Source organism: Triplophysa rosa, linkage group LG20 (assembly GCF_024868665.1).
Source record: "Triplophysa rosa linkage group LG20, Trosa_1v2, whole genome shotgun sequence".
Taxonomy (NCBI): Eukaryota; Metazoa; Chordata; class Actinopteri; order Cypriniformes; family Nemacheilidae; genus Triplophysa; species Triplophysa rosa.
The window spans coordinates 897,845-968,113 of record NC_079909.1 but is presented as its reverse complement, the minus strand read 5'-3'; the positions used below and the strand labels follow the sequence as shown (position 1 = coordinate 968,113).

Here is a 70,269-nt window from a genome sequence, read left to right as displayed (position 1 = left end):
ATTTTGTTTTATCAAACCATTCATTCCTTTATTTATTTTCATATTATTACATTTATTCGTTTATATATTTATACATTTATTTATTTATAATTTTTGCAGGTTTAGTCCTCCATACCCTTGAGTGGTAAAACTAAGGCAAAATGGCTGCATTCAATAGGAGGAACAAAAAACCGGGACTAAAACACGCAATTATTTGCTGAAACTACAAGCAGCTGGACTCGACGGTGATCTTTACGACTACCTCATGAATTACAAAGGAATCAGGTGTTCTTAGACACTGAAATGTTGCGCGGGATTGCGTTTCCTGATATTGTAACCATTCATTTTGCCCAGTGTTTTACCACTCAAGCAGGCGCGTTCGCGTGCTCACGTGGGAAAGTGACGACACGTGCATACCCTCTATAGCACCACCCGATTTTCGTCTTTCCCATCGCCTGCCGCGAGTTAGCGTCTATTCGCGTCTTTGCATTGACTTTGTATGTAATTTTCGCGTGTGGTGAACCCAGGCGCGCGTGACCAGCAGCAGGTAACAGAAGAAATGCATTTACCATACTGTTGTAGCTGATGCGGCACCGTGGGGGGTATGGTTAAACAATTCAAGGTCATTCAACGTCCCAGTGGGCTTTTTTAAGTATAAGTTAATAGCAGGATCGAAAATTAATTGAGGCAAAGAACAATATGCCCCCGAATATATGATAAATGGAGAAGAAACGCCTATGCACAATTAAACGAAATATTTTATAATTGTCGCGACTGAAATGAAGTGTGAAAATGACCGAAAAAGGCGATTACATGTAGATCTGCACGAGCTGGCGCGTTTTTGCATGCGCATTACAACAAGTGACAGGCGGATCTTTTGAGATTAGGACCGTATACTGGCCAATGATCAGAGGCGTCTAAATGAGTCACCAGTGCAGTGCGCGATTATCACCAAATTCATTATCAACTGCCTAGCGAATGTCATTGATTATAACAGGAGTTTTGCGAGATTAATCTAAAGTCATTCACCGTTTTAACGACAGGGAACGTTCTTTGTAGGCTACTAATTCTGTAAACAGTTTAATGCAAGTGTAAATAAACAAATGCTATGAAGCGTCTGCAGTGTAACAGTCTAATATCCCTGCTGAAAAACAATAGAAACCTTCACAGAAATTTTAATGGTTGCTGTTAAAATATCACTATGAACCATTATCTTTTTTTCCACTGAGACCATTACAAAATTCCTTTCCGTAGTGTGTTTTTGGCATTATTCCGCAATATCAATCTGTCAGATAACACCCCACCAATAGAATCCAGTTTCCATTAAAACCAGTACATTTTCTATTGTGTTTTGGTCAGGATTCTATATTTTTTCAGGTCATTATTTTGGCAAGTGACTTTAATGGAAGGTTAATTTCTGACAGTTTTTAATGCTGTTTAGTTGTATGTTTTGTGAAAATGCATCTAAGTTAAACGTCCAAGTCAATTAAGTCTTTGATTTCATAGTTAGCACTTCCATAAAGCCATAAAATATTAACAAAATTGAACACAAATTCAACATGATTCTTGGTGTTTTGTTCAGTATAATAATAGTTAACAATATTTATTTTTTCCCTATTTTGGTTTTATTTTATATATAATAAATCATTACTGCACCTGTTTACACACTGTAAAAATACACTTGTTAATGTATACGTTGCAGTAATAGTACTTTATTTTTAAGTGCCCTTTTTGGGTCCTTCAGCCCCTGCCCTAGCAGAGGGCTGTGGACGCAACTGGGCGGCAGGCCAATAGGCTTTTTCTACAAAAATGTTTTTACAGGGTCACCAGTGTTCCCCCAAGAACTCTTCTCACTTGGCAAAATCAGTTCGAGCGTTTTTCATACAACTTTGCATATTAAAACATACATTTTCTGGACACCGCAGCTGCTATTGCGTTTGCCCCTTTTGCTGTAAAATCGCGGATTTTTTTTGTGGGTGTTGTGCCGTGGTTAGGCTTTGTGTTACGTGTACGAATTGTACGAAATCGGTAACTCGTAAAATATTAACATATTATCAAGATTCTCTTGTTTTTTTAAGTGTTCAGTGAAGCATCGTGAGGCTAAGTATATCGTAAAGTAAATCGTATCATCTAGACTTACGTTCCTTTTCCCAAAAGCTTTGTAACTTCTTCGAAAATCGTCGTAGATCTACGGGTGCTCTGGAGTAATCATAAATCCGTAAATGCAGGGGTCTTCGACGTTTTTCGGGGCAAGGACCCCTTAGATGAGAGATGCATAGAGCAGGGACCCCCTTATACACTGAAAAAAATTTGGAGTGAAGTTTACTTGAAAAAAGCAAGGAAACGTTTTTCACTCAGGAAATATTAGTAAATTGATCAGAACTGTCCAAGTAAAGGCTAAACCCATGTATAAGTAGTTTTTACTAGAAATTCCCAAGTACGGGGTCAAGTAAATTTTACTCATCCTTTGTTTGTAAATTTTATTTAAGTAATGCTTCTAAATATACTTAATATTTCTTAACAAGAGTCCTAGTTATCTTTTCGTCAGTAGTCTTTACTTGTTTGTTTTTTGTAAATATTACTTGAAATCATATATGTGACCCTGGACGACAAAACTTAAGGGTCAATTTTTTAAAATTGAGATTTTTACATCATCTGAAAGCTGAAGAAATAAGCTTTCTATTGATATATGGTTTGTTGGGATAGGACACTATCTGGCGGAACAACAACTATTTACAAAGCTGGAATCTGAGTGTGCAAAAAAATCAAAATATTGAGAAAATCGCCTTTGAAGTTGTTAATCTGAGGCACTGTAGCAGGCCATCCACTCACAAAAATAAAGTTTTTATACATATACAATAGGAAATTTATGAAATATCTTCATGGAACATGATCTTTACTTAATATCCTAATGATTTTTGGCAAAAAGAAAAATCGTAAATTTTTACCCATACCATGTATTTTTGCCGATTACTAAAAATGTTCCCGTGCTACTTAGACTGGTTTTGTTGTCCAGGGTCACATATGAGGTATTAATATGTGTTAAGTAAAATGTATCTGAAGACCAAAAACGCTGACAGGTATTTCACAAAAATACTTTTATTCAATGTTTGAATTCAAATATTTAACAGCTTTAAAAAACAGAGAAACAAATAAAAAAAGGTAATCAAATAAATCAATTCAGATCCATTAAACCACCTTCACATTTCCTCTGGCATCAGTTAAAATGTTTTATTGGTGAGAATGGTGAGTCCAATACCTGTGGAACAGATGAACATGGATGTTAATGCCACAATTCGATTATTTGTCATTAATAATTAAAATTAACTTATTGACCTTAATGCATTGAACATAGGCTAACGTTATACCAATTTTTAAATGTTAGAACAAATTAGTTCAAGATCCACCATTCAATCCGTAAACAACAACGCCAGTTCAGAGCTAGCTAAGGCAGAGTTAGCTAAGGGTAAGTTAACACTCACATACAGCAGGCTATACTGCAAGTTGATCAATATCATATTGGTTATATACGGAGCATAAACTTGATTTAACTTGATGAATATGCATTACATGGTTAAGTTATTTGTCTAAGTTACGTAATGTTAGACATACGAGACTTGGCACTACTTTGTTTAGCAAACTGAACACTGTCAACATATTAATATCTTAATTTAGCATCACGTTAATTCTATTATCCCTGTGCATAATAAAAAACAACCGCGTTTGCAAACGTTGTCCAGAAATGTTAGCAATACCGAGACTCAATAACAAGAACAAGAACTCGAACTCAAACAAACCAGCGAAAATAAAGTTTATTAACGCTGCACATGCTGCAAACGTTACTACATGAATTAAAAAGAAAACATTTAGGGGCGGTTTCCCAGACAAGGATTATCTTAAACCAGGACTAGGCCTTAGTTAAATTAGGATAATTAAGTTGTTTTAAAAAACATACTTTACAAAAAAATATTACTGTGTGCATCTTGAGACAAAACAATCACAGTGATATATTTTAAATTATGTCAGTGCAAGTTGTTTTCGATCAAGGCATCTCTCACATTTAAATTAGTCTGAGACTAGGCTTAAACCCTGTCTGGGAAACCGCCCCTTAATGATTTACCACAGTTTAATCCTCTCAGGCGCTAAAAAAATGTTTCGATGCGCAAGCTTTCCTGAGGCTCTTCGCGCCAGTTGTAATGTTCGAAGTGCGCATGCGCATCTATTATATGGCTGTGTGGAGTATATTTTACTTGCGTTCATCAGTTTTATACATCGCTTAATTTAATTACAAAACACCAAGTAAATATTACTTGGCATTTTCATTTAAATTTACTGATGTATTAGAGCACAAATAATTACAAAGGAACCTCAATTGAATTAAACTCGACATTTTAAAGTAGAAAGACAAAATACAACTTGCTTGTAAAACATACTCGAGTAATGCTAGCTTTATTTACAAACTCAAAAAATCATTTTTTACAGTGTACTAAATGTGTAAACAGAGCTGTTTAAATAGAAACAACCCTTATTGTCACAGCAATAGTATGTTAAGACATTATATTAGCACTATTATGCATGTTATTGTTGCACACACATACTTTTCTGTGTATTATTTTTATTATTAATATAGATTGATTTTGCAGCATGGACAATTTACTTGTCCTGAACCTTAAGGCTTCAATGAGATGACTGACCCTGGTTAATGGCACACAAAGACTATTAGTGGAGTTAGAGGTTGTCTCTGGATGCGAAAGAAATCAGTGCAGATTTTATGCATTCTGTAAGCAGGCCGTTTTATTAAGTGTCATTCTTTTTTCTTCTGTTTCACGAGTTTACCTGCGCAGATAACAGTGATGTTGATAGGGAAATTATGATAGAGCGTGGTTATAAGGTTATGCGTATTTGGCGTGCTGTCCGGGAAGTGGGCTCCGAGCTCGCCAGATCTATCCGAGCCCGAAACACTCTACACCTTGGTCAGGGTGAGTGTGCCGAGCTCGGAACCGGTTGAGCCCAGAGCACACCCCCCGGGGATAATGAGTTAGGGAGAGGAGCCGGGGTGGAGGAGTGATGCTTAATCTTAAGAGATAGAGCAGGTAAGATGGTTTCCCTATTTATAAGCGAGCTCGCTAGGGCTGATTGTGTAGATGCGGTGATTGCTGATAGTAGACCAGCCGTTCTGATTATATGCTCCGGCTCCTCCCGAACTTTGTTAATTAAACATCATTTCACAAGTTTACCTGCGCAGATAACAGTGATGTTGATAGGGAAATAATGATAGAGCGTGGTTATAAGGTTATGCACATTTGGCGTGCTGTCCGGGAAGCGGGCTCCGAGCTCGCCAGATCTATCCGAGCCTGAAACACTCTACACCTTGGTCAGGGTGAGTGCGCCGAGCTCGGAACCGGTTGAGCCCAGAGCACACCCCCATAAAGCGAGAGTGGGACAGCCGCCGGAGTACGCATACCCCCCAACGCGATGCTAAACACTGCAGAGGCGTGGACTGCGTTCGGGTAAGACGAAAGGATGAGGGCTCCTTAGGAGATGAGGTTTGTGATGGGACAAGAATGGGGTAGGGGTTCCTCGGAGGATGGTTAAGACTGATATGCAGTGAGGGTGCCTGCTGGAGTGATGAGAAGTTGGAATCCATGAGCGGCTGGGAGTAGTGCACGTAGAGGTTGTAAATATGGGGATTTCAGAAACCATAAATGAACATGGCTTCGTGGGTGTCCCTGGGCTTAAGCCTGATACTGGAAGGAGGCGACTGAAGGAGGGAGCCAGCTGTAATAGTGAAGGCTCCTGCTGGGGTGAACGCTGCTGTGATGCTTCCTTCCGTAGAAGTCGTAGGCGGCAGAATGCGAGACGGAAGCACTGGCCTCTGCGGAGGCGATCGCTGCTGCGACGCTGGCTTCGACGCCTTAGATGGAAGCACTGGCCTCTGCGGAGGCGATCGCTGCTGCGACGCTGGCTTCGACGCCTTAGATGGAAGCACTGGCCTCTGCGGAGGCGATCGCTGCGGCGACGCTGGCTTCGGCGCTTGAGATGGAAGCACGGGCCTCTGCGGAGGCGATCGCTGCGGCGACGCTGGCTTCAGCGCTTGAGATGGAAGCACGGGCCTCTGCGGAGGCGATCGCTGCGGCGACACTGGCTTCAGCGCTTGAGATGGAAGCACGGGCCTCTGCGGAGGCGGTCACTACGGTGATGCTGGCTTCTGCGCTTTCGATGGAAGCACGGGCCTCTGCGGAGGCTATTGCTGCGGTGACACTGGCTTCAGCGCTTGAGATGGAAGCACGGGCCTCTGCGGAGGCGATCGCTGCGGCGACGCTGGCTTCTGCGCTTAGATGGAAGCTTGGGCTTCTTGGATGCTTCTTGTCGCGGCGCTTGCTTTCATGCTTGAAATGGAAACGCTGGCCTCGGCTGAGGCTGTGGCAATGTTGGCTTCTATGCTTGAAATGGAAGTGCTGGTCTCTGCCCAGGTAGTCGCTGCGGCGATGCTGGCTTCCCACGCTTGGGATGGAAGTGCTGNTTTGTATTACAGTCCTTCACGTGCATTACGCTCTCAGGCGTCCTGTCAGTTGGTAATACCTAGAATTTCAAAATCAAGTGCAGGTGGTAGATCCTTTTCCTATCTAGCGCCTAAACTTTGGAATAGTCTTCCCTGCACTGTCCGGGAGGCAGACACACTCTGTCAGTTTAAATCTAGACTAAAGACGCATCTTTTTAATCTTGCATACACTACTCTTCCATAATATAAATCTTCAGAGGGTTTAGGCTGCATTAGTTAGATCAACCGGAACCAAAAACACAACTGATGTACTTGTTGCATCAAAGAGTACAGAACAGTACTCTACTCTCAGCCAGTCTTGTCTCATTGTTCCAAGGTTACCACAGCGAGCAGGATGCAGTTCATGGCCTGACCTGATGGTAGAGCGGAGAATGGGAAGTGGGGACCTGACAAGAGCTGAGATGATAGAGCTGGATAAAGAAGGACGCGGTCTCTTGACATGTCTTCACCACAAAATTTCAAATGCTATTAGATTATTAATGATAATCTTAAACTATTATTTATTTTATTAGTAATTTTATTTATTTTATTTAGCCTTGTTGTGCAAGCTCTCTGGAGCTTGTGCAGAGGCAGCAGCTTTTGCCAGAGGGGAACTGGAATCCCCTGGTTGGGCCTGGGTTCTCCTGAGGTTTTTTTTCTCGATTAGAGTTTTGGGTTCCTCGCCACCATTTGCATACTGTTTTTGCACTATTTGCCTGACCGGGGGGGCTGCTTTAGAGTTTTAAAGTTTTACTTAATTAATATTGCATATAGGAATTTATTATCTGTTATATTTGACCTGTGCTTCTCTCTCCTTTATCTTAAATGTGTGCTCTCACTGAGCGTGTCTGTGTGTGCGTACTTGTCTGTGTACGTACGTGTGTGTGTGTGTGTGTGTTGTGTGAGTTGTGTGTGTGTGTTTGTGTGCGTACTTGTCTGTGTACGTACGTGTGTGTGTGTTGTGTGTGTGTGCGTGCGCATCCGTGTGTGTGTGTGTGTGTGTGTGTGTGTGTGTGTCTCTATGTCTATGTGTGTTAGTACGTGTGCATATTGTGTGTGTGGAGTGTTTTGTATGTGGGTATGTCTGTCTTCTGTGTTTTCAACCTTTTCTTGTTTCTGCATGTACAACTTTAATTATTTTGCTTATAGTCAATATGTCTCATGTACAGCTGCTTTGTAACAATGAAAATTGTAAAAGCGCTATATAAATAAAGTTGAGTTGAGTTGAGTTGTAGCAACGGGTCTTGAATGAAATCCCTGGTGATTGCTGAGGTGGTTGCTGTGGTGGTGAGGTCTCCCGCTAGTGAGATGAAGGCCGAAGTGGTGGAGGCTCGAGCCCATGCAGGTGAAGGATGGATTCTTTTGATGATTCAGGAAATGAGGTTTCGATGGGCTTCCCTGATGATGGAGCGATCTGACTTGATGTAGCTCTTGAAAGCTTCCGATGTCCAGCGCCCTAGTGCTTGAATTTGAGACTGCGAGGGGCCTTTTTGGGCGGCTGTGGTTGCTGCGCCTATGTGGAAGGAGTGGCCGGAAAAGTGGTCTGCGGGGATGCCGGACAGGAGCAGGACGGCTTTGAGGTGCTTTTGGAACCAGAAACGTGTAGCTGGGCGGTTGGATTCGTCGACGAAGAGAGGATCCAATGTGGTTTTGGTTTGGGATTTCCTGAAGTGAAGGTAGGCTAGGAGGGTCTGATAAGGTTGAATCGGTGACTGAAGGTTGAAAATATAGACGAAATGGCCTCTCCTGGTTTGGTCAGTCTTGCTTTGCTTGATGGAGTATGACATTGTCTCTGGATCGAGTGGAGATTTCCGAGGATCTTAGAAAACCGAAGAATGCCTGGATTAACATGGCGAGTGTGCGGGCGACGTACCTGGAGTGGTATCCTTTGCGGAGGGTAGAGGTGCATTTGGTTAGTATTTCCGAGGTTATGGGTTGCCTGGCATCTGGACGGGTGGGCTGGGTTCTCTGGATGCTCTTGATGATCATAGATGTTTGTGAGCTTGCTATGGCTGGTGATTGAGAGTTGAATATGAGTTTATGGAAGAATGGACTCCGCTCAGGTATCCTTAATTGAGCTGGCCTGAAGGTTTATTGAAATGTTGAGGAATGAGATGAATGAGGTGATGGTGATGAGAGAAATCGGGAAAGGGGATGTTGTACCCCTAGTGAAAAGACCAGAAACTTTTACATGCGGTGAGATATGCTTGGAGGGTCCTAGAGGGGATGGCCTGAATGATGGAGCTGAGAGAGGCATCGAGGAGGGTTTTCAGGGGAAGGTTTATTGGAAGATCAGCTCTGATAGGGAGGTACCAGTTCGGGCACCAGCAGCTTGAACTTCTGCCAGAATCTGTGATCTTATAGTTCTTGAGACGGGAGGCGGTTCCATGCCAGTGCGTTGGCTGGCATGGGCATCGCTGATGCTGTGGCCAAAGAGAATTGCGGACGGGCCTGTGGAAAAGAGAGAAGGGAGGGAATGGCAGCCGCTTGGGCGGCTAGCGGAGGCACGCTCGCGCTAGCAGCGGCTTCTTAAGTGGCTGCGTAAGGTCTGGGGACCGGCGCCTGAGTCGCTAGCGGAGGCAGCCTCACGCTAGTGGTCAAGAGCCTGGGGCGGGGAAGGGGTATGAGTGAGCCGTGGCTCCGGGTGGTAGCAAGCTAGTGTAGCTTGGGTGGTTAGCAGTGACAGCTACTGATGGGGCGTTGGCGGGAGCCGTGCGCTGCAATGCGGCTGGAGGGATGAGCTGCTGGAATCTCTCGACTGGGTGGTCCATGGCGTCCTAGGAATCCGTGGTGCTACCCATGCTGGCTGGTGGCTTGCTTGCGCTGCTGAGGTGGCTTGAGGTGGCCTGCTGCTGCTACCTGACGATCGTAGGCTCTTTCTCGTGAGCAGGGGTTTGAACTGGACATGTTGTGGTCGAATGTCATCTTGTGTAGCCGGAATATGATACTGAAAAGTCTGGGGATTGTTCGCTTCTGTCTGGGGACTGCCCGAGAGCCCATATGACCTGCAGGTATGCGACGATGTTTAGTTTCGTATGGCGAGTTTGTGAGCGTATATATGTCTCTGACACCTCAGTGAACGCACAAGGTCTGTTTGCAAAGGTTAAAACAATAGTTGCAAGTTTACATCGATAGTGATAAAGTCTTGTGTAGGTGATACCTGTGCTTGAAGAAGGAGTTATTCCAGTGTGTGCATGATGCTTAGCTTTATGTGCGAGCAGGGAGACGCTGAGAGTGAGCAAGTTACCGTATGATACGGAAAAAAGTTTTAGTTAACCAACAATCCCTTTCGGAAGTGCCGATTATGTTACTAATCTCTGGAATTTTACGTTGTTTGACTGTCGTTCGTTGAACAGCACGGGCGCCGAGGAGGTGCACCCGTGCTGGCCATCGATACACCATTCTTGAGTGCAGCAGTGGCAACGGCATGACAGTGGATAGCGCAAAATGTAATTTCAAGTAAAAAGATTGTACTCACCCAGCTTCTTGCGCAACAGCGAGTTCGGCGGTTCAAACACTAGTAAAGTCCGTTTTTTACATCGTACATTGTGAGGTAACTGAAATGAGTCATAGAATTTGGGGTTGATTAGAGTGACTGCATGGAACGACAGAATGAATTGTTTCACCCAAGATGATTGTTTTTCTTTGCAGAAGATGGGTGTACAGCCATTGTAACGTTAACATGTTGGCATTAGCGTATCGTTATTGGATTGGGTCGAAATACGGTGATCTTGCGAGCCTGACTAGCATATGTTTACTTGTGCCGGCGTCTGAACACTCGTGTCCCATTAGCAGTGAGCTAGCAGCGAGCCAGCGTTAGCAGCGAGCCGGCGTTTAGCAACGAGCTAGCATACTGGCAGCAATTGCATCTGGGAACGAACGAGGTGACGTGCGCGACGTAAACCAGCGGGGATACGGAATCACTTCCCGAAACTGCGAGGAAGAGGTAAGTGGAAATGTTGCTTACGGATTGAGCCTGCTGCTCGGCTGCAGCGCTTTTAAAATCCGTAGGATCCCTTGAATACCTTACGTCCTTCCTGAGTTAATGAAATCCTTTTAGAGTTTGGTTTTCGTTTGGGAATATTTATTGAAAAGCAAAAAGAACCGTGTATTGCAAACAAGCTGCTGTTTTGCGCGTGCGTCTATGAGCAATGCTGTTGTGAAACGTCCAAGACATGATTACTACTTGAAAAGATCCTCGGACATAGCATCGAACGAAACTTATCGATGCTGATCTGAAGAGATGAAGCAGGTAAGATGGTTTCCCTATTTATAAGAGTGCTTGCTTGAGCTGATAGGGTAGACGCGGTGATTACTGATGGTAGACCAGCCTGGCTGATTATATGCTCCGTCTCCTCCCGAACTTTGTTAATTAAACATCATTTGTTATCGCAGAAAGATTCAGGTTTCACAACCGCAGTCAGCACGAGTCAGAGACAGTAGTACAGTATGTTGCAATTCTGAAAAAGCTGAGTGAACATTGTGAATTCGGTACGCATTTGCAAGATGCGTTACGCGATCGTTTTGTGTGTGGGCTTAAAACGGAGTCTACGCAAAAAAGGCTACTGACTGAAGCAGCACTCACGTTTAAAAAGGCAGTAGAGATAGCAGTGTCAATGGAAACGGCTACGAGAGAATCTCAACACTTAAGCAGCTCATTGAAAGTGCATGCGCTGTCCTTGCAAGAAAAAGGATGAAATAAGTGCTACCGTTGTGGAAAGACGAACCATAACGAGAAAGACTGTTATTTCAAGGAGCAACAGTGTCACAACTGTGGTAAAAAAGGCCACATTTCCAGAGTCTGTAGGATAAAAGGGAAAGCCATGACAGAAGGGAAACAAACCAAGTCAAAAAGGGTGAAAAATGTCCAACAGAAAAGAAAAGTGCATCAGATGGATGTGAAAGACTCATCAAGTGATGACGCTATGGATACGGAGTTGCCACTGTACGCAATGACAAAAAAAGAGGAATTGTCACACATTTGTCTTAAACCAAAAGTAGAGGGAGAAATCTTGGAAATGGAATTAGACACAGGAGCAGCTGTCTCTTTAATTTCAAGAACACTGTACAATGCACAACTAGCTCACAAACCGCTGAGTACAACGGATGTAATCCTGAGAACATATACCGGAGAAGTGGTGTCACCGGTAGGGGTCATCGTAGTCAAAGTGAAGATGAACAAACAGAAAGCGAAACTACGACTGTATGTAGTAGAAGGAAATGCTCCACCATTGTTTGGCAGAGAGTGGCTTAAGAAAATCAAGTTGAACTGGCGGGAAATCAAGAGTGTGAAAAAGGACGCTCTAGAGACAGTGCTACGATAACACAAAAATGTCTTTCGAAAAGGATTGGGGGTGTGAAAAGGTATTGAAGCCACAGTGTTACTCAAGTCTCAGTCACAACCGAGATTTTGTCAAGTACGTAATGTTCCCTATGCTTTAAAACCTAAAGTCGAGACCGAAATAAAGAGGTTAGTGGAGCTTGGGGTCATTTCACCTGTAACTTGCAGCGATTGGGCCACGCCGATAGTGCCCGTTGTTAAAAGGAACGGAGACTTAAGGATTTGTGGAGATTTTAAGGTGACGGTAAACCCTAACCTTTGTGTAGAGCGCTACCCGATTCCACTAATTGAGGATTTATTCGCATCATTAGCTGGGGGTCAACGTTTTACTAAACTGGATCTCTCTAATGCATATCTACAGGTCCCTGTAGCGGAAAGTTCGCGTAGGTGTCTCACAATCACCACATCAAAAGGACTGTTTTGTTATAACCGATTACCGTTTGGGATTGCTTCGGCCCCTGCAATTTTTCAGAGGGCAATGGACCAAATATTGCAAGGCCTCCCTAACGTGCATTGTTATCTAGACGATATACTTGTGACCGGGTCAGATGATGAGCAACATCTCAAAAACGTGGACACAGTACTGAGTCGTCTGAACGAATTTGGGCTTACGGTCCAGCGCGAAAAGTGTGAATTCTTTAAAGATTCGCTGGAGTACTTGGGACATATCATTGATGCGCATGGTCTTCATAAGTCACCGGAAAAGGTCAGTGCAATCGTGGACGCACCTGTTCCAAAGGACATTACACAGTTACGTTCATTTCTGGGACTCTTGAATTACTACAGTCGTTTCATCCCAAATTTAGCATCGATGTTAGCTCCTCTCAATGCTTTGGCGTGCAAGGGAAAACAGTGGAAGTGGACGGATGAGTGTGAAGATACATTCAAAACAGCAAAAAGGTTGTTATTGTCACAGAGTGTTTTGACACACTACAACCCACAGTTACCGTTACGTCTTGCTTGTGATGCATCACCATACGGTGTTGGTGCTGTCATCTCACACGTTCTTCCGGATGGACAAGAAAAGCCAATTGCTTTTGCTTCAAGAACTTTGAGTAAAGCTGAGCAAAATTATGCCCAAATTGAAAGAGAATCTCTTAGTATTGTTTTTGGAGTATGCAAATTCTACCAATATTTGTACGGTCGAAAGTTTACATTGTTTACAGACCACCGTCCTTTGACAACCATCTTCAGTCCAACGAAAGCCACTCCATCCATGGCTGCAGTGCGGTTGCAGCGCTGGGCTTTGTTGCTGGCAGCCTATGATTATGATATCCAGTACAAAGATGGTGCACACCACTGTAATGCAGATGGATTATCCAGGTTACCGTTGCCAGCTACACCTCAAGTAAAAAGGGACCCAGCGGAGGTATTTCAGGTAAAACAGCTGGAAGCTCTACCAGTTCTGTGTGCAGACGTTCGTAAAGAGACTAGGACAGATCCTATTTTGTCTCAAGTAATCGACGTGGTAGCAAATGGAAAATTTCCACGTGTAACGGATGCAAATAGTGTGTTTGCCCCCTATGTGTACAGGAAGGATGAACTGACTGTGCAGCAAGGTTGTCTCATGTGGGGTTGGAGAGTAATCATCCCTCCCAAGCTACGATCCAGGGTACTGGCTGAACTACACACTGGACATCCAGGTGTTGTAAGAATGAAGGAGGTTAGCCGTAGCTACGTCTGGTGGCCTGGTATCGACAATCAAATTGAACAGTTAACGAAAACCTGTCAGACTTGCCTGCAGACACAGAAAGCTCCTGGTTTCTCACCTTTACACCCATGGAAATGGCCAGAATCACATTGGCAACGCATACACGTGGACTATGCAGGTCCATTCGAAGGACACATGTACCTGGTGATAGTTGATGCTCACTCCAAATGGCCTGAGGTATGTGTGATGGATTCAACTTCTTCCACCAAAACCATTCAGGTGCTGAGAACACTGTTTAGTCGTTATGGACTTCCAGAAGTCTTGGTCAGCGATAACGGACCTCAGTTCACCTCCGAGGAGTTTCAGACATTTCTCAAGATCAACGTTGTGAAACACACACGTTCAGCACCCTTCCATCCAGCTACAAATGGCTTGGCGGAACGCATGGTACAGACAGTAAAGCGTGCACTACGTTGTTCAAAAGGATCGATGTCTATTCAAAAAAAAGGCTGGACACCTTTCTGTTGGCGTATCGAAACACACCACACGCCACAACAAAAGAATCCCCTGCCACCTTGTTTCTGCATCGTAGACTGCGCTCTCGCTTTGATTTGTTGAAGCCTAATGTCGCCTCTGTGGTTTCAAAAGCTCAAGACAAACTGTGCCAGTGACGTCACATTCATGCCAAAGAAAGAACATTTGAAAAAGGTGACAACGTAGTAGTTCGTGATTACTGACGGGGAAAGAAGTGGATGCCTGGTGTAGTGTTAGCAAAAACCGGTCCAGTGTCATATACTGTTGATGTGGGACTTTCTGTTCACTGGAGACGTCATGTTGAACAGATTTTGGCACATCAGGATGTTAGTGACAATGGAGATGAGACTGGTCCAGAGACTAGTGATGTGCCTGAGAGGAATATGTCAGATCGGTGTGAACACGCAATGTCTGGAGAGACATCTGATTCTATTCCAACAGGACTAGCACAATCTAAGGACTCAGCCACTAGCGTCACCGAGGTTGTGTTACACACTCCACACAAAGAGATTAAGCGTTATCCAGAACGTACTATTAAACCTCCTGTACGGTTTAGTCCTTAAAGTTTACTTTAAATGCTTTGAGCCTGTTCTGTTGTCTACATGTTGATAGTAATGTTGTTTACATTAATTTAAAAGGAAAGAATCCAACAAGGTTTAGTTTACAATTCTAATGTTTATTCACAGTTCAGTATTTTTGAATATTACAATAGGCATGACATGTAAGGGAATTATTCTATGGTGTTATGTGTTTACATATTGTCAAAGAGAAAAAAAAAGTGATTCATGTGTATTCATGTTTAAATGTATGTATACAATTACACTAAGGGGGGAGGAATATGTGATGTATGCATATATGTAGTGTATGTGCAGCGCACTAGAGGGCGCTCATTGTTCCTACTGTGCTTTTTGGTAAGGCTAGTAGTGAAGTAGAAAAAGACAGAAGCTTAAGTAAAGCAAAGTGAGTTAACAGCATCCGTCTCCGTGTTTCTTTATGTTATATAAAAAAGACTTAAGATATAACAATGAACACACACACACACACACACACACACACACACACACACACACAGCACTCGTGGGAGAACACCGCCACCCCAAACTCCGCCCTGCCTTCGGCGCTCAGCTCCTGTAACAAAATGGATGGAAATATGTTTGGTACAAGTTTCAATAAGGCTGCAGGCACTCTGCAATCCCTGTACACTGCAATGCAGTATAGCAAGCAGGCGCTCTCTTTGCTCACAACGCTGTACCTTCACACAAGAATATGAAACAATACAACAAACAAAAATAGAAACAATATAACAAACACAAATAAATTAAACATGCAACTACAGAAGCACCATCAGGGCTAGCCAATGTAGTAAGGCACAGCTGTTTAATTTGAGTAAAACAAAAGGAAAAACATGAAAACATTAGTGCCAAACCAAACAATATAAATGAAAAGAATAAATTCCAAACAAAACAAAGGGTAAAGCAGAATTAAAACTAAAATAAAGTACAGCAACAGCACCACCGGATAACTCCCACATAGCTCAGGAAATAATCGCTGGTAGAGATGCGACCAATCTGTCGGTAATGCAATTAATATTTAGACGAATTGGACAAAATTACAACATCCTTATACGAATTTAAAAGTACCCACCATCAAGGTAGAATCTTATCAACCCTAACCAAACAGGGAAACAACCAACAGATGGATACACTGGGCGGTTGCGGCCTGTTCAAACCGTCTGTAGGCGGAGTTCATTCAGGAGGACAGGGACCGTAAGATACAATCAATAAGTCTTAAATGAAATTAGCGTTAGCGGCTTATTATAAGTGGCTAACAGGGACGAGGTTTAACCCACGTACCGTACGCATCAGATTTCGTATCCCAGCCAATCGGGTAACCACACAAACGTGTAGAGGACAGCTCGTTCCGTTTGCTGGGAGACACAGCCAGCCCCAAAGTGTCCGTAATATTGACAACCACACAGGCTCGACTCAGCTCACTCAAGCTTCAGCCTGTAAACAACAAAACCCGTATAGTGTCACCACGAGCATAATCTTACATCAAAACACCACAAGGTTTTTCCTCACGTGCTGCTCTACCGGCCGACCGGATATGACACCGATGCCAAGGGGCGTGACTCATGACGCCAAACCACTTCACTACCGGCTCTATATCTACACCCCTCTGTCGCATGATAGGATGGTCAATAATCACAACCCCACCAATCACCACTACGAGGGAAGAACTATTGGTTCTATGACATTACTAAGGTTGCTCGATGAATCATAGTATACTCACTTGAAAAGAGAAACAGTTAGCACAAGACAAACTAGAGGCAAGATGATATTCCACAGTGTAAACAGAAAGCAAGCTAACACGCTATTGCTATGCTAACGGCGTTAAGTTAACTATCAATTTTGGTTTAGTATCTTCAAGTAAATAACAAGAACAGGGTTATTTAGATATCAGGATAAGTTAGCAACGACAATGATAAGTAACGATAATAAAATAATAAAATACACTAATATTAGAGCGAAGTGTAAGTGCAGGGATACAAACAAACCGCTGGCAGCGATGCAGACAGGAACCGTATTTCTCCAGTGGCTAGACATTTCAACAAGATGGGACATAGTATCAAACAATTGGAATGTATAGGTGTAGAATTCATAATATCACGTAGAGGTGGAAATACGAATAAAGAATTTTTGAAACGAGAAGCATTTTGGATTCATAAACTAAATTCTTTAACTCCTACCGGTATGAATGAAGAACTAGATATTACGGTCTTCCTTTAATGGTTCCTCTTTAATGATGAGGTAATTTTGATAAAGATTTTGATGTATAATGTGAAGTGTATCGATTATTTATGATGATGTAATTCAGATGTTCTAAATCGATGACCTCTTCATATAATTATTTAATTGTAAATTTTCTGTAACACATAATTGGGAATTATTTGTTTGTTTTTCCTTACTGCTTTATAGTTATGTTGTGGCAGAGTTTATTTATTTATTTTTTGTAATAACTTGTTTCTTCCTCTTTGTCATTATTGTTATTTTTTGAGATATAGTTTTGGGTTTTTTTCTTTTGGTTTGAATTTGGATGTGAGATGGTGTTGATTATGTTGAATTTGAGTGATGTATGAATTTAAGTCGTTATCGAATTATATTGTTAAGTGTTAAACAATTGGGATACACAGGTGTGGACAATGATGATAATGATGACATAAATTTAAATGTAGACGTGGTAACTAAATGGCTAAACACACTGTAGAAGGCATTAGCCGAAACGTTTGTGTTATCTTGCCTCCCATCATGGAATAAAAGTAATTAATATAATACTTCTTTTTGAGTGTGAATCACTGTGTATAAGTAACATTTAAAATATAGACATTTGAAAAATAACTTTTTAATATGAAACAGAAAGCACCAGTAGGTGGCGACAGGTCACTGAACTCTGAACTCTCTTTATACTTTTTATATAAGGTAATATAACGAGATAACAACCAGCTACTTATTGATATGGTGTTTACATGCTACGTGACCTTATAACAATATTTCCATATTACAAAACTTGGACCGAGTTTTCGGCACTATACACGATTTACGATAAATAAACAATTATTTTTTATTAATTAGTGTTTGTGTAATAAAATAAAAAGTAAAAATGTAAATTAATAAAAAATAATACAAAAAAATAATAAAATGTTTTAAAAAATAAACCCAGAAGTGCTTCTGGCCCAGGCAGCGTTGTTGTTTACGTCTTTGAGGCGGCAAGCGTGAGCCCAGCGGACATTCTGTGGACACATCGCCTCTGATTTGTTCTGTGGTCAAGTACTCTTTTAATCTATTTTATTTTAATTTTAAAATGCATTACACCCATAAAAGAACCATTGACAAGCAGAGGTATTAAGAAAATCTTGAATTACTGAAAAAGGACACATAGTTTGAGGAAACAGTTCTTTACCTCAGGCATGACAATTTTAACTGCATAACGGACACTTAAAACCCAATCAATTATCATTAAATGGACGGGCTGTATTTTCCAGTAAATCTTCAACAATTATTACCGTTAATGTAACATTAGTATCTGTGGGACCTCATTTGTACGTTTGCGCTAATGGACGGAAGCAAATCCCCGGGGGCACCATACCGTACACCAGTGGTTCTCAACTCTGGCCCGCGAGATCCATTTTCCTGCCGAGTTTAGCCCCAACTCTGATAAAACATCTGAAGAAGCTAATCAGCGACTTCATAAACAGACTCGCTCAACTTGAATTAGCTCAACTAATTTACTTGTTTGTTTACTTTATTTTGACAGTTTTAATCATAATGGAGTGCGCGTCCCGTCCCGTCCCGTCACCTCAACTCAACTATATTTATATAGCGCTTTTTACAATTTTCATTGTTACAAAGCAGCTGTACATGAGACATATTGACTATAAGCAAAACAATTAAAGTTGTACCTGTAAAAACAAGAAAAAGGTGAAAACACAGAAGACAGACATACCCACATACAAAACACTCCACACACACAATATGCACACGTACTAACACACATAGACATACACACACAAACGGACGCACAGACATACGGACGCGTGTGCACACACACACAGACACGCACGCACAGTGAAAGCAAACATTTAAGATAAAGGAGAGAGAAGCACAGGTCAAATATAACAGACTATAAATTCTTATATGAATTCCTATCCCGGCCAGACAAATAGTGCAAAAGAACAGTATGCAAACGGTGGTGAGGAAAAAAAACCACAGGAGAACCCAGGCCCAACCAGGGGATTCCAGTTCCCCTATGGCAAAAGCTGCTGCCTCTGCACAAGCTCCAGAGAGCTTGCACAACAAGGCTAAATAAAAATAAATAAATTTACTAATAAGGTAAATTATAGTTTTAAGATTATCATTAATAATCTAATAGCATTTGAAATGTTGTAGTGAAAACGTATCAAGTCACAGCGTCCTTCTTTATCCAGCTCTGTCATCTCAGCTCTTGTCAGGTCGCCGCTTTCCATTCTCCGCTCTACCATCAGGTCTGGCCATGAACTGCATCCTGCTCACTGTGGTAACCTTGGAACAATGAGACAAGACTGGCTGAGTAGAGTACTGTTCTGCACTCTTTGATGCAACAAGTACATCAGTTGTGTTCCTGGTTCCGGTTTATCTAACTAATGCAGCCTAAACCTGTTAACATAAACCCCCATAAAACATTAGTCCTCTGTTGGCATAAGTAGAACAGTCTCTGATATAGGTCTGAGGAATGTTTTGATTATCCCATCTCTCGCAACTCTTAGTTCAACTGTTCTCACTTTTCCATCACTGCTGGTGAAAATCTTAGTTACTAGAGCCATGGGACATTCATTGCGCTTGACTTGAGCATCCTTAAGAAGGACCACATCGCCCTCTCTTAGGTATCTCCGTTCCTCTTGCCATTTACTACGACTTTGAAGCGTTGCGAGGTATTCTCGCCTCCATCTGCTCCAGAAAGTGTTATCAAGGTGCTGCACCCGTCTCCATTGCTGTCTGTGGAGATTGGTTTCCTTGAAGTCGCCTTGAGGTGTGAATGATCCTTTTGAGTTAGAAGCATATTTGGAGTCAACAAGAAAGGTGAGTCTGGGTCTGTAGAAATAGGAACAAGTGGTCTTGAATTGACAATTCCTGTAACCTCTGCCATCAGAGTGGACAACACTTCGTGTGTCAAGCAGGAAGGATTGATCTGCTGGAGCATGGAATCCAGTATGCGCCTGGAGACTCCAATCATTCGCTCCCAGGCTCCTCCCATGTTGGATGCATGAGGTGGATTGAAGACCCATGAACAACCTTCACCACCCAGGTACCTCCTCACATTAGGCTGTTGAGAATCGGTTAACACAATCTCCAGCTCCTTGCAGGCTCCTATGAAATTGGTCCCACAGTCTGAACGAATTTGCTTTGCGGGCCCTCGCAGAGCAAATAACCTTCTCAAGGCATTTATAAAGGTGGATTAATCCATGCAATCAATCAGCTCGATGTGTATGGCACGAGTACTCATACAAGTGAAAAGAACAACCCATCTTTTGTTCTGTGCTTGGCCTCCTCTTGTGCGTCTCGCAACGACTGTCCAAGGTCCGAAAACATCAAGCCCAACATATGTAAAAGGGGGCTCAGTACTCAGGCGATCGCTGGGTAAGTCCGCCATCTTCTGCTCAGCTGTTTTTCCACGAAGCTTGTTGCATATAACACACTTGTACAGAATGCTGTTAATGAGCTTCTTGACTCCGACAATCCAGTACCCTTCGTTGCGGATAGAGGATTCAGTGAACACACGACCCTGATGCTTGACTCGTTCATGGTAATGCTTCACCAGTAGTTTTGCAGTGTAACTGCATCCTGGAATGATCAAAGGAAACTTCTCTTTGAGATCCAGAATTGCATTCTTAAGTCGACCTCCTATCCTAAGAAGGCCACTACCATCTAACATACAGGTTCAGTTTTCTCAGGACACTGCCTCCCAGAATGTCGTTTCCTTTGGCAATGCAGGTAAGTTCCTCTTGGTAAGCTCTCTTTTGCACGCTCTTGATTACAACTTCCTCTGCTTGTAACAACTCTTCCATGGTACGAGGCTTAGCACAATAGTGCCATGATCTGCAGGTTTTCTCTCTATCATCAGATGACTTGTAAGTCCGGGCGACGTGTATGTGAGAAGCTATGGCTCTGACTAACGACCTCCAAGAAGAGAATCACTCGAAACGTCGACATTCAAGATGAGAATCATCAGTAGATAGGACAGTGACAAGAGGACGAACTTCTGCGTCCACTTCTGGTCCGATGAGGTTGAATTTTTTCTCTTCAAGTGGTGGATTCTGATCCACTTGCCTCAGGAAGGTAGGTCCTGTAAGCCAGGTAGCCATGTTCAACAGTGCTGCTGAAACGGATCTAGTGGCATGGTATGCTGGGTTATGCTTTGTAGAGACGTAGTGCCATTGTTCAGGGCTTGACACTTTGCGGATACGCTGCACTCTGTTTGCTACATATATGTAGAAGCCCCTTGTTTGGTTATAGATGTATCCTAGGACAACTCTGTTATCTGTATAAAACTTCACAGCATCCAAAGGGAAGTCCAGCTCATTCATGATTGTCTCTGTTAGCTCTGCAGCTAGAACCGCAGCTCCTAACTCCAACCTGGGAATTGTATGAGCAGCTTGTGGAGCCAACTTCGCTTTCCCTAGGACAAACCCAGTGTGACACAATCCTTCTTCATTGATTACACAAAGATATGCCACTGCTGCTATCGCTCTGACAGAAGCATCCGAGAAAATGTGAAGTTCCTTTCTCAGAGCTGTAGATAAGGTAGTATGGACGTATTCCATGTTTCTTCCTTTTCTTCTTGGAGAGGAGAGTCCCAGTCAAGAGCCTCGCCTGAAAGTTCCCGTAACAAGAATTTCCCTTCAATGATGATAGGGGCAACGAAACCAAGTGGGTCGAAGAGGCTGTTGACAGTAGTGAGTATTCCTCTAAGAGTAAAGGGTTTCTTGATATCGTTAGCATAAAAGGTGAATATGTCTCTCTTCACATCCCAGCTAAGTCCGAGACTACGTTGGATGGGCGTAGGGTCAGCCTCCAAGTTGAGATCCTTGAGTCCCTTAGCATGATCGTCAATCGGGAAGGCGTCCATTACTTCCTTGCTATTAGAAGCAAACTTGTGCAGTCTCAAATTCGAAGTAGCTAGCATCTCCTTCGTACGTGTCAACAGGTCGATTGCTTCCGCTGCTGTAGACGTTGACAAGAGTCCATCATCGACATAGAACTCTCTCTCTACGAAGTGCTTGGCGTCTGGTCCACACTCCTCTTCACCGTAAGCCGCTGCTTGTCGGAGACCACGAATGGCTACAGCAGGAGATGGACTATTTCCGAACACGTGTACCTTCATGCGGTATTCGATGATCTCTTGGCTGGTGTCATTTTCCTTGAACCAGAGGAAACGAAGGAAATCTCTTGGCTGGTGTCATTTTCCTTGAACCAGAGGAAACGAAGGAAATCTCTATCTTCCTTTTTCACGATGAAGTTGTGAAACATCTGTTCGATGTCTGCAGTTACCGCCACCAACTCCTTTCTGAAACGCAGCAAGACTCCCAAGAGGCTATTATTTAAGTCTGGACCAGAGAGAAGAACATCGTTCAAAGAGATACCATGCTTTTTTGCGCTGGAGTCAAAGATGACTCTGATCTGGCCAGGCTTCTGTGGGTGGTACACTCCAAAGGTAGGTAAATACCAGCATTCCTGACCTTGTCGAAGAGGAGGGGCTACCTCAGCATGATCATGATCAAAGATGTTTTGCATGAAGGTAACGAAATGCGACTTCATCTCAGGTTTTTTCTCCAGTGTGCGCAGAATTGAAGATAGGCGTGTTAATGCCTGGTCTCGATTATTAGGGAGTCGCTGCACTGCTTCGGGAGTCGGTATTTTGGCTCTGTCTTCCGGCATATTGTTGCGCTCAATCAAAGTTGGCAATTTCACCTTTGTTGCTCCATCTAAAGATTCTATGACTAACCCTGTGGCTCTCCTTCCTTCCGTCTCTGTCACACCTGCGCAGGTACGTAGGGTGTATGTAGAGCTTTCTCCTTTGACATGCTGCAAGTCGAAGAATTTGGTTCTAGCAAGCGATCTATTGCTCTGGTCGTCCAGAATCACATACAGCTTGACCACTTCTTGAGGACGACCTTCTGGGTAAACTTTGGCTAAGCAGATCTTAGAGCAGGACCGTGCGATTGTGCCATAACCACAGACCTCCATGCATTTAGAAGTGACGGCCGATTGAGGCGTGTCTATCTCTCCCTCCCCGCCATGCTCAAATAGATTTGAAGACGGCGGTCCTGGGTGAAGCGCTGCAACATGAGCATCACTGCCACATTCTTTACACTTGATAGCTGCCTTGCAGTCCCTGGCCAGATGAGTGGTAGTAGCACAGCGCCTGTAACAGACTCATTTTTCCCTTAAGAAAGTCCTGCGCTCATCCAAGGATTTGTTCCTAAACCCTCTGCAACGTTTGAGAGGGTGGGGCTTCTTATGAATAGGACAGGCTTTATCCACATCATCCCACTCGCGGTTTGAGCTGCTTGTCTGACTCATGGCGTTTGACGACACCTCCGTCTCGAGGGTGTAGACAGGGCTTCTCATTTGCCTGTTAACCGGCTGTTCCAGTTTCGACACAGTATTGATTCCCGTAGACAGAGTAAAACTCGGATTGTTGCGTGCTTGAGCTTCTTTGCAGACAAAATTACAGAAGAATGAGAATGGAGGGAAGGCGACTTGATGTACTATCTTATACTGTGAGCCTTGAGTCATCCACTTTTCTTGAAGACTGTAAGGTAACTTATCTACTATGGGAGCTACTCCTCGCGCTGTGTCAAGATAAGTAAGTCCATGTAAGTAGCCTTCGTTTTTCGCAGACTCCACTTCTTCCAGAAGATCTCCGAGCTCTCGAAGCTTTTTGGTGTCCTTGCTGCTGATCCTTGGAAAGCCGTTGATCTTGTCGAAGAGCGCTTTCTCGATAATTTCCGGTGAACCGTAACAATCCTCCAAGCTCTCCCAAGCCTTCTGCAAACCTATATCTGGATTACCTGTATGCACAGCTCTGATCCTCCGCACATAATGTGAAGACTGTTCCCCTAACCATTTAGAAAGAAGGTCTAACTGTTCAGTGGCTGACTAATGCAAACCCTCGATGGCGTTAGCAAAAGATGACCTCCACGCCCAATAATTCTCAGGACGATCATCAAACTTGGAAAGACCTGATTTAACGAGCTCTCTGCGCGCTAAGTACCTGGCGATCTCACTCACATTAGCGTCGTTGTGAAACGATGGTTGAGGTATTGTCTTACATGGTGAAGAAGTGAACGGTGGTGCTTGGAATTTATGGCTAGTAGTTCGCACTGATCTCTGAGGCTGCTGCAAAGTACTCTTCGTATCAGGTTTATCGTAAGAATCTCTGCCATCCCATGCAGTAAAGTGATGCTGTCTTGGAGGAGTTTCAGACTTCAGTACGTCGACAATGGGCTCTAGAGGTGACTGGTATAGTTTGTCTCCAACAGGTGGTGATAACTCCACTTGAGGCTGACTCATGACGTAGTCGCGAGTGCGATCAGAAACCTCTCTCACATCAGAAATCCTTTCTCCGAGCTCACTTTCTGCTGCTGCTTCCAGTACCTTTGCCTCAGCGAGGGCTGCTGCCACCTCACTCTCATTCTTTAGCACAGATAGCGATGCCGCCATGCGAGCCTCCGTCACTTTCAATTGAGCCTTTTCAATCAAGATCTCAGATTCCTTTTTAAGATATTCAGCCTTAGCCCTTGCAGCTTCCAACTTAGCACGAGCCTTGGTAGCAGCGATGCTAGCTGATGAGCTTCTAGATCTATTAGTCGAAGCAGAGGCTATAGATCTAGAAATGTAAAGAGAAGATACAGAGCTTCTCTGCCAACCGCATGGAAAGAAACCGGAACTCTGCGGTTACTTCCTAGTTAACCTCTAACCCGAGAGTCACATGACTTAAACAGCCACTTACAAATTAGCTCACAGTTATCGATGTACTTTGTAGTTACACCAAACTGCCATAAGGTGGTGCTAAAAAATAATAAACAAATCTTTGACATGACAGTGTGTCTGCCTCCTGGACAGTGCAGGGAAGACTATTCCAAAGTTAAGGCGCTAGATAGGAAAAGGATCTACCACCTGCACTTGATTTTAAAATTCTAGGTATTACCAACTGACAGGACGCCTGAGAGCGTAATGCACGTGAAGGACTGTAATACAAAAGGAGTTCATTCAAGTACTGAGGAGCTAAACCATGCAGGGCTTTATAGGTAATAAGCAAGATTTTACGTATGGCAGTTTTCGGTCCAATAAGTAACACTTCTGTTTGGTCCGAGTTCAGTAATAAAAAGTTGTTACTCATCCAGTTTTTTATATCGACTATGCATTCCATTATTCGATGGAACTGCTGTGTTTCATGAGGCTTCGAGGAAATATAAAGTTGAGTATCATCAGCATAACAGTGAAAGCTAACTCCGTGTCACTTTATTATATCTCCTAGTGGTAGCATGTATAATGCGAAGAGCAGACGCCCTAAGACTGAGCCCTGTGGTACACCGTACTCGACTTGCGATTTGCGTGACACCTCATTGTTTATTGCTACAAATTGAAAATGGTCAAATAAATAAGATTTAAACCATTTCAAAGCTATTCCCTTAAATCTACCTCAGTTGGTGATATGATTTGACTAAAACCGCCCAAATGTATACGCAAGTAAGGTGGGCGTACCTGTCCAAAGTATAATTGCTTTGGAACCTGATGTTCCGAATATGGTAAGAGGCGTTACATTTCTGTCACACGCTTGCAGTATTTGACCAATCACTACCCACTGGTAAACTGGCCAACCATAGCACATCTCGCTTTTCAGAGCGATGAGCTTTGTAAAAATTCTCCGTGTTTCAGAGAGGCGAGGCAAAGAGGAGATACAAACATACAGTGGAAAACACAGCGTTTTTTAACTTAAATCGTGTATACACATTGCATTACATCTTAAACAAATGAGAATATTCGTTTTAGCTGTTTCATATGACCCCTTTTACCTGTAAAGTCTGAAGGAGACTAACAGGGAATCATAGCAGCACTGTTTGGATTAAACAACTACAGAGTTCAAATACTGCAGTGTTTCATGCGTGAGAGAGCACGGACCTGACCAACACACGCAACACCTTTTTATTACTATGTTTGGATCACTATGTTGTGTCTTTTTTTATTGACAAATGTATATCAATGTAAATGCAACTTTGTCAAAAACTACAGAAAAGTGTAGTTATAGGGGCGGTTTCCCAGACAGGGTTTAAACCTAGTCTCAGACTAATTTAAATGTGAGAGATGCCTTGATCGAAAACAACTTGCACTGACATACTGTATCTTAAAATATACCACTGTCATTGTTTTGTCTCAAGATGCACACAGTAATATTTTTTTTGTAAAGTATGTTTTTTAAAACAACTTAATTATCCTAATTTAACTAAGGCCTAGTCCTGGTTTAAGATAATCCTTGTCTGGGAAACCGCCTCTTAATGTTTAAGGATAAATGCCACACTATTTTGCACAGTTAATGTATTTATTTGGCATTAAATCTGCTCTTTCTGCACATTGCTATTTTAAAATACTCATACTTTTAAATAATTTGCAATGTGAATGAACGTATAATTAATTTAAAACCCACAGAGAACATTTAAAAATCATTGTATGGTGTAATTTTATTGTCGTTAAAATGTATGAAATATAATCTATGAAAGCGATGGACTGCTGCATGGTGCACACAACGGCTTTATTATTCAGCAGATGACTACATGTTTATAAAATATATTAGGAGTACTTATGCCAATTTAAGATCTGTCATAAAAACCCACATTTAAGCATGTTAACATCACAAACTGGATGTATTGTTTTTAATTAAGTGACCGCCCTAAAATAGAAATAATCTACCATGATCTCTGCATGTATGATCTCAGCTTTCCTGTGGCTCAGTGGTTAGAACATGGCGCTAGCAACGGCAAGGTCATGGGTTCGACATACTCCGATAGAAATGTATAGTACAATGCAACGCAAGTCGCTTTGGATAAAAGCGTCTGCCAAATGTGTAAATGTAAAATGTAGATACGCTGAACACTGTTACCGGAAATGACTGAGCTGCATCGAGGAGAACGCCGAAGACTACGTGCAAGTAGTCCATACATCTAGAAATGCTTATTTGAAATCAACATTTAGAATGGTCTCAATTTTTTCCACGGCTGTAGTTCATGAAGATTATATTTCTCTAAATGAGACTTCAGTTGTGCAGCATCTACCTCTAAGTATTTTAGCTAGAAAAACGATTTGTCTAAAGTTCCCAGGACTGTGTTATCTGGGGTTATGACAGAGCTGCCAGCTGGTGCTGCTAAACTCATTGATAGCTCGATTGAAATAAAATTACAATTCAGACATTGCATGCAAAAGATTATTTTACAGGATTATATCATATCAAAGACCAAAGTCAAATAAGGCAAAATGTAATCTGTGGCATAGTTTATTCACTCGATCATGAAGCACCGCATTGATGAATAAATTGTGTGATTTCAGAGCAATTAAACCTAAAAACTGGCACCTCTAATATGACATTGGCAACAAAGGAAGATCTAAAAAAAATAGTTTATTATTAGTAACAACCCAACTACACCAAACCCTTTAATTGAATGTACAGCAGTTTATCAAATACTTACTGTATATTACAAAGTGAAAAGCTTTTATTAGTACAACTGGGATTCATTTCTAAATTGTGCCTCAAATAGGGCGATACACTAAGCCAGTAAAGAAATTCATGTTCATGTAATTCTTTCAAAATCTACACTCAAACTTACACTCCACATATTCAAAGACCAGTTATAGTTTCCAAGTAAAATTAAGACCATGACAAATCACATAAAATGTAATCAATAAACAAAAGAAAACAGATTCACAACAAAGCTGCTGATGTGACTGCACTATACAGCTCATAGATGTTTATTGTTACTTCTTTTCCTTCTTCTTGTCCTACAAAAAAAATAAGAATCATAGAAATATAAAAACGTGAGTCATTCATTCAATGCAGGGACATGACAGTGTGCTCCACATACCTTTTCATTCAAGGCAAGGATTATAAGAAGTTTTCTGAAGATGGCCACAAAGTCCATGAAGAGATCCACACAATGCCTTGATAGGACACAAATAAGCAAAATTACAATGCCAGGACCAATGGAAGATTTTGGAAGGTTTTTTTTACTTCATTTAATTTAATTTGTATAATTTAAATGGTACAAAAACATATGATTATTGAGGGTATGCATGTGACGTCAGCACATACTGAAATCAAGAGAATCATGCCCACTGAGGAGCAGAAAGACTGAATGCAGCAGTGTTTACAGCTACTGTATGTTTTAAAGTACACATCACATGCTCTGATGAAAATTGCATGACTGAACCGTTTGTAATGCAACCTTGCCAAATAAAAGTGTTTACATCTGTTTGCATGCATGCCCAGTGTGTCTGAATGGTCATGTCACAGGGATTTTTAAAACGTCGTTTTCGTATGACAACGGCCTAATGTAATCACCTTATGACACAGGGTGATGTGGCTGCCGACATTGAAATCAGGTTCAAAATAAACATCAGGAAACCCAATTCGGTGCAAGATTTCAATGTCCAAGGACAGCTGGCTCATAGGCAAGCGGCGAGGATCACTGTCGAGTCCAACTGCTTTTAATTTCAGCAATGAAAATCTCTATTAGAGAAGATTAGGGGTGTAACGATACACTCAGCTCATGATTCGGTACATATCTCGATGCTGGGTTCACGATACGATACACATCACAATATTTTAAAAATGAAACCATTAATTTTTTTAAAAATGAACAACTTCAGTAACTTTTTTTGTTGCACATACAACTTAATAAAGAATTTTAACTTTTTAAGGCCTAACTTAACCTTCTGTACTGCAGGTTTGCACATCATTTTAGTTTTTGTCTAGTTTTAGTCGACAAAATCTACATTAAATTTAGTCTAGTAAAATCTAACTGGTTTAACTAATTTAATTGGTGTAATTATTACAATTCTTCAATCATGCAAATCACATACTTGGTTCGATCTTTAGCATGTCATTCAATCTTTTAATGTGCAGTACGACTCACTTCATCGCTCCTCTGATCGGAACAGCGCTGGTTTCTTTTGGCTTACTTTATGTTGCATATCACGTTATGCAGCAGCTCACATTAGCGGATAAATTAACATTGGCATTTAAACACGTTTGTGCTGCCTTTGTAATGAGTTTCAGGGTGACTCTCCTGCAGTCACGCTTCAAGTTTGCTGTGTTTTAACGGCGATTGTGAAGGAAAATTTGATGCTTTGTAAACCACTTGGAGACACAGATTGTGTCTTGTGCTTCTCTCTCTACCGCATATGTGAGATAAGCACACATGACGCGCTGGTGCAGAGTAGGTAGCGTCTTGACCGCTGAACGAATAGAATTAAACATATCGTAAAATAGCCCCATCTCTCTTTGATGCGCATCGTAACATTTTTGCATCACAAAATATCGTACTACGAAGTATTGTTACACCCCTAGAGAAGATTAATTATAACGCCACACCACTTAGTTTAACAGCATATGTGAAATGCTATAATTGTTTTTTATCTTCAATGTGTATCACAGTGTTATAACAATACCCCACCATTATTAGAAAAACGTATTCAAACAGTTATCCATCTTTCACAGAGCACATTACAGTAAATCTATTCTTTCATTTAAAATAAATGCTTCTCGTTTTGATAACGCTTTTGTGTTTTTAAAGACAGTACAGATTTATAATGCATATGTGTGACTGCAACATGAAGGTTATTCTGAGCAAACTGAGACTCTTACCAGATGTAATCTTTGTCTCCCATCTCTGCCTTCTCAATAATGAGCTGAGTATCGAACAGCACAAAGCCACACATAACAGCCAGACCCAGATACACATGAACCTACGACAAAACAAACTACTCATTAAACATCTGCTTCATACAGTCCATGTGCAGGGTTATTAGAGTTGACTAAAAAGGTCAGGTCTGGTTCATAAAGTACAGTGTGAGTGCAGGCTAGCAGGGGCTAGACAATCATAAACCTTAAAGAGAAGAGCTGAGCTGAAGAACATGTTGAAGAGCGACACCAGCAGAAGAACAGTCAGGCCTGACATCAAAGTGCCTTAAAACACAAAACAAATCAATCAACATGAAATTTCATATATTTAGAGCATTTCGTTTTCCTTAGTTTAGTTGTTTATTTAGTTGCTTTCTGCAGTTTGGTTTTCTTGTTTATTTTTATTTTATATTTTTTACTTTTTATTTAGTCTTGCTGTTTTTGTATTACACATAGTTGTTTTAATTAGTTCCTTATTGTCAAACAGCCCATTTGACTTGTTTGTGCGCTTGTTATTGACTGTACGCAAGTAATAAATGATAAAAAGGCATGGACACAAATGGGTCACCTGTCTTTAAGGAACTACAGCAATATTACAATTATTCTGGGCAATATTGAGATCCTCATTGTCTAACACAGTGTTAATTTTGACAGCAAATTTTGATTTAGTTTTAGTCATAGTCTTTTGACGAAAATGCAATTTAGTTTTAGTCGCATTTTAGTCAACCCCATCATTTTAGTTTTAGTCTAGTTTTAGTCGACGAAATATGAAAAACATTTTAGTCGAATAAATATACATTATATTTAGTCTACTAAAATCTAAATGGTTTAAATCATTTACTTGGTGTAATTAAATGTTCCATACAAAGATTCAACTGTTTTGACATAATTTACTTCACCTTAGAATAAAATTAAACCAGGTCATTACCTTTATTTTTCAGAAAAGTTCAGTAACTAGATATGCATTGTTGGAACGCAGAGTATTAGACCATGAACGACATGTTCCAGTTCATTCAGTCCCATTTGACTCAATTGCCTCGTTAAGTTGGGCGTGTTCATTCAACCAATGAAACGCTCTGACAGGGCTCACACTCAAAGGCTATTGGCTCATGGCATGCTTCTTTGAAGTAAGCGCTGCACTGTCTCTGCTTGAGACAGCAATGAATGAGAATAGCTTTCAAAAAGACATATTATATAAATTGTATTACATTTCTTTAGTCATGCAAACATGTTACATACTTGGTTGGAATGTACAGTTCGACTCACTTCATCACTTCTATAATCAGTAGAGGACGGCGCTGGTTTCTTTTGGCTGACTTTGTTGCATTTCACGTTATGCAGCAGCTCGTGTTAAGTTAACATAGGCATATAAAAACACTTGAGCTTGCCTTCGTAATGTGTTTCGGGGTGACTCGCCTGCAGTCGCGCTTCAAGTTTGCGGCGTTTTACCGGCGATCGTGAAGGAAAATAAGACGCTTTGTAAACCGCGTGGAGACACCTATGCTTTCCCTTCTCCCAGAGACTTCTCTCTGCCGTTTATATGAGATAAGCAGCACATGCGCGCAATCTGATGTCCGCCAGGTGGGACAAGAATATTTTCGTCTCGTTTTTATTAGTTGACGAAAATGTCAGTATATTTTTATTACAGTTTTCGTTATAATGCATTCATTTTTATTTAGTTATCGTCTCGTTTTCGTCAGTGAAAACATGTCGTTAACGAATACTTTTCGTCATAGTTTTCGTTAACGAAATTAACACTGGTCTAACACGATTAACTATACAAAAGTTTAAAAACGTAAAAACAGAATGCAACCATTTGCATTCATAAATGCATATTTTGTTCATAACCAGAACACAAAAAAAAAACAAATCAAAGGTTTAAAAAGAGAAAAAAATAAGATCACTGTACATTCCATGGCATCAGATCGTCTCAATAACATTGGGACATTAGGTGGCAGCATTAGGTTGGAAAAGTGTTACGAGATCAGCAAATCATTGTATTTCATTTGTATTTAAACACTGTCGCAATTTTCTAATATTTAGTTGTATACATATTTATGAATTTCTGAAAGATTGAGTAATTGAGATATTTACCGCCAAGGAAGAGATAACTCCTGCGCTGGGCATATAGGGCACTCAATGTGAAACAGGTAAAGATGACAGAGGTTCCCAGAAATGCAGTCACAATGATACTGTACAAACAAACAGAACACTCATGTAACATATATACTGCAGTTTAATATCATTTAACACACACATTACTTTAATGGAGTAAGTAAATGGCTAAACGTATTACATGCATCCCAGCTGAAGTGTTTCAGGTTGAGACTTTACTCAAAAAAACCAAATAGCAGCCCAATGTAAAGTTTACCCTGAGATGAGGGCAAATTACCTGGGGTTGATGGCAATGACAAAGTCCATGAGTGGGCCAAGTCCCAGACCTGTTCAAAGAAAGCATGACAGATTACACTAGGAATATCAGTCAAACTCCTCAGGTTTGGGGAGATGGTACAAACATTTCACCTGTTAAGAAAGCAAAGGCAGCCAGGATGGCCAACCTCTTCTTCTCAGTCTGAGGGCTGTGAGGGATCGTGGCGAGCCAACCCATCAGGGCCAGTGACCCCAGCATTATCAGGCCTCCCTGAAAGACAAAACATGAACACAGACAGTGGTACGTGTCACCAACACAGATCTTTTGAAAGGTTTGCAATAACACCATGTATTTCATATACAGGTGTGGCGGGGCTTTTTCTGCACATAGCAATGGTGCTACAGAGATTTTGTAGCACAGGCCAAACAGTTGTAGCACAAGTATAAAACATGTGTTATCATGTTTGAGAAATACAAATGCACTTCATCACTTAAATAGGCAGGTAACTGACAAAAGACAGTAATGTTATATACAGATGGATAAATTAGGGCCATAGGATTTTTACTTTACCTAAATGTGTTCTTTTTTTAACTTTACTTTAGAAATATTTCTGAAAGCGTAGTACAATACAATGCAAGTCGCTTTGGATAAAAGCATCTGCTAAATGTGTATATGTTAATGTAATAAACAGCCACGGAAACATTAGGAGACCATTTGAAAATCTGTATTTTCCAACTTTACAATTGACTATTTATATGTGTTTTTATAGGTAAAATGATCATTTTTGTTTCATTCTGTAAACTACTAACAATGTTTCTCCCAAATTTCAAATACAAATCTGGTTTCTATTTGCATTTATGTGCTGAAGATGAAATTCAATACAACAGTCATTTTTCTACATGTATTTAGGAAAAGTTCCAAATGTTTTTTTTTTTGTGATAAAATCATTTTTTTCAGTTTTCATGTGTCTTGTCATGCTGTCAGTCTTTCTTATTGCTGTTGGATGACTTAATGTCACTCCTGAGGTTTGATTTGTTGAAATTCAACAATCACTGGACTGGAATTACCACAAAACTTCTAGAAATAATGATTTAAAATGATTTTTTTTTTCCGTGTACAGCCCGAGAGGCCATTAAGAATTAGCTTGGCAATGACACAGTTTGTCCTACGGAATGTCACTAAAGGATGCAAACACATTTTTTAGAATTTAAATAAATGAAGATAAATCTCTCTTTAGCTATTTTATATTCTAAATATAAATACTAATAATATAAAATTATATTAATAATATAAAATTACATTATTAACAGTTTGTTTTCTAAATTTTGCTCAATTTTTTTTTTTTAAAGGATCCGATTCCTTTCTTATGGATCCGATTCCAGAATTGGAATCGAATTTCGATTCCCAACCCTACTCCTGTTAGAAATGATGTTCTATTAACAAAGTTCGGGAGAAGCCGGAGCATATAATCAGACTCAGATCGCTGTCAGCAAACAGTCACTTCTTTTAAATGTGCGGTGTGCTGCTTCAGTAAAGTTATTATTGAGAAATAACATTAGTGAGTTCGCCTATGCAGATAATAATGATAGCAGGGGTAGGTAAGGTATGCGTATTTGGCGTGCTGTCCAGGGAGCGGGCTCCGATCTCGCCGGTTCCTTCTGAACCCGGAACACTCTACTCCTGATAGGGGTGAGTGCACCGAGCTCGGAAATGGCCCGAACGGTCCCAGAGCTCACCCCCAGGGGTCCTGCTGTAGAAAGCGAGTTCGGGGAGAGGAGCCGGGGAGGTGGAGGGCTGTTGAAGTACTTGTAGAGATTGTGCAGGTAAGATTTCTGGTCTATTTATGAGAAGGCTCGCTAGAGCTGATATGGTAGATGTCGTGATTGGAAATAGTAGCGGAGGTTTGTTTAACTGTTATGCTGGAATTCATGGCAGAAGAAAGTAGTTCCCCAGTGACACTCCTATGTTGTTTCTGATTTAACTAGCAATTAATTACTTTTTCAGAGTAACTCACCCAACACTGCTCTTCACGATTCTAAAGCGGATTTGATTGGACAATAACTTTGTTGAGATGCTGAAGTGTAGCGTGATGTCATGGAATTTCTAGATTTTTTGGAGCGCACACGCCAGACTGTCAATTTTGAACGCTTATATCTTCTAATTAGGAAATTTGAGTGTGTAGGAGCATATCAATTTTATTGATGTCCTTAAGGCTAATTTATTTTTAATAAAAGGAAAAAAACTTTCATTTTGATTTCACTAGGTCTTTAATACTTTTATACCCAGATTACAGACCTCTCAGCTGTACATATGCGTATATCTGCAAATCTCTCCATCCCTAATTGCTTGTGGGGTCCCTCGAGGGTCCATTCTAGGACCCGTGTTATTTTCGTTGTAAATGCCTTAATATAGCGTTTGCATTAAAATATATAGTATAAGACAGGCAGCATTTTGACTATTTGAACACATATTTATATTTGTGGACAAATGTAAACACATACTATTCCACGCAATTCTGCAGATTTTCCCCAAATTTTAGCGCAGAATTAACATGAGAAGTCTGCAGATGCCGTATGGCCTTGCTTATGAGGAAAAACATCTTGGAAAAAAAACTGTATGTGAGCAAAACCTATGAGAAGGAAGATGTACACACAACAGGGTAACTAAAAGTACGTCATTTAAAAATGTGAGTTCATGTTATGTGGCTCTTAAAAAAATAATTTGGCACCTGTGTTTTTCCTCTATAGGAGCCAATGGCTCCTTAATTGATTTTTTGTCTTGAGCCCCGTGAGCACAGTGGGCTCATGAAAGGGAGGGGTTTAGAGAAACTGAGGCGATATTAAATCCACCCTCTGAAGGTGGATTTAATATCACCTCAGTTTGGCTCTAGGGCTGCAACTACCGATTATTTTAATTGTCGACTAATCTAACGGTTATTTTTTCGATTGGTCGACTAATCTAATGATTATTATTTTTTATTAATCTAATAAAGTTTTTTTGGATTACTTTATTAATCCTTTGGCAAACTTTGCAAATAAACAATAAGTTCTAGTATTTTCTTACATTATAAAGCAAATCATACTTTTTACTCCACTACATTTTATAAATAAATATTGTTGTTGTAACATTTTAATCCGTGTTTACATTAAAATCACCATCTTCTTTCAATTAAGTAGTTTTAATTTTAAAAGTAAAAAAAATACTGATTTTTTATGTACTTAAGTACTGTATTAAAGGTAAAAAAAATGTTTTATTGCACTTATGCTTTTTGTTGTCCTTATGTTGTTCCAATTGCTTCCATTGTTTCCCTCATCTGTAGGTCGCTTTGGATAAAAGCGTCTGCTAAATGACTAAATGTAAATGTAAAAACATTACAAAATGTGTATATGATATACTAGAGCATGATATATGCTCTGTATTTTTTTCCTCCAAGTAATATCCGACTCTATTTTCAGTCTCATAATGTAATTGAGTAAAAGTAAAAATACTACTATCTGTCTCTGTTTATTGCACAAAACTATCACCGTATAAAAGACTCTAATGCAGAGTGGCGTTAAAGCGAGCCTGCGCACCCAGAACTCAGAATGATGCGCTTAATGGCCGCAGATAGACTCCTTGTCGTTGGTGACTTTAACATCCACGTAGATAACGTTACAGATGCCTTAGGAATGGCTTTCAAAGACACTCTTAACTCCATGGGCATTAGTCAACATGTGTCAGGACCCACTCACCTTCGTAATCATACTTTAGATTTAATACTGTCTTACGGTATAAATGTGGACGACGTTAAAATCCTTCAGCAGAGTGAAGACATTTCGGATCATTATCTGGTATTATGTTTGCTTCACTGGCCTACGGCTACAAATAAAACTCATTGTTACAAATATGGTAGAACAATAACTTCAACTACCAAAGATGCGTTTCTCGATAATCTGCCCGAATTGTCTCAAATCATGAGAAATAACGTTGAAGATCTTGACATTACCACTGAAAATTTTAATTCCACCTTCTCGGTAACGCTAGACAAAGTTGCTCCACTACGTTTAAAGAAGATTAAAAATGGCAGCCCCACACCGTGGTATAATGAACACACTCAGGCTCTAAAGAAAGCGGCCCGAAAAATGGAGCGCAACTTTAAGAAAACTAAATTAGAGGTATTTCGTACAGCATGGAAGGATAGTATTCGAAAATACAGGAAAGCCCTAATAACTTCTAGATCCGCCTACTTTTCATCACTAATAGAAGAAAACCAGCACAATCCTAGGTTTTTATTTAACACGGTGGCTAAATTAACAAAAAATAAATCGTCAGTGACTTCTGATCCTGTATATCAGCATAGCAGTGATGAATTTATGAACTACTTCACATATAAAATCCAAGATATTAGAGAAAAAATTATAACAATGCAATCAGAAGTGAAACCCGCTGAACAAACTAACTACAGCGCCCTTAAGGAGAAAATGCAATTATTTTATACCGTAGATCAAGATGAGCTGTCTAAAATTATTAGATCATCTAAATCAACAACATGCATACTAGACCCTATACCTACAAATCTACTGAAAGAGATGCTCCCAGAAATTATAGATCCTCTTCTTGGTATTATTAACTCATCTCTGACATTAGGACATGTGCCTAAAGCATATAAGGTGGCTGTTATAAGGCCCCTTGTCAAAAAACCCCAACTCGACCCTAGAGAACTAAGGAACTACAGGCCTATATCGAATCTACCTTTCATATCTAAAGTTCTGGAAAAAGTAGTTTCAACTCAATTATGCTCCTTCCTCCAAAGGAATGACATCAATGAAGAATTCCAGTCTGGATTTAGAGCATGTCACAGTACAGAGACTGCTTTGATCAGAGTTACAAATGATCTGCTATTGGCGTCTGACCGAGGTTGTATCTCGTTATTGGTGCTGCTAGACCTTAGTGCTGCATTCGATACCATTGACCACAGCACACTCCTACATAGACTCGAAAATTATGTCGGCATTAAGGGAATAGCTTTGAAATGGTTTAAATCTTATTTATCCGACCGTTTTCAATTTGTAGCAATAAACAATGAGGTGTCACGCAAATCGCAAGTCCAGTACGGTGTACCACAGGGCTCAGTCTTAGGGCCTCTGCTCTTCGCATTATACATGCTACCTCTAGGAGATATAATAAAGCGACACGGAGTTAGCTTTCACTGTTATGCTGATGATACTCAACTTTATATTTCCTCGAAGCCTCATGAAACACAGCAGTTCCATCGAATAATGGAATGCATAGTCGATATAAAAAACTGGATGAGTAACAACTTTTTATTACTGAACTCGGACAAAACGGAAGTGTTACTTATTGGACCGAAAACTGCTATAAGTAACAACCAAGAATACTGTTTAACTATTGACGGATGTTCCATAAAACCCTCGTCGTCAGCAAAGAATCTTGGCGTTCTATTCGATAGTAATCTGTCATTTGAGAGCCACGTCGCCAACACCTGTAAAATTGCGTTTTTCCATCTTAAGAATATATCTAAACTACGTCATATGCTGTCAATGTCAGATGCAGAGAAGTTAATTCATGCATTCATGACATCAAGACTAGACTACTGTAATGCACTGTTAGGTGGTTGCCCTGCAGGCTTATTACAAAAACTCCAATTGGTCCAAAACGCGGCAGCTCGAGTTCTTACACGTACAAAAAAGTATGAACATATTAGCCCGGTTCTGTCAACCTTGCACTGGTTACCTATAAAGCATCGCGTTAACTTTAAAATCTTGCTTATTACCTATAAAGCCTTACATGGTTTAGCTCCTCAGTACTTGAATGAACTCCTTTTGTATTACAGTCCTTCACGTGCATTACGCTCTCAGGCGTCCTGTCAGTTGGTAATACCTAGAATTTCAAAATCAAGTGCAGGTGGTAGATCCTTTTCCTATCTAGCGCCTAAACTTTGGAATAGTCTTCCCTGCACTGTCCGGGAGGCAGACACACTCTGTCAGTTTAAATCTAGACTAAAGACGCATCTTTTTAATCTTGCATACACTACTCTTCCATAATATAAATCTTCAGAGGGTTTAGGCTGCATTAGTTAGATCAACCGGAACCAAAAACACAACTGATGTACTTGTTGCATCAAAGAGTACAGAACAGTACTCTACTCTCAGCCAGTCTTGTCTCATTGTTCCAAGGTTACCACAGCGAGCAGGATGCAGTTCATGGCCTGACCTGATGGTAGAGCGGAGAATGGGAAGTGGGGACCTGACAAGAGCTGAGATGATAGAGCTGGATAAAGAAGGACGCGGTCTCTTGACATGTCTTCACCACAAAATTTCAAATGCTATTAGATTATTAATGATAATCTTAAACTATAATTTATTTTATTATTAAGTTTATTTATTTTATTTAGCCTTGTTGTGCAAGTTCTCTGGAGCTTGTGCAGAGGCAGCAGCTTTTGCCAGAGGGGAACTGGAATCCCCTGGTTGGGCCTGGGTTCTCCTGAGGTTTTTTTTCTCGATTAGAGTTTTGGGTTCCTCGCCACCGTTTGCATACTGTTTTTGCACTATCTGCCTGACCGGGGGGGCTGCTTTAGAATCTTAAAGTTTTACTTAATTAATATTGCATATAGGAATTTATTATCTGTTATATTTGACCTGTGCTTCTCTCTCCTTTATCCTAAATGTGTGCTCTCACTGAGCGTGTGTGTGTGTGCGTACTTGTCTGTGTACGTACGTGTGTGTGTGTGTGTGTGTGTGTGTGTGTGTGTGTGTGTGTCTCTGTGTCTGTGTGTGTTGGTGTGTGTGCGTGTTGTGTGTGTGGAGTGTTTTGTGTGTGGGTGTGTCTGTCTTCTGTGTTTTCAACCTTTTCTTGTTTTTGCAGGTACAACTTTGATTGTTTTGCTTGTAGTCAATGTGTCTCATGTACAGCTGCTTTGTAACAATGAAAATTGTAAAAGCGCTATATAAATAAAGTTGAGTTGAGTTGAGTAATGCATTCGCTTCGTTATTTACAGTTATGCGCATCCCGGACGCACAATGATGCGCTTAAAGCACCTACTCCTTCTGAAGTCCCGGGGATCATTTTGCTCCTCAAAGTAAATAATAGTTACAACACAATGAGAAGAGATGATATGTTACATGTTTAACACATAGTGCGTTGCATCAATCTGACAGTATACAGTTAAATCAGAGGTTTAAAAAGAGTTATTTCGTATGAAGACGCAACATATTCAGACCGCTTCCAGTGCTTCTAATAAACTAAGCTTTACTCAGCGAGTAACGTTAACTCACAGTCTCTAGCAAAATACATTTTAAACAAAACCATAGACTATCATCTTGTCATTATGAAGAATAATGAAAACATTGGAACATGTTGGAAAGAGTAGCGTCCTGACCGTCACCGTACACACGCATGCTGACTGGAGATTGACAGACAGCACCAGCGGAGGTCAGAGTTTCTTAATTATGCTATATTGGTTTATTCCTCGCATAAAGCTATCGAATGACATAAAAAGTGCATTGGTGGTTTCATGATAGTTAGTCCTTTTTGAAGTTTAAGAGTAATTTAAGCAGGGTCACAATCTGCAAAGGTTCACATACACTAACTTACACTAGTACAATAGCTTTAATGTAAATCATTAATGTAAAGCGTCGTTTTACATTACAAAGTAATTTATTATGAAAGTCTACATCTACGTGCCCCTCTCCGTCCGTTTGTGATTGCATGTCCATGCTGTGATGATCGCATTCCGGGGGTAACGTTAGGGGGAATTCCTCCGTCCATTCACTAACTTACTGCTTCCGAGGCTCTCGATCGCTTTTTGTCGGGTGTATTATACTTTCTCTTCTTCTGCTGATTAACTTACACACGCCCGGGAACAGAAACTGCTATTACAGCAACATTTCACGCACGTCGACGCGTCGTTGCAGCACTATTTGGCTCTATCTCTCTCTCCTCTCCACCTATAGCTGGTGTGTGGTGAGCGCACTGGCGCCGTTGTACTGTGGCTGCCGTCGCATCATCCAGGTGGATGCTGCACACTGGTGGTGGTGGTTGAGGAGAGACCCCCCTCATATGATTGTAAAGCACTTTGGGTGTACAGCAATACACAGAAAAGCGCTATATAAATGCCCCATGATTCGTTCATTCATAAATGCATATTTTGAGAAAATTGCTGCATTTTTTGATGTATTTAAACCTATTGTTGGGGACTCCAATACAATATTAGGAAACATAAAAATGCCATCTGACCTGTAGTGTTTCTCATAGGATTTTGACAGACTTATGGCGTTGGTGACGTCCAGAACTAATTCCCATATTTGTGACTTCATCACGTTGTTTAGTACTTTTTTGATGTCACAAACTAATTAGCATATTTGTGACATCATCACGTCGTGTTAGTGTTAGCACTTTTTTTTTGACAAGAAAAAGTCGACGAAAGTGCTTGCAGCGTTTGGTTACAAATAGCTGCCGAATGCCATGACTTAACGCACGAAGGCAGCCCAGAGAAACAAAGGCTGCGTCTGAAAGCTTAGGCAGCTGACTTGTTGCCTCGCTGTCCCATAAGGCAATGACTTCGGAGGCAGCATCTAGGCATGAAAGCAGCTCCGAGAAACACATTTGGACAGCCTTCAGAGGCACCGTAGTGGAATTCTGTTTGAAATATAAACAGAAATAAACTTTGTGATAACTATATATGAATATATGAATATTTTAAAACAACAATAGTAATTTCTCGATAGAACTTCAATGAAAATTTGTAAAAAGAGAAAATAGAACTTTATTTACACAAATCTGTGCTATAGCAGTTTTCATGGCCGCCATTGTTTTTTTAATTCGATCCTGCTCGACCAATCACATTCCCGGCATGAGCACACACATAGAATTGTGGGACATTGAAGGCAGCGAAGGATACCTCTACGCTGCCTTCAAAAAACGACCTGATGGAGGTATCTCAGGAGACAGGAAGTAAAGCAAACATTGGAATCGGACGTGCCTTGATGCCTTCCTCATTCGGACACAGCCATAGGCAGCATAACGGAAGTCTATTTGAATTATAAACAGAGAGCGTCTTTGCAATAACTAATCACGTATTTAAAAACTACATACTCATTTTTCGATAGAAATGCAATCAGAAGTTGTTGAAAGTGAAAATTAAACTTACATTTATACAAAACTATCCTCCAAGGGGCATTTCGGCCGCCATTTGATTTTTTCGAGCTTGAGCCTTCTCGACAAATCACGTTCCTCGCATGTTGTTATGGAAATGACAGGTCTCTGTCACTAGTTAGCTGTGAAAAAGGAACTTGATGTACAGTGTTTTTTTTCCAGAAAAGTTAAACTTTTTTCATCCTCAAAAGATGCTCTGAGCTGCAGAAAAAGACGCCGGAGCTGGCGTTTAAAAAAAGCGCTCAGTACGTTTTTTGAAAATACGGTTTACTCCATAGTATTATAATGTCAAACAGATGCTAGCAGCTTCAAAAAAGAAGTCAAGTCTGAACACGGCTGTATTTTACAACGGGATGCCACCAGCAGTCATTTTAACCGCTGCTAAAATCCTGATTTATAAACGCAACATCATCGGAAAAGATCACAATACAGCACATCTCCATTATAGAGTAGCTATATGCTGTTTGCCCTTTCTCCACAATGTGTTGCTGTATTACGAACGCTTCTTGGATTTTAAATGCAAGTGACAGTTAAATACGAGAGGCCGAGGGCTCGCGCACACACAGAGCTCATCGGAAAAGAGAGAGTGCATGCGAACACGGAAGAGGAGGACGCGCATGCGGCCACACTCCACTCACACCAAACAAGACAGGAAGTAGAGAAGATGCACAAGCGCTGTTTATCCACTAGTTATTCCATCACAGATACTGTCATTAGCACGGATGGATAAAAAAAGTGACGCCACATATACTTGGGCGGCCATAAATATACTTGGGCGGTCCACCCAGGTATATTTATGGCCGCCCAAGTATATTTGGCATCACATTTTTTATCCATCCGTGCTAAATGCATTGTATGGGAAACGATGCTGTACTTAAAGAAACGAAGCAGACACACTTAAGGGCCAGGTGTACTTGACTTTCCGTGTCCGTCTCTCGCACAAACGGGTCCGCACAGTTTCTTGAGCATACTCAATCATGGATAGACGAGTTCGACACATGCGCAGTATGTCACCAAGTGGACTTGACTGATACAACATTTTTGCGCACATGCGGTGTCCATACATCATACACGTTCTCACCTGAAAAAGTCTTGTCATGAAATAGATGTACGAGCCGGCTGCGGCCACCAGCATACAAACAGCCAGACTGGAGTAAACATTCTTCAAGTGCTGCTGGGTCGAGCGAGAACTAACAACACAAACACAGAGACAGACAAATATTAGCAATGCTTTCAGTTTATTAAAATTACACTGTTAAATGTATTCAGAAAGACCACAAGGAAGAACATTTAGCCTAGCTGTTTTTTCTTTTACTAAATTAATGCCTGGCTTTACCCAAAAACAAAACTTCTGTCATCATTTACTTACACTCTTGTCATTTCAAACCTTCATGACTTTCTTTATTATGCAGAACACAAATGACTCTGTCCATACAATACAAGTCATTGGGGACCAACATTCATCAAAATGTGCTTTTTACCTTGCCATCCCTTATTTGGTGTCAACCCCATTAGACACCAAAACACACCAAACACAAATGAATTTTCTGGCTATGCTTCCATTTCTTTCTCTTTTTCCTCTGTTCTCTTTTACTCAAATCCTTGATTTGCTTTATTTTTCATTCTTCAACTCTCTGTTTGCACTATTGTCTCTCTACTGTCTTAAAATATTTCTCATTCAATTCTGGCTGTGTACTGATTTTCTTTCTCACTTTTTCTGATACTCTCCTTCTACGCTCCTCTAATGAGAGATTTTGTTTAGTCACGCTGGACAAAAATGCACAAAAAGAGCATGAGACTATACTATCTCTCTCACATTTGCCTATTCTATGGGATGCTCCTTACTATGTTCCTTCAGCACTGTGTTACCTCAGTCTTAACTCTGCTAGACGTGATGACTATCCCATCACAAAAGCAACATATGCCATCAGATCACATATAATATTTATACATTATTAGAAAAATGAAACACTATTTATATTTAATATAATTGAAATATGATGACTTCACGTTGAATGTTAACTCAGTCACTGGCCCATCACCACCGCCAGACAGAAAACGTTATGGTGGTGACATCTGACGGTGTTGACACAAGGCATTTCTTTCACAAAACAAATGGAGTTCATGTTGTAGCCATTTTGTTTTCTTTTGGTTCAACCTGTCACTAGTGAACTTTTGGGCCACCCCCCCAAAAAATCATTGGGTTCTACCTCGCTATGCCACTGTGTAGTTCCCATGCACGTGTACAATAAATGCTGAGGTGATCATATGAGACACTTACATCTGAGAGAACTTGAAGAGCGCGTCAAAGTTTACGTTGCGATCAAACACGTTCATTTTCCTTCAGTTCACAGCAAAACACCTAGAGAGAGAGAGAGAGAGAGAGAGAGAGAGAGAGAGAGAGAGAGAGAGAGAGAGAGAGAGAGAGAGACAGAGAGAGAAAGAGAGAGAGAGAGAGAGAGAGAGAGAGAGAGAGAGAGAGAGAGAGAGAGAGAGAGAGAGAGAGACACACAGCAGTCAATGTTATCATCCAAGCCTAACAACAGAAGACTTATATGATCATGTGCATCTAAGCCAAGAGAGTGTAAGAACCTTTGCTAAAAACCCGAAAGATTCAGCTCTTGGTAGAACACACCATCATCTCTCCCACAGCTGCAGAACACAAGACGCAGTAGCCATCGCAGTCACAATTTTACAACTGCAAAAAGTCATCCAATAACAGAGCAAACAACCACACCACAACAAACTGAAACTCAGCCAAGTACCTCTCAGCTCTGCATCAGCCAACCTACAAACATGGGCTCTTCCACCCACCAACCAAAGGTTCCTGACAGAACATCACAGCCCCTCTCACCATCACAACAGTCCACCTATGCTGAGATGGTGAAAGGCAAACAACACACTGGCTCCACAGACATTACAGAGGTGAAGCATCTCTTAAATCGTATCTGCAAAATACTAGGTTAAGCCATCTGGACTACCAAAAACACTTCATTCCACTTACTATGGCATCATTTACTATAAGCTCTTGGAATATACAAGGCCTCTACTCCACAACCTTAGGGGCCAAGACTCTAAAAACAGAGTTTCTAAAAAACATTAATAATCAAGACATCATTATCCTGCAAGAAACATGGTGCAGATCAGACGTCGACACTTACTGCCCTACAGGATACATGGAAATTATACTGCCATCCCTCAAGAACTACAATGTGAAACGCGGAAGAGACTCCGGAGGGGTTATCATTTGGTATAAAGAGACATTAAAAACCAACCTATCCATACAGAAGAAGGACTCAACACATATCTGGCTCAAGCTCAAAAGAGGCACCATAGACTGTGATAAAAACCTCTACATTTGTGCAGCTTACATTCCCCCATCAGAATCACCATATTACAAAGACAATCATTTTCATCAACTTCAGACAGAAACCAGCCATTTTCAGGTTGAAGGGAATGTACTGCTGTGCGGAGACTTTAATGCCAGGACACGCTCAGAATCGGATATTATAGACACTCATGGAAATAATCATATCCTGAAAGCCAACACACATCTCACCACCACCACCACATCACGGAACATCCCTGACAGGACTGTCAACAAAAGCGGTAAGGAGTTAGTGTGTCTCTGTCGAGGTCTGGGTCTGTATATGCTTAATGGTAGGATCCGAGGGGACTCTTTAGGTCGATACACATACTGCTCAGCTCTTGGTGCTAGTATTGATGCTTACGCCATCACAGATTTAAATCCCTCCTCTTTACGTGCATTCACAGTGAGACCACAGTCCACCTTATCAGATCACTGTCAAATAAACCTGTTCCTAAAGAAAAATCAACAACCTCATAGCACCAACCAAAAGCCCAGCAATCTGATCAAACTGAACCCAACACTTAAATGGTCACCAAAATGTGAATCTGAATTTATTAGTGCCATTAGCTACTAGAGATCTCGAACCAAATTAATAGATTTCAAATAACACAGTTTACGATGAGCAAAACCGACATAAATAATGCTGTACATCTTATTTATGATAGGTGTATAATTAAAGCTAACCTACTATATAAAAACAAGAAAACTAAACTAAAATCTGGTGATGAAATCTGGTTTGACAAAGAATGTAAAATGAAAAGAAAACAACTCCGACAGCTCTCCAACCTAAAACACAGAGAGCAGCACAAACCAAAAATCAGACAAAACTATTGTGAAGCACTTAGGGACTAAAATACAATCCATTATAAAAAACAACATTACCTTAACCATACTCTCAATGAAATCCAAGACTCTATTAATAATAATCGAGTCTGGGAAAAATGGAATAGTCTAAATAAACAACAACACCAGGATATAGCCATACAAAATGGAGAACTATGGAAAGACTACTTTAAAAACCTGTTCAGAGAAATCTCCTCAGATAGTCTTACACCTGATCAGAAAACCATACAAAACAAACTAAACCGGTTAGAATCGACAATCAAAAACAACCAAAATCCTCTAGACTATCTGATTAGTTTGAAAGAATTAAATGAAGCACTAAACAAACTAAAACCTAGGAAGGCATGTGGTTTAGACAACATCAGAACAGAAATGTTAAAGCACAGTCCTACAGTGATGCAGAAAGCTCTCCTAAAACTATTTCATCTGATATTACAATCTGGACACTTTCCTGAATCCTGGAATACAGGCTTAATACAGCCACTGTACAAAAGCGGAGATCAATTTGACCCCAATAACTACCGAGGCATTTGTGTGAACAGTAACCTGGGGAAGACTTTCTGTAGTATCCTGAATACTCCAATTCAAGCTTTCCTTACCAAACACAATGTCTTCAGTAAAAGTCAGATCGGATTTCTACCAAACCACCGCACCACATCTACACACTACAGGCATTAGTCAATGAGCACGTCCATTATAAAAACAAAGGAAAACTATATGCATGTTTTGTTGATTTAAAAAAAGCATTTGATTCAATATGGCATGACGGCCTATATTATAAAATTCTACAATCAGGCATAGGTGGAAAAGCTTATGACATCATTAAATCTATGTACACAGAAAACAAATGCGGAGTTAAAATTGGCGATAAAAGAACAGAATTTTTCTCTCAAGGGCGCGGAGTAAGACAGGGATGCAACTCTGTTTAACTTCTATATCAATGAGTTAGCCGTGTTACTGGAACAATCTGCAACAGCCGGTCTCACGCTAAACAACTCCGAGGTGAAATGTCTTCTGTATGCTGATGATCATCTGGTGCTGCTGTCAGACACCGCCGAAGGTCTACAGCAACACCTACACCTGCTGGAGAAATACTGTCAAAACTGGGCCGTGACAGTCAATCTGAACAAAACTACAATTATGATTTTCCAGAAAAAAGCCAGATTACAGGATAACAGATACACATTCACTCTGGGAAACACTACAATAGAACACACTTTACACTACGATTATCTCTGCCTAAAAATCAGCGCGTCAGGTGGTTTTGGTCTGGCAGCTGGAAAGTAAAAACCTAAGTAAACTAGAATGCTATCGGACCCTAAACAGAAAATACAATGTGTCAGATGATCTCTACAATGTTTACCTGAGCAAATATAGACTCATTGATCGCAGTCTGGCCGTAGAGAGAGGCAGACACAGACAAACATGGCTTCCAAAGGAAGAACGAGTCTGTGCACACTGTGACACTGGTGAGGTGGAGACAGAGACTCACTTTCTCCTTCATTGTGATCAATTTAAAGATGTGAGAGATAGGGTTGTCACGATTATGAAATTTGATTGACGATTAATTGTCTAATAAATCATTGCGATTATGGCGATTTGTCTGTTTTAGGGCTTTGGCGATTATGACGATTAATTGTCTGTTTTTGAGCTTTGACATTTAATTCTCATTCATTTTTGATTCAGCGATTGAAACGACCATATTGTTCTGAATACAAGACTATGTTTTTTTCTTGGAAATACATCGGAAAAAATTGGGTCATCATATATTTAAGGTTTAGGCTTTTACCTGTCAATAATACAACCACCAAATACTTGTAAATGAAGTAAATTGATCAGGTGTGAATTGAAGCCACCATTAAAATACTATCAGTCATAGAAAAGCTTCTAGTCTGTTTTTTTCTCACTTGCAAGACTACAATAAAATTTTACTTGTGTGTTAATGAAATTTTGGTAGACTGGTTTTCACACTGAGATTTGCTTAAATAATATTAAATTGTACTGCAGGTAATTTGTATATGTTTTTTTTTTTTTTTTAAGTGATTGTGTTGTGGTGGTACATTTTACAAGTATTACCATGCTTTAGTAACAATATATACACTAAAATATGCAATATGCAGATGCACTACAGCTCCCCCTAGTGTCTTCTATAGAGATGTGCGATAATTGCGATGATCCGAAATCATCGCGATGAGGTCAAACAATCGCGATGAGACGATTATTTAATAATCGTGACAGCCCTAGGAGAAACACTTTCACAAAATGTCAAAGGTCATGCCAGAGTTTGATAGGTGTTGAGAAACAGAGCGAATGCAGATGTTACTGGGGGAGAAGAGACACACATCAGCTGCTGCTTCATTCATCTATCAGCTGCACAAACTACTGCCTTCATCTGCTACAATCAATGCACATATACACTCTTGACTTTATTACACTCTCATGTTTCTGCCTGAAATCTACTTTTGATATTGAGATTTTATTTCCATATTTAATTTGTTTACTTACTTTTATATTTCATTCTATATTTATGCCTTACTCAGCACCTTAGTTTACTTTTTTTTTTTAATCTCATGTTTGTACTTAATGTATGTCTTAATGGTCCGTGTATCTTTTGGCCATTTGTTTTTCAGTTTGAACTTGAACAAACGGGAGTGATAAAACGGCGCCATTTTCGTTTTTCGTTCATCAAAAAAAACGGAAAAACGAGAATTCTGCTTTTTTTTCGTTTTCAACTTAACGTTTAAAAAACGAATAAACAACTTGAAAACTAGTTTCTCACATGTGGGCGGTATGAAACGCCCCCTTCCGCTGACTGGCAAATCAAAGGTCAGTAAGCGACGTCTTCGGTTGTCCCTCGGTTCTGAATAAATAGTCCTCTGCTGCTGTACAGAAAGTATGTTTCATTTATCACATTAAACAACCGTCCACAAACCGTACAGGGCAGATTATAGACTGGACTTTCTTCTGTGTTACCTAGAGCATTTCATTTAAATATTTATATCACAAATATTAATGTAGTTCGCATCCGCATCTTTCTAGCTCTCCAGGATTAAATCTGCGTGGCAAAGCTGCGCGAGACACTGGACCACACAAAGCGGATTCATATACTTATTTTATTTCATTTCATTCAAAATTCGCTGTTGTGGTTGTTGGGTTACCACATTTTTTTCCCACAAGTTTGCTTCTGTGTACATTCCATAAAGTGAACCCAGACGAATTCAGAGTTTTGCTGCGTGACAAAGCTGCGCGAGACACTGGACAGTACGCAGCGGATGCATATAGGCCTACAGTGCAGTGATGTAGTCAAAGGGAAAGAGACCTATTTGTCAGATATGTTGATCAAGGTTCAGTCACTGTGTAGATTCCACAAAAAAAATCATTCAGTGTATGCTAAAGATTCTAGTATTTTATAAAACGTTTTTACGGTGATATTTACAACTGGCACATGCGAACGATGACAATTGAGAGAAATGCTGACAAAAATACAAATTAATTAAGCTATCACGGGGTTATTATTATTATTTAGACGTAAATAAGTCCTCCGCTGCTGTACAGTGGGGATCCTTAAAGTATGTTTAATTTCTCTCATTAAACAACCGTCCACAAACCGTACAGTTTTCAGTCGGTACATCGGAATGTTTTACGTCGGAAATAAAACATTTAATATCAAGATGAGGTTATAAACACGACGCATCTGGTCGGAATCATATCCTTATTTGGAAACTTGGTGGGAGGAGCCTGAGTTATGTAGCTCGAGCACACTTCAACCGTCACCGGAGTACATCTGATTCTGAGGTAAGCTAGATGTTTTGATTTTACATAGTTCTTTACACTTATATATAAAATATTCCACCAATATTTTGTTGTTGAAGTTGTTATGTGTTATACTGTTTAGGTTTTGAAACCTTCTTTTTTAATTTATCGTCGTGTTAGCTTAGCAAACAGCCTGTCTGAGGTGAGCCACAGTTAATCTCTTTGGGAAATGTTAAAGCCATTTTAGTTGTTTAAAACAACCACATGCAGTATTTATCAAGTGTAAAACATTACAATTTTTATCATTTTAAGATGGCCGTTTGGTTATTCCAATTGGAAATAAAACCACAAAACTGTTTGCTCGAGCGTAGCTAAACGACATTGTCCTTATGAAGCCTGTAAGCTAAATGAACACACGGTTGTAGTTATGCATTTACTTATTCACCATTTTCTCTATATGTTGCCAGTTTTTTTGTTTATAGCCTACCTGAAACCTGGAGCACCACTTCAGCTCAGTAATGCAAGTAAAAAGTTATCAAGCAAAAAATGAGTAATGAAATAACAATCGATGGCAAATAGAACAGATACAAATGATGGAAACAGTGTGTTTAATGTAGGGTTGCACGGTGCACCGGTGCCACGGTAGGATCGTGATGCTAAAGCCTCAAAATACTGGCGATGCCACTGTGTTTTCAAAGCGGTAGTATCGAAAGTACGGTAGTACCGTAACTAATGTTGCAAGTGCGCACGCAGTTACATACAAACACCTGCGTTTTGTTCATATATGTCTGCAAAAATGTTTTTTTGCAGTGGTGTGTAACCTTTCTGCTGTGCCCTTTAAGGGCGCGAAATCCTGTGAAGATCGCCTTATATGGTATTAGTCATTTTCCGGTCTGTCTGAGTCTACTTTATTTTTCGAGCCTTTCCCTCGTATGCCTAAAATGGATTCAAACACGACTTTTGAGCTTGAGAGTTTATTAAAAAAAAGAGCAATTCACGTAGTGAAATCTGGAATTTCTTTGGGTTTTTGCCTGATGAGGCCAGAAAACCAATCGACGACGAAAAACCAATCTGCCGTCAGTGTCTCCAGAGATTTCAGGCCAAAGGTGGAAACACCAGCAACCTCATTAAACACCTCCGGACTCATCCTGCTGCTTTTGCAGAATACACAAAGGTTAGTAAAACGTATGTTACTTTCAGTTTTTTAGTATTTAAGAATTTTCGATTTGACTTTATTGTATGTTTGTTAATAAAAAAAAAGGGCCATTGCACGTTATTGCTTTCGCTGCATTTTATCAGTCGAGTCTTAGCAGCTCAAACGCTAACGTTACTCCAAAACGTTACACCAAACTATCTTTAAAGAAGACTGTATTCTGTCATCCATTGCTCATTTGACCGTTAATGGAACAAGTTATTAATGTCTTAGCGGTGACGTGCAATTCTCTCTCCAGATATTTCCTTTAGAGTCGGAAAATTAAATAGAGCACAGTTTAGCAATATAAAATAATGAGGAGTGCTGTTTTCTGTATTGTGAAAATTAATGAATCAATTAAACGATTCTTCAACGATGATCCTTAATACTTGCTGCCACCTACTGGCAGGTTTAGTTTCCCAAGCATATTATTGCGAATGTTAACGTTATATTACACACAGTCATTTTTAATGTAGATGTGAAGCCGTTAAATAGTGTACATAATAATTTTGGTGTTCTTATATAACTTCTGTATAATTTGTGTTTTGTATTACAAATACAACTTTTATGTATTTTTTACTTTTTCATGCATTTTTAAAACTTTCATAATCTCACTAATTATTTATTTTAACTTTTTTTTTAGAATCAAAACGATGCTGCTCTAATCAGTGCCCAAAGCCATACAGCTCAACCAGCTACCAGCAAGCTGCAACCTACTATTGACAAGCTCTTTGAGAAAGCCAAGAAATATGAATCAACGTTCAAAGAAGCAACTGTTCTAAACAGAGCAGTGGCCGAGTTCATTTGTATGGACCAAATCCCAATATACACTGTGGAAAAGTGTGGATTTAAGTAGCTAGTAAGCAAACTCAACAGCAAATATGAGCTGCCCAGCAGAAACTTTTTTATGAACAAGGAAATACCAAAACTGTACACAGAAACTAGAGAGAAAGTAAAAGCAGAACTTGAAGGATCTAGATTTTATGCCTGCACAACAGACTTGTGGAGCAGCAGAACAATGCAGTCCTACATGGCAGTATCTGCTCAATTTATAAAAAAGGATTGGCAGATGGAGTCATGGTGCCTGGGCTGTGCTGAACTTAATAGTGACCACACAGAAAGCCTGAGCGAGGCCTTTACTGAGATGCTGAAAGAGCAGTGGGGCCTGGATTTACACCACATGGCAGGAATTACTATTGATAACGCTTCAAATAACAAAAAGGCCTTCTCTGATTATAACTGGATTCCATGCTTTGGGCATAATATTGACCTGGCAATTCACAAGGGCCTCAATGTTGATCCTGTAGCAAATACCTTGTCTCGGCTCAGAAGAACCATCTCTGCTTTTTCAAGGTCCACCAAGCTTACAAGGCAGTTAAAGTCGAAGCAAGCTGACCTTAGTCTACCACTGCACAAACTGATACATGACGAACCTACACGATGGGGGTCAACATTCGATATGGTGGATCGCTTTTTGGAACAGCAGCAAGCTGTTTATGCTGTTTTAACTGATAACCGAAATAAATGGTACCTCATGCCAAAAGAATCAGATGTTACTACAATGGAAGCACTGCAAAGTGTACTTGGACCCCTAAGGGTTTTCACTGATGCACTAAGTGGGGAGCAGCATCCCACAATATCCTCAGTCCTCCCACTGCTGTGGAAAGCTGAATCAATTTGACTGTATCTGCCTCTGACAGCAACCTAACTTCCAGCATCAAGGGTTGCATGAGGACTGATTTGCAAAGCAGATACAATCAAGAAGAACTGCTAGCCACTTTGAGATGTTCTACATTTTTAGATCCGAGATTTAAAGACACTTTTGTGTTTAATCTACAGCAGGCGGAAGCTCAGTTTCTGCATCACATGGAACATATGGTGGTACATGCAGTCCCATCAGTGGAGGTCCCAAATCAGCAGCCTTGTACAAAGTCAGTGATAAGTGGACTTTTGACAGGTATCATGGCTGAGAAAAGAGGAGCAACATCACATGCAGTTGGGGATGATGTTACGTTCTCTGGAGCAAACACACAGGTAAGATGACAGTGCAAATTAATTTAAATATAAAACTGTATTAACTAATTATTAATTATGTGAACAGGTATTAATTACTTGACAGGTAAACAGGTAAAAAATATGTATTATTGTTTGTTTCTGTTCATAGCTAAAGTTAAGGAGAGAACTGGATGTATACCAAAAACTTCCAGAGATAGATCCAGGAGACAGCCCACTCAGATGGTGGAGAATAAATGAGGTCAGCTTTCCGGTCCTGTCAACGTTCGCAAGAAGATACCTGTGTATATCTGCCACAAGTTGTGCATCAGAGCGCATTTTTAGTACGTCAGGCAACATATGTTCACCTCTTCGTGCAAGGCTGACGTCACATCATGTAGATATGCTTGTGTTTCTTGCCAAGAATTTAAGGCAGGTCAAGAAATTAGATACCTAAACTGGAAAAGCACTAGCAATAAGTTGCACTAAGTTTGAATTTGTCATGTGAAGTTTTCTGATGAATGTTTAAATTATTCTCGAAAAATTGTTCTATTTAATTTAATGTCATCTCAATTTTATGAATTCTTGGTATCCAAAATGTAGTCATTCATGTTCATTCTAAGACTCCTGAGTAGTTTCTGTCTGCATGATTTAAAGTAATATGTGGCCCATTGTAAGACTGTATGATTGTTGTTTTCCAGTAGCTAGTCTACTTGATAAAGTATTCAGGAAAAATTGTGGTCAGTTTCATTTATATCTACACATTTCAGAAAAATTTGATTCATTTCGCAGATTTGAATTACGGATTAACACAATAGTACATGGCACCGTGATACTACTTGGTATCGTGGTACTTTACCAGGTATAGTACCGTAAGCTGTAACATGGGTATCGTGACAACCCTAGTTTAATGTAGGTCTGAAAGAGTTATTTAAAGTAAAGTGTAATTAAATGGACAGGCTGCTATAAACACAGGAACTCATTGTTGTGCTTAAAACATGCAATAGGCAAAATGTTGTTCAACTCTTATGATTTCTGACTGATTGAACATAAAAAACAGTGATTGTTCTAATTGTTTCAGTTGTGTCCGGGGGAGACCTGGAAGCAGTGTTGATCCAGTACACAGCCAACAATGAGGCATGGAGGGCCATCTCCAGTCCTGAAACTGTTCTGAACAACCGCTTGATCAGAGTGTTCTGGCGCAGAGAAACCACGTCCAACACAGAGGAGCAGAGACCCAGTCAGATCTCGAACCCTAGCCAACAGCACCCCTCAGCAGCACATGAGTTGTGATGCCCTGTTAATGCTTTGTATTGTTGTATTTATACCTGGAGTAAAATGAATGCAGCACTGACTGTAGTTCAATACTCAGTCTCTCTGCATACTGTACAAAAAGTTCCAAAAGTTAATCCGTCAAAAGCAGTGTGTGTCAAAAGAGTGGTTTTCACTTTGTCTAACATTAATTTCATAGTAGCAGCTATATAAAGCTGCATCATTTAATTATGATTATTTGTACTGATTAATAAATCAGTCATAATCCATGACATTGTGGAGGCAAAGAACCAGCTGATGCAAAGCAGATTTAATCTTGTTTGATTCTGTAATACCATGAATATCAGAATACTCAGTAGGGCTGTGACGGTGGCCGTGACAACTGCACCACTGCGGTGGTAAAGTGCCATGACGATGGCAAACTGCCACCAGCGGTAGTGCACGTCACTTTGACAAATATAGGTGCAATAGATATGAGAGTTGCGATAACGATTGCTAGTTGTAGCCTTTCAGTTGTGGATGGTTTTATTTAAAAGATTTTACATTAACAGAAATTATTGGCATATGTTTCCGTTTGTGCGTTCGAGCGCAGGCCTGCACGGCAAAACCCAGGTTATTCTGCGGGTTCTGCAATGGATCTTGTGAAATGAACAGATACGTAAAATCAAAACTGGCTATGACCCACTTGCTTAGTGTCGAGCGCGCGCAGGTTTTGCCGTGGTTGCGGAGAGACATCTATTCATTTGCGCTCCTGTGCACATTTTATGAATGCGCATTTAGTGCAGCTGTACACATTTTAATCTGGACAATGTCAACAAGTAAGTTTCACATCAACGAGTTGGAAAAAGTAAAGTTTTTATGGCAATCTGAATAGGAAAGCCAATGTAGGTTTAAACAGTTTGTTTCAAATGGAATTGTTAAGGACTGTAAGGGTTAATACGCCACTGACTGAAGTTACTGCAACAAGAGCTTTTTTATTTAGTATTTAGCTTTCTTATATCATTTAAGTTTTCATTATTTACTGATGTTTATTTAAATGTTTTATATGCTGTAGTGTGCTGTTTCACTGATGGATTTGCGCGTTAAACATTGACGGATGTTTCATCCTCATTTATTTCAGATATCATATTTCAATTTCAAGTATTTAACAATTTCAAGTATTTAAATAAGGTCTATATTTCTCTTCCACTCGTCATGTGGTTGCTACACGCAAATATAATAATATTTATATTATTTATATAAATAACATATATTTCTCAACCACCGCGGTCGATTTGTCTATTACCACCACGGTGGTAAAAAACTGCCACCGTCACAGCCCTAATACTCAGTTCTGTTCGATTGGAAATGTAAGGTGTGTATTATAGTTATACTTTATCTAATGTTTAGAATGCTAGTGGAATTTAGTAATATAATTTGTTTTCTGTTTAGTTTCTATTTACCCACTATTGTATTGATGTCTTGTTTTTAGGAAGGAATTATTTCCTCAACAGAGTCACCTCACTGGATGGTAATGAACTTTCTGTCTAACGCCGGCTTCACATTGGACTAGGGCGTATCAAAATCGAACCATCACACAAAAACCACCTCGAAGGGCAGAGCGTGGCATTATGTCAGGGTTCTCAACTCTGGCCCGCGAGATCCATTTTCCTGCCGAAATTAGCCCCAACTCTGATAAAACACACCTGTATAAGCTAATCAGCATCTTTAGGAACAGACACGTTCAAATGCAGCAGGGCTACGCAAATTGCGTGGCGCATCGCATTAAAGTACCGCGAGAGTGATTCAGATCCATACAGAGCAGTTGGCACTTGAATTACTCTTGCGGTACTTTAAAGGGGTCATATGGCGGAAGTACGTGTTTTTCTGTGTTTTTGGTGTTTTATAAGTTGCCCATGCATGTATTAGACACGTAAAATTGCAGAAATGAAAGTGTGGGAACAAAAGATGCGTTCTATCTAAAAGCGAATACTCAACCAGACTTGCCTGAAACGCCTCGTGTAACCACACCCCCACAAATCTACGTAACTTCGTAACATGATTTGACTAAGACCACCCAAATCTACACGTAGTTAAGGTGGGTGTAATTGTAAATCTCATTGCATCGCCTGTCAGTACAATTGCTTTGGAACCTGATGTTCCGAATATGGTAAGAGGCGTTACATTTCCGTGAAATGCTTGCAGTATTTGACCAATCACTATGCATTGGTGAACTGGCCAATCATAGCACACCTCGCTTTTCAGCGCGATGAGCTTTGTAAAAAATCAGCGCGTTTCAGAGAGGCGGGGCAAAGAGGAGATACAAACATGCACGGTATGTGGAAAATACAATGTTTTTTAAACTTTAAATGGTGTATACACATTGCGTTACATCTAAAACAAACAATAATATTCGTTTTAGCCGTGCAATATGACTACTTTAATGACATACGCCGATAGATTTGCGCAGCCCCGCATTAAGTTGAATGCGTCTGTTCCTAAAGACGCTGATTGTTTAGGTGTGTTTTTATCAAAGTTGGGGCTAAATTCTGCAGAAAAAGGGATCTTGTGGGACAGAGTTGAAAACCACTGACAATGGCACGCTCTGCGCTTCGGAGGTAGTAAGGCATAATGATCACTTCATTTGGACTGTTCCCTGTGACTGTTCGGTGCGAATACAAGTACTGTTACACCCCTAATGTATTTGTGAATGTATTTCGTAAAAATAATAAATCAATGTAACATGATGTTTAATACATTATTACAGTCTAATTTATATATTCGTTTTAAGTATTTTTAGATTGTTAGTTTTTAATGTGTATTATGTTAAATTGTCAAGTAATTTCACCGAGCTGAAATCAACATCGAATCAATGTTAGGTAAGGGAACTATTTCACCGATTTTTAATCACAATAAATGTTATTTTGTATTTTTTGACAGTTGTCTTATTTTGAGAGTAATAATATATAATATTTAATACAACATTGTATAATTTTAAAAAGACCAAATTTAGACTTGAAACGGATGTCTTTTTTGACGTCTTTTCACAGGCAGTGACGTCATTTCGACGACTTTTTGCTGGGTGGGAGAGATGATATGACATGACATGACATATTTACTGTATTAATGAAGACAGTAGTGAAAGCCGTCGGAATAACTGTCTGCATTCACTGTACATTAAACAACAAATGTCAGAGTGTGTTTATTTAAAATGGGAAAATAAGCACGAACTTCCTCATTTACGGTCTCCAGCCAGCCAGCAGTTTAACTATAACGCGCACGCACGCACGCACGCACACACACACACATGTCTGGTTTACTATCCCCGTGGGGACAGTCCATAGGCGTAATGTTTTTTATACTGTACAAACTGTATATTCTATCCCCTAACCCAACCCCTAAACCTAAAGATCATAGAAAACTTTTTGCATTTTTAGATTTTTTAAAAATATTGTTCTGTACAATTTATAAGCTTTTTTACCCGTGGGGACCTCCATTTTGGTCCCCACGGTGACACGAGTCCCCATGTGTTGGTGTGTATTCAAGTTTAGGTCCCCACCGGGATACACACACACACACACACACACACACACACACATACATACATACGCACACGCACGCACAATATGTTTACGTTTATGTTGTGTGTGTGTGTGTGTGTGTGTGTGTGTGTGCGTGTGTGTGTGTGTGTGTGTGTGTGTGTGTGTGTGTGTGTGTGTGCTTGACAAAACATCGGTCGTTAAGTTAACGTTACAAACATAAGCGCATACAGTATGACTCTATGACAACTGCAAGCTAAGTTACATGCTATGATGTTTTCGTTGCGTGTTTGTTTACGTGTTACGTTCTCGTCTTTTCTGTCGGATTTACTCGTCACAGTTATATACTAAACATGTCATTTCGTGAAACTCTACAGGAATAAAGAAAACTTTTACCTTACGGTGTGAGAATGTACCTCTTCACGTCTGTTTTCTTGCCTAAGGCCTAAGGTAAAACTCAACACTCCCTGTCACGTACAAGATTAGTATCAGTTGTGATGGCGTAATACACAGGAAGCTGCGTCCAGATACCCCCACTTGCTATGGAAGGCCGTTTTGGCAAATATTTCTGCGTTTCTCAACGGGGGCGGTACTGCCCCCCAGTGGCCGTCCAGAGAACGTCGGGGGGTGATGGAAGCAAGATTTTTGAAAGGGGACTTTCAGGTGTTCTTTGGGGGCGTTTGCACGTTTACACCAAATATACAGGCAAGACAAGATTTAACATTTACCTGCAAAAGATTACGATCTGCATCAGGAGCAGCTAGGGTGCAAACTGTGGTTTAAATGTAACCGTGAACAGATGCGATGCGAGCACCACCTTGACTGTACAAAACGTTTGGACCACAACGAGAAAAAGCGACAGCTGAATTCTCGCCACATCGCGTGTGAAAAAAACACTTCAAAAGTCCACTAAAGTGTCTAAATAAATTAAATGGGTAATCTTTTTTTGGTAGAACATGAATGAAGGCAACTATTAGCTGTTCTGAAACATAATGAAATCCAAACAGTGATTTCAGCGAGCACGAACACAAAATGACAATCTCTATAACTGAACGCAGTTCGTCCTGTATAGGCTACATTCAGGTTAGAGAGGCTTATAAATGTGCTGCTAGTAGTAATGTATGTGGTTGTACAAGCATTGCGCCGATTTATGTTTCGCATGGGTGCTCAAACTGACAAGTTCGACAACTTCATGTAGGATGTTGGAGGACTTAATTTTCCCAGAGCAATGCGAGCGAGTTTTTAAAAGTAATGTGTTATAGAACTTTACCACTAACATAGTCATACAGTAGATAGAACCTTAATCGTTGGTGACTTTAACACCCACATCGATAATCAAAAGGATACTTTAGGACTAGCTTTTAGGACCCACACACAACCGTAAATGTACGTTAGACTTAATTCTGTCATATGGTCTCGATCACGATAATGTAGAAATCCTGCCCCAGAGCGATGATATCTCGGATAACTGCCTCGTTGCCTGTACGATTAATCTAGCAAAAACCTCTCGATGTACTCGACGCTATCGACTCGGTAAAACGATTATTTCAACAACGAAAAATAGCTTTATCACTAATCTCCCAGACCTGTCTCAAATATGTCATGTTGCAAACAACCTTGAAGACCTTGATGCTGTAACAGAAACTTTTAACAACATCTTCTCTAACACCCTAGAAACTGTTGCTCCCCTTTGGTTGAAGAAGATAAAAGTAAAAGCACTGGCACCATGATATGACCAAAAAAGCTACCAGAAAAATGGAACGTAGATGGAAAACTACAAAATGAGAAGTTTTTTGTGATGCATGGAAGGAGAGTGTACGTACATACAGGCAGTCTCTGAAAACTGCTAAGACTGCATATCTTAGCAAATTTATAGAGGAAAATTATAATAATCCTAGATATCTATTCAACACAGTTGCGAAACTGACAAAAAGTAGATCCTGAACAGCTTTAGATGTTAGATTACCACACAGTAGCAATGATTTAATTTTGTTTTTATTTAAACTTTTCTAATAAAATTGAGACCATTAGAGAAAATATTTCAGCTGAGAGGCCGGCCTATGAAGCATTCACTAATACACTTAGTAACAAAACCCCACGTCAACAGCTTCAGTTATTCACTGCAGTTGGTCAGGAAGAGCTCACAAAAGTGATAAAAGCAGCTAAATTGTCATTGTGCATGTTAGACCCTATTCCCACTAACCTATTAAAAGAGGTTTTTCCTGTTGTGACTGAACCTCTGCTCAATATTATAAACTCATCACTTGCACTTGAATTAGCTAACTTTAGACCAATCTCAAACCTACCTTTTTTATCCAAAATACTTGAAAAAGTAGTCTCAAGCCAACTATGCACATTCCTGCAGGAAAATAGCTAATATGAAAAATTGCAGTCAGGATTTAGGCCCAACCACAGCATGGAGACAGCACTACTTAAAGTGACAAATGACTTTCTCATAGCATCTGATCGCGGCACCATTTCTCTTTTAGTCCTATTGGACCTGAGTGCCGCTTTTGATACTAAAGATCACGCCATTCTAATAGATAGACTAGAAAACTATGTTGGCATTGGTGGTCAGGCATTAGCCTGGTTTAAATCCTATTTATCCAACCGTTACCACTTTGTTTATGTAAATGATGAAATGTCACATAAATCTCGGATTAAATTCGGAGTGCCACTGGGATCAGTTTTAGGGTCCATCCATTTTCCACTTTACATGCTTCCCTTAGGAGACATTATCAGGAAACACAAAGTAAATTTCCATTGCTATGCTGATGATACCCAGCTTTACAGTTTCTCAAAACTGGGTGATACCGTCCAGTTTTCAAAGCTAACAGACTGTGTTAATGACATCAAAATCAGGATGCTTTCTTATGCTAAACTCTAACAAGACAAGAGGTGTTAATTATTACACCAAATTCCAGTAAACATGAAAAAGTAGAGTGCAGCATTTCCTTTTATGGTTGTTCGCTTGTGTAGTCGTCCACAGTTAAGAACCTGGGTGCGTTGCTAGAAAGCAGTCTGTAGTCGTGTGACGAGATCTCATGGCACGAGATCTTGCGAGATCCAATGTGCGGAGAACCTCGTGCAATTGGCATGATGGGGTGTTGGGCTCGAGATTGCGAGCATTTTAATCGCATATTCTTCCTAAATTTAACCTATGTGACCTCAAAATATATTTGGGAGCATTTGTGTGAATGCACATTTTGTTGTGGTGTGACCTGTTTTCATTACTGTACAGAACACGCGAATAACTGCACAATGTATGTGCGTACTGCAGTAGCGAACCATCAGGGCCCTCTGTGTTGACTTAAACTATCGTAAAAAATAATATTTGAAAACTTTGAAAAAGTCGGCCGATTTTCCCTATTAGATATGTATATTTGACTTCCTGGATCGATGTGGACTCTGTCCACGTGAGATTTCCAAGTGTCACGAGAGTAATTCAAGATCACGGAGCAGTCGCAGTTCTGTGATGTGATACGCTGTCTGCGCAGCCTGCGCATGCTGAAAGAAGTTGAACGTGTGCTTACGTCGGCCCGCCTTCAATTAGCATATGGCTGGCTGACACTACAGTACATCAATGGGAGAGATTAATTTTAAGTGACAGTATAACTGACCCCAGCTAACATAAGGCTGGCGGCCAACAGTGGCAAAGTTGGCGGTCCACCGGCGGGAACCACCTGCGGGCCACCGGCTTTTTGCTCATCATTTTTCCAGTGGTCCACCGGCGGCAGAAGCCATATTTCCGCCGGTGGTCCGCTGTTAAGCCATTGGTTTATCATTAATGTTTGCTGGCGGCCCACGGTCGGTCCGCAGTTTATAATCGTTAAATCACGCTAACCAAAATGTCACTCAACATAAAAACCAATGTTCACAACTGCAAATTTAATATTTTAACAGATTAAATACACAAATGCATTACATTTATCAGACCAACACACAAATACAGTATTTGTACCCATATTTAGATTTAGATTCAATTTATTGTCATTGCACATGGCAACGAAATGTGACCTCTGCATTTAACCCATCCAGAGAGTAGTGAACACACGCACAGCAAGTGGTGAACACACGTACCCCCGGAGTAGTGGGCAGCTATCACTGCAGCGCCCGGGGAGCAAGTAGGGGTAAGGTGCCTTGCTCAAGGGCACCTCAGTTGTTACCCGTCGGCTCTGGGAATCGAACCGGCAACCTTCTGGTCACGAGTCCGACTCTCTAACCATTAGGCTACTACAATGATTGTAGCAAAACCACAATAACTATGACATTACTACAACATATAGAAAACCTATACAGACTTCCACCATGGTTTCAAAAGCATCAGAACCATTTTTAAAACCTTGATTTGAAAAAAGAAAAAAAAATATGATTACATGGTTGCAGTGTTACCATAGTAAAACCCAGGATAGCTGTCGTAAGGGTATAGATCTTAACAATGCATACAATTTCAAAGCAGCTTAAAAATGCACGTTTCAATGTTACAATCAAAAAATATATCCTTTAATCCACCAGAGGTTGCTGTGACTCACTGAGAAACAACAAAGTGATCTTCATATCACAATAGCTCTAAGACAATACAAGTCATGTGTTTAAAGTAATGTTCAGTTAAACGGGCAATATTATTATAGGTTAAGTTTGCAGATTTTCAACCCATATCTGGCAATTTTTTTCCGACAAGTAAATGGGAATATCTCAGTAAGTAACTAAAAAATAAGAGTAAACATTGTCTATTTACATATACGGCCATTATTGTAACAATACAAAGTGGATTGACAATCAGCAAACTTACACTTTCATAGGCAGTGTAATCAGGCAGTGATTACAATATTTGGCAGTTTTTTTGCCTTTATTTGTACAGTATAGCGAAGTGGGAGAGAGAAGAGGGTGGGGTCGGGAAAGTACCACGAGCCGGGAATCAAACTCGGGTCGCCCAGAGCACAACCACACCATGTGTCGGAGCACTGCCCACGAGGCTATCAACTCTTTGTGAGTCTTTGTGAGTGTTGGCATCATCTGAAGTCTTCACAAGTGATGCTGTATCCAATCTGGAGCTGCCGTAATCTTAAAGTGTAAACCCTGACAGATTGAAACAGGAAAGCAAAAGGAGAAAGATTAGCACTGCTGCTGTTCATAATATTATTTTAAGCAAAAGATGATCATGTTCACTTTTTACTATTTCATTTATGAAGAACAAGGTACAAGATGTGTTATGGGAATGCTTAACTAAATCTGAAAAAGCTCTGGCTCCTTTAATGGACTCTGATATCCTGGATATTACCAATAGTCCAGAGCTTGTGACTTTACTTAATTTATTTTGGAATTATCTGGTTTAATAGCTATCAGGTTTTTTCTAGGTCCCTTAGTAAATTTGTCATCATAATTTGAAGAGCTGGAAAGTCTCTATGGAAAAAACTACCTATGCAATAGTATCATAGGAACAAGCAACCATAACTATAATTTACACTACCATTCAAAGGGTTCAGACTTTTTTATTTATCTCATTATATGAATATATTGTAAACTGTACTTTATTGTAAACTGAATTTTCAACATCATTACGCCAAAGTTCAGTGTCACATGATCCATGTGACAATTTTGTTGCTCAAGACACTGAAGACTGGAGTAATGATGTTGAAAATTCATACTGGCATCACAGAAATAAATTACACTTTACTATATATATATTCAAAAAGAAAACAGCTCTTTTTATATTGTGGTTAATTAACAGTATTTCTGTTTATATTGTATTTTTTGCCAAATAAATATCAACATAAATAACAATAGCTAGCAAAAAAATGAAATAAAAATATACACTACTGTTAAAAAGTTTAAGGCTATAACTTTAAGGTTTTTGTTACTTGTCATTGGATTCATACTCGCAGCACCTTGGAGATGTTTTCTGACAGGAGGTCTACTCCACTTTTACTGCACACCCATCAGCATGGAAAAATCTACAAACATAACATTGAATGTTAAGGAATGACAATATAGTTAACGTTAACTGGGTTTGCAGGTACAAAACCGACTGTCAGAGAAGCTGCAATACATATGATAACTTAACTCGCTTAAAAGCAGTTTTAAATTGGCTAATGCTAATCAGTCTGTCATCAAGGCTCATTTTATGTAGGCCTGATTAAAGGGGCCATATGGCGGAAATACGTGTTTTTCTGTGTCTTTGGTGTGTTATAATTTGCCCATGCATGTATTAGACACGTAAAATTGCTAAAATTAAAGTGTCGGAACAAAGGATGCATTCTATCTAAAAGCAAATGCGAACCCAGACCTGCCTGAAACGCCTCGTGTAACCACACCCCGACGAATGTACGTCACTTCGTAACATGATTTGACTTAAGACCGCCCAAATCTAAATGCAAGTGAGGTGGGCAAACTTGTAAATCTCATTGTATCGTCACCGCCGCAGCCATGTCGCGGAGACGCTGTGTGTTTCATAGCGAAAAGAAAGACTCTTTGTTTGCCATGCCAAAAGATAAGACGACTAAAAACAAATGGTTACATTTTATTTACAACACTGTTACAGAAAAGTACAATCCGAATGTTCAAGTTTGTGCAGCGCATTTCTCCGACGATTGCTTCACGAATGTGGGAGAGAGATTATGACCGGCTATGCACGAAAGCTTTGGTTAAAAAGTGGGGATGTTCCAACCATTACAACTTCGCTGGTGCTTCAGATTCGCAGCCTGTAAGTATATTTTCATTGTAAAACACTGTGTTACGGACTAACGCGAGTTGAGTTTGTCGTGTGTTTGTGATCTGCAAATGCAGACATGCGCGCAACGTGAAAAAAGACAACATAAGCCCTAATAATCAGTAATAATGTTCCCACTAGAGGCAACAAATGTGGTGTTTATAATGGGGTTTATTGTCTTTATTGTCGCGTCGAGACGTGGCGTAACACTGGTTGATCAAGAAGGGCCAAAGCGCTCGCGTTATTAATTATGTTAATTATGTTATCTCACACAAACTCTGTATGATGTATATCAGGGTTCCTCAATTAGTTTTCACCAAGGGCCAAATTCTACCAACAATAGAAAGTCAAGGGCCACCAACTATAATTTAATAACTGTAATTTTTTTTCTGCTAATATTATTGTTATTATTATTATTGCTTTTGCTGTTGTTTTTTGTTTTAAAAAAAGTCACAATATAAATAACAAAAATTTTATTAGTTCTATTTTCTCAGTTTTGATCAAACAGTAACATTACAATACATAAACATTACTTTGTATTGCTAAAAAAACATTATGTTGCAGAATCATAAAATTGAATGAAGAAAAAAAATCGGGATCATGTTTTCCATCCATATCAACACTTTCTGTTCATTCCACACTGGATCTCTTTTCTTCGCTTTCCTAAAATGCAGAGTAAATTATTAGACCTATCAGCATTAATATTTTTATTGTTCTTACATTTATGGTGATCAAAATGTAATAGTATTAACAGACATCAACTCACCATTCAATGAGAGAAGTGACAGCAACGGGCTGAAGCAATGCCTCTGATGTTGGGGGTGTATTCTGTTGTCGCAATCCTGAGACACTGATCAAGGTGTTTACTGGACAATCTGTTTCTATCCTGGTTCGTGATGATATTCATTATAGAAAATGAATACTCGCGGATGTAGGTGGAGGGAAACATTGAAAGTAGAAACATTGCAATGACTCTGCTGTTCTTGAATTTATCTTGAAAAACAAATTTGGTCCAAAAGTCATTCACATTAGACGCCTTGTGTTGCTCTCTGAGTAAATCAGACTTTGACATTTCCAAAATACCAAGCTGCAAAGATGCTTCATCTAAGGATGGAATCAGGCTTTTAGCCTCAGCAGTCCACTGTCCATCTGCTGGAACTGAGAATGGATGTCTTAGGAAGAGGAGTTCACTCGACAAGTTAAAGCTTCCAAATCGCTCCTTGAAATTATCTGCCAGTCTCGTGACGAAGTCGCGCATTAGCGGGTCCTCTCGCATACGGTGTTTTTCGCAATGCTGTTGCAAATGTGGAAAGTGTAGCTTCCTTCCTTGAAGATCCCATTCAAAAAGAGTCAGTTTTAAACGAAAAGCTTCAACAACTTCGTGCATGTCTGCAATAGTGTGGTTCTTGCCTTGCAATTGCAAATTAAGCTGATTTAGATGAGACATGATATCGCACAAAAACTCACGTATCCCATCTCTGTGCTGTCGTTCAAAAACCTCAACAAATTATCTGCTTTCTGACTTTGGATGCTACTTAAAAATTTACAAAGTTCATTTTGTAGTTCACACACTCGTTCCAGCACACGACCCTTGCTTAGCCACCGGATATCATTGTGCAGCAAAAGATCGTGCCGTTCTGCAGACATTTCCTCCAGTAAAGCTCGAAAAAGACAATGTTGCAGACTCGAGCTCTCCCGAATAAAGTTTACCAGCTTCATCACAGTATCCATCATCTCTTTCATTTTTCCAGACAATTTGGCGCACAACACCGATTTATGAATTATGCAGTGAAATGCCACGAGTGTCGGGTTGACAACAGCTAGTCTGCTTACCAGGCCTTTGTGATGACCAACCATCGAGGGAGCCCCGTCAGTAACGACAGACACAACTTTGCTCAAATCCAATTCATTCTTTTTAAAGAACTCCGTTAGTTCTTTAAAAAGTATTTCTCCGGTTGTGCGCCCATGTATCGGCAGCAAACAAAGGAGCTCTTCACGGAAACCCTTCCCATAAAAAAATCTGACAAACACCGACAGCTGTTCAATGTCGGTTCGGTCACAAGACGAGTCTATTGCAAGTGAAATGGCTTCTGCTTTCTTTATGTCGGATAACAGATTAGACAGGCACTCACCCGCCAATGCCTCGACTCTTCTTGTGGCTGTGCAATCGTATAATGGCACCTGCTGTAATAGCTCCGTTACCATTTTCTTTGTTTTCGCGTCGTGATTTAGAAGTTCATCCACCATGTCAATTGCACAGGTTTTAATTAATTCGGCTTCGGTGAACGGCTTTTTGGCCTTTGCCAGGTTCCAAGCCACACGTATGGATGCTGCGGTTGCATTCTCCTGCACAGATGTTGTTTTGTGAATAACAGCAACTGACTTTTTGTAAGCGGCCACCAATTGTGTTACCTTCTGTTTGCGGCTTTCAGAATGTTCTGGATAACTGCAGCTGAAATTGCTGTGCAATGCCCCGAAATGCCGTTTCATGTTATCAGCCTTACAGACCGCCACGGTCTGCGTGCATAATAAACACGTTGGCTTCGCATTGTGGTAGTCAGGCAAAACAAAACAAAACTGTTCTGTCCATTCGCTTTTAAATCTTCTATTTTCTGTGTCTACTTTTCTCTTTTTCACACTCGCCATGATTTCGCTGTCACCACTTGTCACTAACTGTCAATGCAGCTGCGCAGTTTGCATTTCCGCGCCAGCATTGTGATTGGCTGACAGAGTACCGCGAGAGCTATGCGAGATCAGAGTGCTTTGTGTGCTATCGAGCCGCTCGACCCAAATGAAATTGAACACACTTTTTCCCGCGGGCCAAAAAAAATGCACTTGCCCGCGGGCCGCCTATTGAGGAACCCTGATGTATATGATTGTTTGTTTATAGTCTTTATAACGTCGTATATAAAAGGTTAAACAGTTAGCTATAGTTTTTAACTATTTAACATCATATTTTTTTAATAAAACCTTACCAATCCTTTACACCGTGCTCAAGTCGCGCTGGCAAAGTTGATGTATCGGCTTGATCATCTTCATTTTCCGTATCAGATTCGGGCTCGAATTGATATAAGTGTACCAAAGAGGGTGGAATATACTGTTGAGTTGTTTTCTTTTGGTTGTTTTTGAAGTTATTTGATGAAGCTTTGTGCAAAATTGTCCTCCTTTTAGATTGTGTGATTTGTAATAAAACGTTTATATTTTTCTATTTACTTTTGTTTCATTTACAGTATGCTCACTCCACCTTCTGACTATAAACCTGTGTGCCTAAATAGTAATTTTCCCGGTATTCCCGGGTGGCGTAGTCGAGTAGCTTAGTAATTAATTTTCCTTGTTCAGTATATTCCACCCTCTTTGCTACATTTGTCGTAGTCGGCAGGGTTTGAACCTGCGCGGGGCCACTCTGTTGTGGATCTGGGACGTTTACAGGAAGCTGACCCGGTCATTAGTGAGATCTTGGGGTTCTGGAGGAAGTGAGAGTTTCCTGGCCCTCAAATGCGGCGGCAACTCTTTAAGGCAGTAGCGGTGATTCTTCTACGGCAGTGGGATCGTTTAGTGGAACAGCAAGGGGTGATGTATCGGCGCATCCAGCGCCCTGATGGTGGTGAGGAGGTCTTACAGGTGGTCTTACCCTCTGTCTTGCGGTGTGATATTTTGAGGGGACTGCACCAAGAACATGGGCATCAGGGCAGTGAACGCACCACAGAATTGGTGCGTCAGCGATGCTACTGGCCGGGTATGACGGCAGAGATTGCTCGATGGTGCCAGGAGTGCGAGCGGTGCCAGAGGGCCAAGGATACTGAACCTGGGGCAATCATGGGGCATTTGTTAGCATCCCGGCCGAATGAAATCTTGGCTATAGATTTTACATGTTAGAAGCCTCTCGGTCAGGGTTGGAGAATGTCCTTGTTATGACGGATGTTTTCACTAAGTTTACCCTTGCTGTGCCTACTCGAGATCAGCGGGCTGAAACTGTAGCGCAAGTGCTTGTGAATGAATGGTTTTACAAGTTCGGTGTCCCAGGGAGACTTCATTCGGATCAGGGCCGTAACGTTGAGTCCTTCTTAATCCAGCAACTTTGTCTGCTGTATGGAATAGAGAAGTCTCGCACTACACCATACCACCCAGCTGGTAATGGTCAGTGCGAGCTTTTCAATAGGACCTTGCATAACTTGTTGCGTACCTTGCCAGTTTCTAAGAAAAGGGATTGGGTGTCATGTCTGCCTCAGGTGCTTTTCTCCTATAACACCACTCCGCACCAGGCTACTGGAGAATCACCCCATTTTTTGATGTTTGGTCAGGAGCCACGGCTCCCTGTAGACTTCCTGTTAGGTGGAGTCTCTAACCCAGCTAAAGGGGAAGTACATGACTGGATTGTGGAACATCAGGCAAGGCTGCAGGCAGCTTTTGATAGTGCACAAGATCGTTTGAGAACAGCGGCCGAACGTCGTAAGGGTTCTCGTGTTAGAGAGGTACCACTTGAGGTCAATCAGATGGTGTATTTTAGGGAATGTGGCTTGAAGGGTCGCCAGAAGATTCAAGATGCTTGGAGTTCTGTGGCTTATAGGGTAATTGAAACCCCAAATCTGGGTGGTTAAGTATATACTATTGCACCAGTAGATGAGGTGACTAAAGTTAAGCGGGTCCATCGCTCTCTCTTAAAACCACAAATTCTGTGCAATCAGGCCCTTGGCCCTTGTACAGGACCGGTAGCAGGTACAGAGTGTGTACTGGGAAGTGACGAAGACGGTCCTGCAGGAGACTCCGAGATGGCTGTAGAGGATATTCTGGATGCGGTAGATTTGTGGGCTGTTTTGCCAGAGCACAGGCAAGGGGAGGGTATTTCTGCCCCCACAGTAAGGTCAGCTTCACGTACAGTGGAGGGGGTTAGCCATTCTCCTAATCTGGATGTAAATTTGGGGCAACCCCCAGATGTATCTGTTAGTTTGCCTCAGGAAAGTGGGGCTTTGCCTCGGCGGTCAAGGCGACCTACTTCTGGCCAACATTCAAATGTGCACCGGTTGCCTAGACCAGTTAGATGGGCTGTAAGGGGAGTTCCACCAGTTCCTGAGGTGATGTCCAATGCAGTGATGGCTTTCTATAGGCCGTGGGATTGACGCTTGAGGTGTAAGGATTTATCATCCAGGCGACGATTCACAAGGTGGGGTGGAATGTAGTAGGGTGACGTATGGCCCTGGTTGCTCATTGGCTGGTGTCATGTAGATCTGTGGACCAATCAGGGTGCTTCTCACATTGTATAAAATCTCTAGGGTGTAGTGCCTGGGAAGCATCATTTCATTGGTACCGTTCTCCTTCGAGGAAGCACTTTTCTGACTGGGCGGTAGGTGTTCGGCTGCACGTATATGTTAACAATTGAGACTTATACTATTGATACTATAATCGTTGATGCAGGTTGGGTTTTCTGCTGGTCTTCCAACTGCTGTGCAGTGCTGCGCTCACAACAGCTACAGGTGGGTTTTGTGTGATACCGGAAATCTTTGTTAGCTACGGAGAGCGAGAGACTGATTGTGTGCACATGCAGTTGTTGTGTAGGCAGCTGTACCCTCCCAGGACGATTGATACGAAAGGAGATCATTTTACGAATCTCCCTTGGTATGTATTATTGTTTCCGTCGTATTAGATATGGATTCTTGTACTTTATTGTGCATTTCATGATCGGCAGGTGGCTGCACGTCCAAGGGTTCGGTGGTTTCGAATTGCGAGGCGTGGAATGTAAAACCCCTTCGACGTGGCTGCACTGCTGCTTTGCCCGGGACTTCTTGTTGCTGTGCGTAGAACTTCATCGTCTCTTGGTTGATTTACATTCAAAAGTGCAAAACAGTATGCAAACGGTGGCGAGGAACCCAAAACTCTAATCGAGAAAAAAAACGTCAGGATAACCCAGGCCCAACCAGGGGATTCCAGTTCCCCTCTGGCAAAAGCTGCTGCCTCTGCACAAGCTCCAGAGAGCTTGCGCAACAAGGCTAAATAAAATAAATAAACTTTCTAATAAAGTAAATTATAGTTTAAGATTATCATTAATAATCTAATAGCATTTGAAATTTTGTGGTGAAGACATGTCAGGTGACCGCGTCCAGCTCTATCATCTCAGCTCTTGTCAGGTTGCCGCTTCCCATTCTCCGCTCCACCATCAGGTCAGGCCAAGAACTGCATCCTGCTCACTGTGGTAACCTTGGAACAATGAGACAAGACTGGCTGAGAGTAGAGTACTGTTCTGCACTCTTTGATGCAACAAGTACATCAGTTGTGTTTTTGGTTCCGGTTGATCTAACTAATGCAGCCTAAACCCTCAGAGGATTTATATTATGGAAGTGTAGTGTATGCAAGATTAAAGAGATGCGTCTTTAGTCTAGATTTAAACTGACAGAGTGTGTCTGCCTCCCGGACAGTGCAGGGAAGACTATTCCAAAGTTTAGGCGCTAGATAGGAAAAGGATCTACCACCTGCACTTGATTTTGAAATTCTAGGTATTACCAACTGACAGGACGCCTGAGAGCGTAATGCACGTGAAGGACTGTAATACAAAAGGAGTTCATTCAA

General features: G+C 40.6%; 1 protein-coding gene and 1 pseudogene across 1 annotated transcript; one reads left to right on the top strand and one right to left on the bottom strand.

Annotated features, from left to right (window-relative positions):
• The first annotated feature begins 11,141 nt into the window (after positions 1-11,141).
• On the top strand, positions 11,142-14,530 carry LOC130571283 (uncharacterized protein K02A2.6-like; annotated as a pseudogene).
• A 12,584-nt stretch (positions 14,531-27,114) lies between these two features.
• On the bottom strand, positions 27,115-57,512 carry tegt (testis enhanced gene transcript (BAX inhibitor 1)). Its single transcript, XM_057361813.1, has 10 exons — positions 57,396-57,512; positions 43,341-43,421; positions 42,141-42,249; positions 32,059-32,176; positions 31,928-31,976; positions 31,630-31,727; positions 29,741-29,820; positions 29,500-29,600; positions 27,719-27,794; positions 27,115-27,635 (listed from the first exon to the last, which is right to left on the bottom strand). The coding sequence occupies exons 2-10, from the start codon at positions 43,394-43,396 to the stop codon at positions 27,612-27,614; spliced, it is 711 nt and encodes a 236-aa protein (XP_057217796.1). The 5' UTR covers positions 43,397-43,421; positions 57,396-57,512; the 3' UTR covers positions 27,115-27,611.
• Between the last annotated feature and the right edge of the window lie 12,757 nt (positions 57,513-70,269).

Excerpts from the sequence above, each read along its gene's own strand:
- tegt (XM_057361813.1), bottom strand. The coding sequence starts at position 43,396 with ATGAACGTGTTTGATCGCAACGTAAACTTTGACGCGCTCTTCAAGTTC. Across the intron at positions 42,250-43,340 it reads CTCTTCAAGTTCTCTCAGAT|TTCTCGCTCGACCCAGCAGC; the intron begins GTAAGTGTCTCA and ends TTGTGTTGTTAG. Across the intron at positions 31,977-32,058 it reads TGCCTTTGCTTTCTTAACAG|GTCTGGGACTTGGCCCACTC; the intron begins GTGAAATGTTTG and ends TTCTTTGAACAG.